Below are 60,641 nucleotides of genomic sequence, written 5' to 3'. Positions count from 1 at the left end.
AAATACTATCTTAAAGTATTTTGTATTCTTTTTTTGACATGGTGTAGGGAAATATATCCTGTTAAATGCATGATGCAACATAGCAACTCAATGACGTTGGATCCATTTTTTTGCATGCACTGAAAATGTAGTTGGTTCATAGATTCCATAGATTAGTCTGTGTTGCTGTGTTGTGGTGTTCACCGGGACACGCTGGGAGAGTACTGAGGGTCAGGGGTCGACGATCGCTCTTCCCCATCCCCCACCCCGGCTATAGTGTGAGTCTATAACGGCAGACCCATCTTCCCCTGGCTGGGAGCTGGGCTGGCCAGGACAGGAGCCAGGTGGTCTGGATCCCTCCTGTGAGTGGCTTGAGTGGCTGCCTTTCCAAGAGCCCCGGGAGCACAGCTGCTTGTCCTATTGCTCTTCACAAGAGCAGGGGATTAAATGGAGAAGAGAGAGAATGAGGGACCGAGAGAGAGAGAGAGTGTAAGAGGTAGAAATTGAAAAACTGGAAATCTAAGGGAGAGGGTAAATTGAGATCTGTCTAGCAAACATAGTAGGCCAATGCCACACAGACGTGCACCAGGTTTGTGAGAATGGATGGTTTCACCAAATAATAGCATTTCGAAATTTGAGATGAAATATGAACATAATATACATTTTCACCTCAGCTCAATTGTGGTATGAGCACCCTTTACCTAGTATAAAAGGTTGTCTTATAGTGAGGAAGTAACGGCAGAAAAACCTGGGCAAAATAGTACTAGTTTTCCTACAGCTTCACTGCTAGGAACTCTAATGATAATACGTAGGGAGTCACACAAGGGACAACACATTGAGGGAATGGCCCTGACAAAAAAAAAAAGGATCTTAGGATGCAATTAACCACATAGAGGTCAGAGTCTATTTGCCAAGGGTTCTATTGGGAGATCCTCCATATAACATAAGAACTAAAATCATTCCAGCCTATAGACATCAGGAGTGTTAATGATGTCTCTCACAGGAGGGATAAACTGTCGGGAACTGTTCTGCCAGGTGGGTGGAAATCCGCTTTAACTGTCTTTTCACACCATAATGACTGTGTCTCCTTAACACAAAAGAGAACACACAACGTGATTAGTCTCATAATATCAATGCCTCATTTCAAAATACTGCATTTTTCCTGATCCGCGGAGGGCAATCTTCTTCAGTTATCTGGGACAGGGATATGGGTGATTTAGATGAAAATGTAATCACTCTCCTGAGTGTTTATGTGGTTTGCTAAATGTAATTGTGACGTACACTTCTAAAGAATTGGCCAGAGAAAATCAATTTAATTGAGATACCAACACTGCAAAGTGCCACTTATCTTTATACTCGCTGTTGGACACTTTGTGACTGTGCTTTTTATTACAGTGTATTAGATCAAGCGGCAGAAAGTCGTACTACGCCTGAGTAACCTGATTGAAATAGTGATAATATCCATCATATTACATATTACATTATAATCATTACATTATATACATATTACATATTACATTATATACATATTACATTATATTCAACATGACAGAATTGTTATATCATCAAGCATATAAAGTTGTACTATGCTCATAAGGCATTTATGAGGTATATTCTTCAAGAGTCAATGGGTATGTCCTACACTGAACAAAAATATAAACACAACATGTAAAGTGTTGGTCCCATGTTTCATGAGCTGTAATAAAAAAATCCCAGAAATGTTCAATAAGCACAAAAAGCTTATTTCTCTCAAATTTTCTGCACAAATTTGTTTACATCGCTGTTAGTGAGCATTTCTCCTTTGGCAAGATAATCCATCCACCTGGCAGGTGTGGCATGTCAAGAAGCTGATTAAACAGCATTATCATTACACAGGTGCTGGGGACAATAAAAGGCCTCTAAAATGTGCAGTTTTGTCATACAACACAGATGTCTCAAGTTTTGAGGGAGGGTGCAATTGGCATGCTGACTGCAGGAATGTACACCAGAGCTGTTGCCAGAGAATTGAATGTTCATTTCTCTACCATAAGCTGCCCTCTAACGTCATTCTATGCCCTACAAGGCCCACCCATGCCTGCAACCCTGCCCAGTCATGTGAAATCCATAGATCAGGGCCTAATGAATTTATTTCAATTGACTGATTTATTTATATGAAACGAAACTCAGTCAAATCTTTGAAATTGTTGCATGTTTCTTTTATATATTTTTTCAGTATACATATTATTACCATAGAACAGAAGTAAATCTTACAGACTATTCTTATGCTCCTCACAGTATGCTATGCACTAGCGGTTCTGGGGGGGGGGGGGGGGAATAGTGCCCCTGTGACAACAATTTTGGTAACAAAATAACACATTTTTGCTATTGTTCTTTTTTACATCCGTTATTAGACAGTGGCAACGATGATGATTATGAACATGGTCTTTTGCCTGCTAATGCCTGCAATGCAGTGAAGAAAACGATATGACAATAGCGTCTACTGTAACTGGCCCCTCTAACAGTACAACGCCCCCCCCCCCCCCCCCCCCCAGTTGATATGGTCTAGAAACCGCCACTGATGCTATGGGCTATGGCTCAGCTGTGTGAGGCTGTAGTGTACAGCCATCATATTACACCCGGTATCTGCAAACTCTAAATTGGCCAGCATGATACAATGACTCACATCAAAGGCACAATCACAGTTCATTTGAAGTGCATGCACAATACACCAGGGCAAGGATCAGCCATGTCCAGCGAAGTGGTCTTCTTCCCAGAATACAAACATCTTCCTTGTTCTTGGTGGATGTCTTTGCATATTCATGTCTTTCCAAGTGGCCCTTTAATTATAGACAGCAGATTCATATTCATTGGATCTTTGTTTTTGTACAGATGTTTTCTAGCCACATGTGCAGGAATAAGAATGGATAAATATTTCACTACAGTAGCTCTCAATTTGTTTTGGCAATAGGGGAAAGAACCGCAATAGAACATGGTTATACAGTATACACACACATATACATTTACATTTTTTAAATAATATAAACCATTTACTGGCTTAACAAAGACATTGAAGAAGGTGGTATAGAATACATGAAATATCCACATTCCAAATCAAACCAGTATTGATGCTTTGCCTCAAGGTGTCAAAAACAAAAATAAAGACTAAACATAGATTATCAAAGAGCTGTTGTGCCTTTGTGCTGGGATGTCTGGTATCCAGCATCTGGGGAGAGATATATGGAGAAATACCCAGAACTGGAAATTGGTCTGTATTACCTCCTTTTGAAGTCACTATGGAAGCTTGCCAATAGAATGTCATCAAATTGATGTGTGTACCCTTTAGGTGATTGGAGCTGATATTGATTTGTGTGTGATAGAAACACCTGAGAAAGATGGCCTTGTGATAGGCGTATATAGGCTATAGGCCTATCGTCATCATTATCATCATTGGTATAACTAGTCCAACAGCTTACTAAGCTATTTAGTGATTGCTGGTGCAATTCAAATACAAAATCCGATAACATTCATTTTTCTTTTGAGATCACAGGTGGACCAGGTGGATGAAGTTTTTGATATGGATGAAGAACAAATGGGTCGTTCCACTATTCCTGTGCCTTTTGAGAAGTGTAACTTGGTAAAAAAAATATATATATCTGCAGTAAGTGCCTTATACGTGCCAAATAAAGTAACTAGGTTGACCATAAGAGTTAAGTTTAGGCATTAACTCTGAATGGTTAAGGTTAGGCATTAACTCTGAATGGTTAAGGTTAGGGATTAACTCTGAATGGTTAAGGTAAGGGTTAAGGTTTGGGATAAAACAAACATATATATTTTTTTAACTACTTTCTTTCGCTGGATTCCAACATGCAACCTTTGGAATCAGAGGATCCTTACTCCTGTCCGTCGTCCCCGTTCCGCAACGCCCTAGAAAAACCGAAACCTACTTGAAGGTAACAGTGCTCATTGTTGCCCCTAGTGGACGGTTCCCATGACATCTCCCGACGTCCTCAGACATGTATGGACGTCTAACACTGATTTGTTTCACGGGTGACCTGTCTGGCCATAAAATAGTAGAACTAGCTCACCGCTTTTACACTATGATTTCACTATTAGATGTGCAATGTTTCTCTTGAAAAAAAAAATGTTTCATTAGGCCTAGATTCAATCAGATCAAGCGTTAACCTGCGATAGCAGACACCCAGCATAGCGGATGTTTGGCGATGTCAGCGGTGGAACTGTGCTGGGGCCATCAAATCGGTGAGCAGCTGCTCTAGCGATCATTCTCGCTAAGCCACACCTGCCCCACTCCTGTTAGACGTTCAGAAAGAGAGTGTATGCTATAGAAAATTACGCTCAAATTGTAAAATCATTCAACAAAATTATGAGGATTTCTTTCATTCTAATCAAGGTGTAGATCACTTCTCACATTCCAGTGTTCAAACTTGGAAACAAGGCTGCATGAGATTTCTCTTAATGCGACTCAGTGCAGCCAATGGCAATCTCCGCTTGTGGGATTTGACAGCTCTAATGCAGTTCCAACTCCAACATCAGCTATGCGGATATCGGCTAAAGCGGATATTATTGAAAACTAGAGTTTAGTTCACGTTACAGGGTTGACCTTAAAATGCGGGACAGACTTCAACGAATCACTAATCATATGAAATAGCCCCAATAATAATCTTCAGAAATGACTTTGTCAAAGCAACAAAATTACTAGGGCTTTACAATGATGGAGAAACTTTACAATGTGGGGATTAAATGGGTTAAATTCTTCCTAGAAGTGACACGGGGTTGACGGAGGGCACTTTAGCAAGCCTTTGTTCATATAACAAATCTGATTAATTAAAATGCTCTGTGGTCTATATTAAAAGGGGACTTCAGTTAAGAAACAGGTTTCTAAAATAAAATATTGGTGCGTGGTTTCTACTTAAAATATCAAAAGGGACGTAAAAGGCACTCTTTTCGAGGAACAGACCCAAACAAATAAACGACTGAATAGACGAACGTGTCAGTCGCTTCCAAGATTTGTAATAACGACAATAAAACAAAGGACAAGATAAACTAAGGGGGGTTCAACCCGTTTACAAAACGATTATGGCATTTGACCAATTTCACTTCCAAAATATTGTTCTTTTTTACATTTAAAAAAAAAGAGTTCAAATGCACAAAGAACATTTGCTTAGAACCCTAAAGTTTCAGTTTTGTTAATTGATAAAGCACGACATTTCTTGGTGGAGGTGTATACGTAAATATTTATATTTATTCTGCTAGAATAAATACCTCCCAACTATCTAAAGTATTAGAGCCTATGGATGATAATTTATTTGATCACATCGGCTGCTGATATCATCAAATCGCACTATTAATAAATACACTTTAAATCCACGCTTGGTCCAATGCTAAAGCCCCGGTCGCCTTTAACATATAAGCATCATTTAATTTATAATATAAGAAACATGAATTAAAATACAAATAATACTGGAGTGGATGAAAGGGTCTTGACTGAGGAGGCTTGGCACACACATGTATCTCTGCTACTCATGAAAGAAGATTAAACAGTTTGGTGCAATAATCTGAAATTCACCTTGGCGAAATCTAAATACAATAAAGCAATCAATGAAAGCCGCCCATGGGCCGAAAGCAGCTTTTCTCAAGCTATCTACTTCTAATAATAAGTCTATAATATTATTATTTGCTACAGTAGGATAGTAGTAATTATGCTGTCAGTACTTTCTATAGTGAGTGTACAGCCTATACAATTTTCTGGAAAAGATGGCACACAGTAGGCATCAATGGTGTCTATAATACAACTTTTTCCTCGCAATGCTTAAAATTCTCTTTACAAGTTACCGAAGTGCTTCCATTACATCAATAAAAAATATTACTAAATGTTTGTGAGGTAATATATTAATATGTAATAAGCTAAAACAATTCTCTATTATCCATAATTCTTTGGTGACAGGCTAGCCTACATTTGATTGCAAAGCAACGACTAGGCCTGACGTTTCATCGTGCCATGACGTTTCATCTGAATGTCAACATTTTGATTAGTAGACTATACTTAATTCACCACTGTATCAAGTAAATTCATATTCCAGTTCTTGATTTATTCATTTAGGCTACCACTGCACTCTCCAGACCATCAACGCGATTTTTCTCGTGCATGCTCAAAAAGCTATTTTAATAGGGTTTTATAGGCTAGCCTACCTCCAAGCGATAGCAACCGTGCACCTGCCGTGGAACCTAAATGAATATGTACATTTGACTTATCTTTTGAAACGTATTGACATTATTTACAATATTGTCAGACAGTGTCATCGGCAAACATAGCCTAAGCCCTCCGTTGAGCAAATACCCACAGCTTTTGGTGGAATTGAAATGAACTAATCGTTCATAAGGCATTGCCCAAACAAAGAGAGCAGGCCAACAGGTTGATTGTGGTCATGGGGGCCTTTTCCATCGTCCGGTGCACGTGGAATGATGTTGCAACACGATTCGATGCCTTTGGTAGTTTGCAGCACTGGCGCGAAGCTTAATACAGCTGCCATTTGTCTTGCGAAGAGCTGGGATTCCACTTCTGTAAGTGTTTCGCCTGAGAAAGAAATATACCACAATTGTCCAACATTCGGAAACCGTCGAACAGTGTTTGCTACAAAAATACTCCGGTAAATAATTTCCATCCGTCTTGTTTCTTTCTTGTTGCCCTCACCGTGACATGAAAGTTGAGATCATAGCTTTTCATTTTGTTGAATTGGGTTAACAAGCACGGACTCCACACAAGCTCATTTGCTTCACTTACATCTCCGGTGCATTAGCAAGAACGGTTCAGGACCCGGGCCCTCACTCTAAGCGCAGAAACCCTTTACTGACCTCTCCAAATCTCTCTCATGTTATTGAGCCAGTGATGGCGGAATGTATCAAGTGCCCCATTGATAGCAAATATGCCATCCCTCTACTCCAAGACGTTCGGGATCTTTTCAAATATAACCTCAAAAGAGTTGCTTGCGTTTTTTTGTTTATTATCTCAAAATGTTTGATATGCAAGTAGGCTGTGCGTTTATGTGGGATAGAGAGGTGATGCAAAATTATAGAGCTAAATAGCACAACGTTAACACAATTCAAAGATCATTCAGAGATCACACTATAGTTAGTTACTGAAGGCTACTGTCACCTCAGGAGAATCGGTCATTGCTGGAAAGCAAAAAAATATGATTTTGACGTCCAAATATAGGCCTATATCATCGAGGGTCATTGTTCTGATTAGTGCTCGAGCGTCTCCTATGTTCTTTCCCAATCAAAATGTCTGTTTTGCTTTGTGCTATATTAGTTATGGTGCAAATGTTGATCTGATTACAAGTGATATTGAATTTACTAGCTAGTGAAAAACAGTATGTAGTCTAAATGGAACATTACTTGGGACTTGTTTAATAATATGAAACTTATTAAACGAAAGTTATTGGCCTATAGATAGCCTATGGGTTATATTTATGTAATGATGTAGCCTAATAATGTATAACACTAAAATAAATTCCTATAGGCTACGATTTTGACCTATTTTGAGTTGAAGTCTTATGCTTCCTAGGATATATATAATGTTGTAACGTGTCAAGACGCACCGTGATTATCCTACCGGGTTTCCATAGCTACACCAACGATTAGGTTATGGAACACCAATCTATCATAACAATTTGAGTCTAATTTTCCCGGTTGAATTAACATTGCTCAGGTATTCATTCAAAAGTTATAGACAAAAACAAGTTACCTGCAATAAGCTGGAATTCAACAGACCCGAGCTGGAAAGATTCCCTTTTCATGCTATATACCAGCACAAGCGATCGTGTACCAGTGGCGGTTCTAGACCATTTCAACTGGGGGGGCCAAGCTGGGGCCAGTTGTACTGTTAGAGGGGCCAGTTACATTAGACGTTATTGTTGTCATATCGTTTTCTTTACCGCATTGCAGGCATTAGCAGGCAAAAACCATGTTCATAATCATTCAACAATTGTTTTGCATTTTCTGTCTAATAACGGATGTAAAAAAAAGAACATAGCAAAAATGTGTTGTGTAAAATTTTTTCATACTCCACATTTAGGGGGGTCACAAAGGGGTCCAAAATTGTTGTCACAGGAGCACTGCCCCCCCCCCCCCCACAATTGTGCTAGGCTGAAAACTTTGATGTAGCCTAGGCCTAAAAATGGTCCCCAAATTAAATTGTTGATAAATGACATTAGGCTATAGCCAATCAGAATTTTAAAAAGAAAAATTGCCTAAACCTACATCTTGACTAAGCAAGATCGCCTATCAGACAGAATCAAGACCGAGACAAGGCCATTTATCAAGAAAATACGTTTAAAATAATTTATGATTACCATACTTGGACTAAAATCTGAAAAATTCACATTCACAAAACAATATATACATTCTAAAAAAATAAATGTTTCAATATACATCAGTGTGTGTGTGGGCTGCACAAATGTGACTGTGCTTCAGCACTTGTCATTCCCTGGCTTGCCATCTCTTTCTGCCACAGGGACTTTAGCATACAGACTACCGCTATCTGCACGGATAAGAAATTATCAAGCATAATTCATTTAAAACAGATTGACAAAAGATAATTTCACGGAAATCAATTCACCTGTTGTCAAGTTAATACCTCTCAAACATTCGAGGTAGCCTAAAATGATTTAGACAGTTTTATAGTAACATAAGTCGCGAAATCACCATAAGGCCTACATTTTACCTTTTTAAAATGTTCAGATTAGCCTGCATGCGGCATTGGATAAGCAGGTGAACTCATTTCTCACTGGGCACAGACGTCAGTTTAAAGACCGTTTTTGGTTGAGCTGTCAACTTATTTGAATTCAATGTGAAATCAACAAAATGTCACCATGTCATTGGATTTAGGTTAAAATGTTGGCTAAAAAAAAAAATCGCTTATGTTGACAACTTTTTAGAAATCCAATAACTTTTCTACCTTCATTCAACGTCACACACATTTTGTTGTTTAAATGACATGGAAGCAACGTTGATTCAACCTGCCTTTGTCCGGTGGTCTACCAGAGATAAATGAGCATTATAGATCAAAGTAAATGGAAACAATGAGTTCTTAACTCAATTAGCATGCTACTGGTGATCCATCTTTTTGATTTTAAAATAGATAAGGACTTAATACACATTTAATTGTCTTTGATGAATCTCGTTCACATCAAGGACTGAACTTTGATTTGAATCCATGCCATCGTTGCGGTCTAGGACATTGTGCCACAGGCTACTCTATCCGTTCCCATGTCCACAATTAAATAGGCCTAATTGGAAATTGGAAAGTACCAGGATGACTGGACAAGTAAGCACTCATTAAACGCGATGAATAACAGAGTTGGTTATTTTCACATCTAAATATGATTTGAATAAAGTATTATTTTAAAATACTAATCCATTGTATTGTGTATTGTCTGATTACATTTAGTAAAGAAGCAAAAAATATAATTTTTATGATCGTTATTGTATGGGGTAATGCAAGCCTACCAATTTGTCTATGGAAAATATACGGTCCCGTGTGGCTCAGTTGGTAGAGCATGGTGTTTGCAACGCCAGGGTTGTGGGTTCGATTCCCACGGGGTGCCAGTACAAAAAAACAAAAAAATGTATGCATTCACTACTGTAAGTCGCTCTGGATAAGAGCGTCTGCTAAATCACTAAAATGTAAATATAATCACACCCTTAAATGCAGAATGTGATAGGTCGGATGGTGCGTGATTCGGTCTCTCGTGTCTGTTCGAAGAGCTCTCGAGTTAAGAAAAAGGTTGCTATTTTATTTTTTGGCTGGAGCAACAGCGTTACGCGAATGCAGCAAAACTATAGCTCATTGTCTCACTTGAAATCCGACCAAAAAATATATACTTTTCGAATTAGTTCAATAATCACAGCTATTTATTAAGTTGACGTTTAAACCATCTAAATGGCATCTTGCTTATCTTAACTCAAAAGTAAAATGTTCCTAAATTACCCGGTTAAAATGTCAATGCCCATTGTTGGCTTGTTTGGCTCGTTGCTCCGCCCCTCGTGTTTGTCGTAAACCTGGCGCCTGGCTAGAGTCAAGACAAGATAAGAGCTCCCAAGGCTCCCCTCCTTCTCCAAGGCGATCCATTGGAAATCTCAGACGGACTCACAAGTACTCTTGTAGGTGTCCTGCAGCAGAGACACAACGGTCGGACTTGTTCCGCGTTCAGCCAAATTCACCTGCGGGCTAAACCATGTCCTTGAGCCCAAAGCACTCAACTCCTTTCTCAGTGACAGATATTTTAAGCCCGATCGAGGAGACCTACAGAAAGTTTGGAGGCATGGACAGTACAGGGAACCTCGCGTCTTCGCTGGGCGCATACCGACAAACTCAGGTGTCTCAACCGGGCATCCAGCAGCACTCCATGTGCCATAACACCGGGGTGGCGAGCACCTATCACATGCCACACAGCGTCTCCCAATTTTCCAGTGCCATAGGAGGCTACTGTAATGGGAGCATCGGGAATATGGGAGACCTCCCGTCTTACCAAGACACAATGAGGAACGGCGCAGCATCAACTGCATGGTATAGCGCAAACGCCGAAACCCGCTACCCAACAAGTAAGTTGAACACGTAGCCTATGATCTGACTTTTAAGAAATGCAATTCGTTTTGATTAACGTAAATGTAAACTACAACTTCAAAATGGTGGATAATTGCATTGCGCACCACGACTAAATTCAAATAATTAACTAAACCGGTGTCTAATATTCATTTATTTAACTCTGTGCCATTAAAGTTTCTAGATTCATGGGGGCTTCCACTGGGATGAACATGACCGGCATGGGGACGTTGGCAGGGATGGATGCCACCAAATCCATGGTCACCTTACACTCTGCGCCCAGGAGAAAACGACGGGTGCTGTTCTCTCAGGCCCAGGTGTACGAGCTGGAGAGGCGCTTTAAGCAGCAGAAATACCTGTCGGCACCCGAGAGAGAACACCTGGCGAGCATGATCCACCTGACGCCGACCCAGGTAAAAATTTGGTTTCAGAACCACAGGTACAAAATGAAACGCCAGGCAAAGGACAAAGCGAACCAGCAGATTCAACAGGAGAACGGCAGTGTGTGCCCACAGCAACAGTCACCGCGGCGGGTAGCGGTCCCGGTTCTCGTGAAGGATGGCAAACCCTGCCAGAACGGGTCAAGCATACCGACGTCTGGGCATCAGCAGGTGCAGCAGAACGTGTCCGGTGGTGCGATGGCGGCATCGGGCAGTGCGGTGGTCAATCACCACAATCAGCAGGTGAATAATCCGTTATCCGAAGAACTGGAGGAAATGTCCCCCAGTTCCCCTATTCTACACAGCCAGATAAACATGGCTCAGACTGACGCGGCTCTCATCGAATACACCAATAACATGGTCAGTTCAAACCTGCTTTATGGCAGAACTTGGTAAAAGGAAGAAACCTGCCATTTTATATTTTCATTCTGGAGAACACGTCAAGTGGATTTTAAGACGAACAAAAACATCGAGAAGGACAGTGGTCGTTGGTGACATGGACAACAGAAGCACCATACTTCCTTGACATTTGAGAGGTGCATAGAGCACCTATTTTTAAGAAACAGTCGACCGTGCGTGTTTCACTTTTGATGAAGAGTATTTGATATAAATTACACTCCAAGCACTCGGTGACGGTGTGAAGGGAGTGAAGTTTTATTTGTTGGAATTCAATTCTTTGAAGGACATAGAGGGTATCGGGCCAAAGTATTGTAATATTTCGATTAATGAACTGAACTGTATATATAGTTAACACATTTCATGTGACAGTGATTGTTTAAACGAAATATTTGTCCGATCATTTTTTGTAAATTACAAATGTGATTGATGCATAGCATACATATATTCAAATCACAATCCAGTTGAACTAACAATAAATCGCTTGACATGTAAGCATATCTGCTTATTCATGTGGCACATGCGGATGTAACGAAGTTTACCTGTAGGTTATAGTGAAATTTTGATTAATAAGTTGGCCTAATGCAATTACATTTGTCATTAGTTCTTATCACCCAATTAATTGAACGAAAAAGAGTAAAAAAAATATAAATTCCAATACTTCTTGCCGTTACAAGCAGGCCTGGTTAAGTAAACAAATATTTAAGCACGTAGTCTATAGCATGATAAAGTCCTAAAATGTAAGACTATTTGCAGGATATTTAAAATTGCACCGCGACTGGGCAAACAATGTAAGACAAAGATGAAAGGCGAGAATTTCCAAACTACTGTAACAACTGAGCTCATTTGTTGTTTCAAATTTTCAATAAATATAATTTGTTATTCGTGGGCTATTTGATTTAAACATTTGAAATAAGCACGCTAAAAATTAGTGATAAATTTGCCAACTTTATAATAATAGGGTCCGCATTAAATAAAGGGGCACTGAATGGAGAACTATTAAATATATTTAGAGGACCATAAAGTTACTTATGTACCTGTGAAAGTGGGAAAGAGTGATTTATTGAAACTGTAGGAAATGAAATATGGTTTCTGATTAAGCTATGTAATTATGTCTCAAACAAAGCCTCTATGCAACTGCTATGGAGTTCGTCAGTCCAAGGAATTTTGAATTGACAAAAACAAAAAAAAATCGAAAATAATTAAACCATTGTCTAAAGATTTGCCATGTTCATGATTTAGGAATATTCAGTTTAAATTTTTTCAATTAATGCTTCACATCAGAAAGCTTATGGCGATTGTGAGGATTGATAGAGGAATATGTAAGGTATATGTGATGCAAATAGCTGAATAGTTTAATTTGGCTATATTTATGAAAATTTGAAATAAAATATTAAGCTAATCTAAATTACAGGGGTCAATATCAACTTTACAAACAAACTGACAATGACACAATTGTCTTGACTCACTTGTATTTCACAAGTTGTACAGGCATTATTCTTAAAAATTCAGTACATAAGAACATTTCGGTATTATTAAAAGAAAACATCTTATAAGTAAAACAGCCTGAAAGACAAATACAGCGAGAAAAAAAAAAAATCATATTCGCCTTCTTCCCAAGTCTAAATTTAACTCCAATTGTATCTTCTTGCTGGGGGTGGCAAGGGGTAATTCCGTCCAGAGCTGTATCCCTGTAAAACACAGAACCAAACCGGTCAGAAGGGCTGCACAGTAAATAAAAGCATAAAGAGCAAAGACGGCAGACATTAGCGGAGTATTGTATGCATCAATTATCTGGAGGTCGAAGTCATGGAGTTACCGGTTGTCCTCCACGGTCATCTCTGCGGTCTCCTCTACGGTCATCCTGACCACGTTGCTGGTGGTAGCCACCCTGACCCTGCCCCCCTCCGTGGCCTCCTCTCTGCATGTTCTGCTGGTAGGCAGCTCCCTGGGACTGCATCGACCGGTCCCAGCCGTGCCCACCACCACTACTATACTGCTGCCTGTGGGGGCACAAACATTCAAATTAATTGTCATTTTGGATATAAAAATTGGACTGTATGCCTACATTGCAATTCGGTTCTTAACTGCCATGTTGTAGAAGATTACTAAAACTATCACTGCCAATTTGCCTTTGATTATAAAACGATGCAGATTAGTTAGACATGAAGTTAAAACATCTAGCTAATGATTAGGGCCGGAGAGATACCAGTATTGCAATATTTTTTCCATGGCAAAAATGAAAACACGAAGCAGACTAAAATCTTCGGTCTTTAAAAACCTGCTGTATGTAAAATATCGTGTTCCATAGTTTGGAAAATAAATACATGTGACTGGATGACAACATAACGTTTGTTTCCAACAAAAGTTCAATCCACTTCGTGTTTTTTCTTTGTCGCGATCCTGGTATCGTCCCGGCCCTACCCAAATAAACAAAATCAGATTTTGTATTGAATTCTAAAGAATGTTCAGTCAACCCTCCTAATTGACAGCAACAAAACACATTTGCCATGCTGGACAATTTGGGCTTTAGGCCCTCCCTGCATTTGTCCTACCCATTTACTCAGTCTAAATATGTCAGAGCACCTGATCAGGAGCAAAAAGAAAAATATATATGTTTCAAGTTCTATTGATGCAGCCTTCAAATTGACTGTGGTGACCTCCCTGCTAATTGGTATAGACCTGGAGATTGAATTCATAACATTTAAAAAAAAAAGGGCCAATATTTTCACATGATTGAGAGTATAAGAATATTACATTAATGCCAGAGTATGAAATAAACCATACATTTAAAATGGGGCTTGAATCATGAACTGCATTCATCCCTGAAATGAGGACACCGCATTTCCTGTGTGTGATGAGCACACAGTGGCTCTCCATGAATAACGCCTCAGCAATGTGTCCATCCATAAGCCAAGCCACCACATTAAGGGTCTCATCTTATTCACTACAATAGGCCAAGGGAAAAAAAGTAGGAACCGTCGTAGAGGGGCCCATCCCTCATTATTGAACCATGTCACATTCTTCCCCAATGCCAGACTTAACTGAGCACTGGAATCTGTAATCCCTCCTCAAAGTTCCTTATGAGTTGCATTTCGGTCCCGTTCGTATAAGTAGTTAAAAGAAACTGTTTTCAATTCGCTCACTAATAACTAGTGACCTAAGGTGACAGAGAGACACAATAGGCCTGGTAGGCCTGAAAAGTTGAACCAAAGAAGCTGATTAGTCTTTCAAGAGGTCTGGAGCCAGAAACAATGGCGGGTCTGTGCGGACACAGTGGCTGTGGTGCAGAAATGTTACCACTGGAGCAGTATTAGTGATGCCTCATTAAGTTGGCCAAACCTCAAGAGAAATTTGTTTAGCACTCCCAAATTCTTAATTCATCTCTAAGCTCCCCCATGGTGCAGCCCAGTGGGCACAACTAATATAGGAAGGCTTGTCATCTACCTGGACATTAAGTGTGACTCTGTAGTCACCACTAAACCACTGGAATATTTTCTACTAACCACATACAGAAACAGTCAAAAGTTTGGACACACCTACTCATGCAAAGGTTTTTCTTTATTCTTACCATTTTCTACAAAGTAAAATAATAGTGAATACATTAAAACTATGAAAGAACACACTTGGACTCATGTAGTAACCAAAAAAAGGAGTTAAAAAACCCCAAAATATTTTATATTCTTCAAAGTAGCCACCCTTTGCCTTGACAGCTTTGCACTCTTGGCATTCTCTCAACCAGCTTCACCTGGAATGCTTTTCCAACAATCTTGAAGGAGTTCCCACATATGCTGGCTGCTTTTCCTTCACTCTGCGGTCCAACTCATCCCAAACCATCTCAATTGGGATGAGGTCAGGTGATTGTGGAGGCCAGCTCATCTCATGCAGCACTCCATCACTCTCCTTCTTAGTCAAATAGCCTATACACAGCCTGGAGGTGTGTTGGGTCATTGTCCTGTTGAAAAATTAAATGACAGTCCCACTAAGCGCAAACCAGATGGGATGGCATATCACTGCAGAATGCTGTGGTAGCCATGCTGGTTAAGTGTGCCTTGATTTCTAAGTAAATCACTGAGTGTCACCAGCAAAGCACCTCCTCCTCCATGCGTCACAGTGTGAACCATACATGCGGAGATCATCCATTCACCCACTGCGTCAGAAAGCCACGGCAGTTGGAACCAAAAATCTCATTTGGACTCATCAGACCAAAGGACAGATGTCCACCGGTCTAATGTCCATTGCTCATGTTTCTTGGCCCAAGCAAGTCTTCTTATTGGTGTCCTTCAGTAGTAATTTCATTGCAGCAATTCGACCATGAAGGCCTGATTCAGTCTTATCTCAACATCGACTGTTTAGAGGTCTGTTACTTGAACTCTGAAGCATTTAATTTGGGCTGCAATTTCAGAGTCTGGTAACTAAAGAACTTATCTTCTGCAGCAGAGGTAACTCTGGGTCTTCCTTTCCTGTGGCGGTCCTCATGGGAGCCAGTTTCATCATTGCGCTTGATGGTTTTTGCGACTGCACTTGAAGAAACTTTCAAAGTTGACTGACCTTGAGGTCTTAAAGTAATGGACTGTCGTTTCTCTTTGCTTATTTGAGCTGTTCTTCCCATAATATGAACTTGGTCTTTTACCAAATAGGGCTCTCTTCTGTATACCCACCCCTACCTTGATTGGCTCAAAACGCATTGGGGAAAGAAATTCCACAAATGAACTTTCAACAAGGCACATCTGTTAATTGAAATGCATTCCAGGTGACTACCTCATGAAGCTGGTTTTGAGAATACCAAGTGCGCAAAGCTGTCATTAAGGCAAAGGGTGGCTACTTTGAAGAATCTCAAATATATTTTGATTTGTTTAACACTTTTTTGGTTACTACACGATTCCATGTGTGTTATTCCTACTTGACGTCTTTATTATTCTACAATGTAGAAAATAGTAAAAATAAAAACCCTTGACTGAGTAGGTGTCCAAACTTTTGACTGGTACTGTATATTACACTAAACCTCATATGTAATTAAGAAAAAAAAAAAAGTACTACCATGGTTAATTTCCTATGCTGCAGTGGGGGCTTTGGAGAAATACTACAACATCCGTTTCTAAAAGTGTATATATATATATGTAAATGCCACTGCATCAATCAATCAATAACTTAGCAGGCCCAGGATGAGAGGCCTTGTGAATACACGCCTATGTATTAAAAGCAGACGATGCCGTCGACTCACCTTGGATATTGCTGTACAGGGTTAGGGTTGAATGGGGGAGGTGCCCCTAGAAGACCCTGCTGCCTGGAATCTGGGACAAAAAGAGAGACATTCAGAAAGTGGTTCTGGGGAACCAACGTCCCTAACGCGCTACTAACCCACCGAGAGCAATACACCCTTTTTAAAAAACAGCAATACCTAAGAAATTGGTTCTGATGAGTTGCCATCATTGTCATTTTTTTTATACACCTCAGTACATATTGCATAGATGAAACCAGCTATGAGACTTCTGTTTGGTGAAAATGCTAGTTTGACACAAAGTGAGATTCCAAGGAATCCATTCCAAAGCAATCGCTTCGAGTGAAAGTTAAATCTGTTGCACGCAATGTTTAGCGAATCAAAACGGAAACTCAGGTTTAGCATACAACACAGACTATGTAAAAATGTATTAAAGTTAATTAACCCAGTTCACTTCAGCCTTAACCTCAATATGAAACCCATAGATTTCAATCTAAAAAGTGATCAAAAGAAAGTCACAATGATAAAATTAAGTCCATTCAAGCACTAAACCACAATAGGATTTGAGGTGGGGGGAAAAGAGAGGGGAAAAAAAATGCATTTGCATTTCTTGTCTACAGCAAAATGAAATAAGCATTCAGCGGGCAGCATTGTGGATGACTCAAGTACCCCTGGTTCCATCGCGGCGAGCCCCTTCACAAAGCCACACTTTTTAAAAAGTAGCGAGAGCAGCTTCTTCCAGATCCACTGTTGCCAAGGCAATGACCAGCTGCAAGCCCTGGACTTGTTTGTTTATAGGGGCAGGCCTGGTGAGTGGCTGAGACGGGAGGAGAGGGGGCGGGGTGAAATGAAAAGAACTTCAGCAAAGAAAAGCCAGTCATTTACAAACCTGGATTGGAGGTTGGTGTTAAAAATGTTTGTTAGGAGGGGATAGGATATCTGTGGAAATAAGCGCTTGGCCTGCTGGCACAACACAACGAAAGTTTCACTTTGAGGCCAATGCGCAATGTTATGAGAGAGAGTTTAATGTGGTCTGAGATGGCCAAGAGAATATGGACTGGTCAGTCTGACTTGCGGGGTGGACTAAAATTGACCACAAGAGATGTTTGTCAAGTGATTGAAAATTCGACAGATAAGAACAACGTACAATTGAAACATACTAACAACGCTGATTAGGTTGGATCTGTGGACTTGTAAATCTTGACAGTTAATAATCTTGTGGACCAACAACCTTATTGAGGACCACCCACTCTGGCCCCAATTATACTCCGGTAACATTGTCATCCGTCTTCTGTCCTGATGACCGGCAGTCAGTCAAAGGAGGAAATTACAATTGAGACACCTGTCCATCTCCTTAATTAACAAAGATCTAAAACTCTAGAGCTCCAAGCCATGTGACACAAAAGACAAACGATTACACCTAAAATCCCCCAGAACACTTCACATTCCCTGTATTAACCCAAGGAATAACAGCTAGCTCAAACCAACTTTTTCATTCCAACAGTTGGTAACGTTCTATGCATAGATTCTATTTTCGGGCCGAAAGGTCAACTGAATTCCATGAGAATGCCTTAAAAGTGCAACTTCTAATAATGCAGTGACAAAGTTGCTAGTCCAATGTGACTGGACGTTAGAAGACTAATGGCCACCGGCGGTGTCTCTCCGTTGGGTCATCACACAGCAGCTGTTTTTATTAGGCCCAACAAAACCCCGCAGCATGTTTCAGAAGCAGCCGGTTGACACATCACCGCAGGAGGTAGTGGCACGCTGAAAGGGGAAGTTAACTTTGGTTTCAACCCTCTCCAGTCTACCACACATCCAATCAAATGGGATCGTCCCAGAAGGCTTTTATCAGAGGGGCCAGTGTGTCCAGAAGCACTCGACAATCTCATTACCACCCGCAGTCTCCCAGTGCAGCCAGCACCACTAATCGACACAGGAGCCACCCCCAACCCAACACAAAAGGCCCCAACCTGACCAGGGTGATTACTGACAACCTAGTGGATCCTCCCTGAGAGAGACAGTTCACAGCAACAAAAGCCTTTGAGCGCTGAGCTCCCTACTGTCCCAGAGTTGTCACATTTGTAGTCTCGTCTCAATAACTTGTCTGGCTAATTGTGCTGTTGGGACCGATGTCGTCTCACACCATATATAGACTAGTTAATCTGTGCATCCTTTTATAAATTGGTTGACTAAAACTGCTAGATTCTCTTATGGATGGAATGGGAATATATACACACACACACACACACACACACACTTATTTGATGTAAATTGCTCTCTTATTGACTTAAAGCTGCAATGTCACTTTTTGGGGCAATCTGACCAAATTCCAATAGAAATGTGAGTTAAGGATTTAATTCTCATTGAATTAAAGTTATAGAGCTGTCACTGATTGAAAGAAGTCTAAAAAGAGGCAGATCTGTTCTACGTGCGCCATTTCTATGTTTCCCGTTCTTAAGTTCAATTTGAGTCTTACCCTTGTACACCAGCTTTAAACAGCAAAAAAATAAAAAATAAAAATAAAGTTATCGAAAATATATTTGTGCCGTTGGTTATTCAAGGCGAGTGTCAAAGGGACAGTATACTAAATTAAGCAGTTACATTTTATTATTCCTGCAGTTCTGGCGAATTTTATCGTCAGGACGAGAAGGCCATGAATTAAAAAATCCCACCGTTACATAAAGTGACAATTTGAAGAGAAACAGGCCCACAATCACAGATGGGCCAGCGTATTAACCCTGATTGCCTTAATCAAAATAACTAATATAGAAAGAAAGAGGATGAAGTCCGTCCTACGCTGCTAATTGGCAAGTTTACCATCAGGGATGAACAGCAGAGGCCAAGGGAGGCTGCCGCAATCCGAAGGAACCAAAAGCCTTATTTGCATCAAGTGCCACTGGAATAGCCTCTGCTCCCCCACAAGCTATCAGCAGCCAGATGAGATTATTCATCAACTTGCAAATGGGAACATCAAAGTCAAATTGGAGAACTGAGCCTGCGTCCCAAATGGCTCACTATTCCCTGTATAGTGTACTACTTTTGAGCAGAGCCCTGCTATCAGAGGAGCATGGGGCTGAGACCGGGGCCTGGGGACAACCAGGAGCCTCTGATTAGGGGCTAGGAGACCGAGAGAGAACGGCCCCCTCCAGATTACGCCATTCCAACTCCCCAGTGCTGAACAAAAGGGCCATTTAATTGTATAATATAGTTATTTTTATTCTTAGAAGAGGTACAATATGTCAGCCGAGGACAAAGGAAGTGAAATGTAGCAGCAAGTAAGAAAGGAGGCAACAAAACGGCTTTTCGGATCTGAGATTACTGTCCATCTTAGCTAGCTTTTCTACCATCTATTTCAGATCGTTACTACACGACACCTGCATTGAACACGTAGACTTTTAAATTGATTTATTTTTTTAAATGGGAGATGCAGCGATTGTGTTTGTCTAAGGCCTGACTGTGTGTGTGTGTAAGAGGACTTACGTGAGAAGTGACCACCACCACTGTGGGGGGGCCTGCTGTAGTTCCCCTGGTGGTAGTTGCCAGGGGGTGGAGCGTTGCTGTACTGCCCGCCTCCCTGCTGCTGTCGGTTAACGCTGTGACTGAAAACATGCAGCGTCAGTCACAGATATTAATCATCAGCTATAGGCTGTTCCATATACACCGGTCCATAAGCCCCAGCTGCCAGTCAAATAGCCGACTACAGACCCGAATGTGGCCGGCTACTTCACTGAGTAACGCGTCGGGTGCATCAGATGCCTACACATACATTTTTATATATTATAGCTGCTAATACGAACCATTTGCTGTCACATCAACACAAGCAAACCAAACTCTGGGGGGGGGGAAGAAAAAAACTAATTTATGCCAGGTTTTCCTAATTACCAGTCTCTGAACACCTGCCCATTTGGCCCCATCAAGGAAAATAACTGTTTAAATTACAGAATTAAGGATTTGGTGGACAAAAACATTTCTGAATACATCATGTTTCTTTGGCAGCATGCATAATTCATTCCTGAACATGCTACAGTCCAGAATCAGCCAGATGTTCAATTACCCAGGTTCCTTAAAGGGGCAATACGGGATTGGTACATCCATTTTTGGACTTTCCATGAGCTTGGTTCAACAGTATTTACTTTTGTAAACAACGTAACAGTAAACAAACAGCCTTCTGTGAATGTCTGGCTAAGTTAAAGAGCTTAGATATCATGCATCAAAGGGTGACCATTGAAGGGATATCATACAAGTTGGTCTGGCTGCAAGTCTTAAATGGTCAATGGTGTCTAGTCTGAAGAGATGTGCACGTACCCCAGGGCCCTGAAGGCTGACTGGTCCAGATGGACCTGCTGCCGGTTGGAGTTGAAGCCCAGTTGGGGCCTCCAGTTACCCCTACCACGGTTACCCCTCTCCCAGTCTCCAGGCTTCAGCACCTTGGCAGGAATCCTGAGAGACAAGGAGCCATTGTATTTTTCCCCACACAAAACAGTAACAAACAGAACAGGAAACACCACTGTCATAAAGAGCTCCATGATCCACCAAAAATGAAAAAACAATGAATACACTGACTTTGTCAAAGGGGACATGAGTGATGAATGACAAATATACTGGATGCCATTCTTTAAAATCACAGATGCGGTGTACAAATTCAATTGAGATCCATTTTAAGGTGTAGCAATAAATATTTTGATAACATTGAAGATAGTGTAAAATCTTTATTTAACATTGCCTAAAGAACAATGTATCTAAGCACATACAGAAGGTGTAAGATACACAGCTCTGACCCAATGGGAACATGCTAATTATAAAACAATGCATTGTAATAACTTACTTTGCTCCATGAAGAATGACAGCCTTGAACACAAAGGTCTCTCCAAACTGTGGGTCCTTATATTTCACTCTGCCAAGATAAAGGAATTTACAACTATTTATTTTATGAGTTTCTCTAAAAACATATATATTTTTTTAAACAGTACTTAAGCAGTATTAAGCCTTAGTGAAGACAGAACAAATAACATTTTACAATAACATCCTGGTTAATTCAGGTGGATTCCCTAAAACGTTTACATTTCGGTAAAACTCCAGGCAAAGCCGACTCCAAGCCTTGCATTGGCAATGAATTTAATAACCATCCTGTCTCAAGGAGAAATAGCGAGCCAAGGCATTTTAAAATCGGACACTCCAGTGTTGGTTGTAGAAAATGGCATCAATTCCGTTTTTTGACATCAGCCTTGCTCTACTTCCAGTGTGAATGAGGGAGGTCATGTCCCAAAAGGCACCCTAATCCCTATATCTGGTCTAAAGTGGTGGACTACATATGGAATAGGGTGCCATTTGGGACGCAAACCCACTGAGAATAAGGGAGTCTCAGCTCCTCTTAGAAGCTGACCCCCAGAGGGCCGAGCAGGTCGTTACATCCAAGGACTTTTTTTTTTTTTTTTTAATCGTGCGGCAAATGAGCATTTGAAGTCGACCACTGAAGGAAAACTTAATTTGTTTCACACAGAAGATGACCTTAAATTTGTCCTCCTGGTCGAGGTCAATCACGTAAAATAAAGCAGTAATGTGAACTCGCGACTATCGCTGAGGATTGTCAACTGGCCCTTCAGGTGAACATTTGTAGGAAATTCAGTCTTTGTACAAACGTGCACGTGCCTCAACTGGGAAGACCAACTGGTGTGACTAAGAAGGTAAAAGATAATCCTTACCCAATGGCACTGTTCTGTGCAATGTCCCGTAGCATGGGGATGGGAGACTCCACTGGTCTAAGAACAAAAGCGGTTTCACACATGGGTTAGCCATGATTCTCTCCAGAGAAGGATGAATAATGTATCAAAAAGAGTGATGAGAAAATAGATGTTCCTTACTTATCTGGTAGGATAGGGTCTCCGTCAAGATTTAATGTACCTTGAATTCCATGGCACAGTTCCGCCGGCATCTCGGTACCCTGAGGTAAACAGAAATAATATTGTTTTAAGTTCATTTTAATGTAATGTTGATGTATTTAGCCAGGATAGCCCAGTCAGTAATTGCCACTGTTTAAGGGAGTTCTTAATACTTCTACTACATAAATAAACTCAGCAAAAAATAAAAAATAAACGTCCTCACTGTCAACTGCATGTGTAAATATTTGTATGAACATAAGATTCAACAACTGAGACATAAACTGAACAAGTTCCACAGACATGTAGCGAACAGAAATGGAATTGAGTACTGCAGTGCATCTCCTCATGGACTGCACCAGATTTGCCAGTTCTTGCTGTGAGATGTTACCCCATTCTTCCACCAAGGCACCTGCAAGTTCCCGGACATTTCTGGGGGGGGGGGGGGGGGGGAAATGGCCCTCGCCCTCATCCTTTGATCCAACAGGTCCCAGACGTGCTCAATGGGATTGAGATCCGGGCTCTTCGCTGGCCATGGCAGAACACTGACATTCCTGTCTTGCAGGAAATGACGCACAGAACGAGCAGTACGGCTGGTGGCATTGTCATGCTGGAGGGTCACGTCAGGATGAGCCTGCAGGAAGGGTACCACATGAGGGAGGAGGATTTCCCTGTAATGCACAGCGTTGAGATTGCAGGCAATGACAAGCTCAGTCCAATGATGCTGTGACACACCGCCCCAGACCATGACGGACCCTCCACCTCCAAATCGATCCCGCTCCAGAATACAGGCCTCGGTGTAACGCTCATTCCTTCGACGATAAACGTGAATCCGGCCATCACCCCTGATGAGACAAAACCGCAACTCGCCAGCGAAGAGCACTTTTTGCCAGTCCTGTCTGGTCCAGCGACGGTGGGTTTGTGCCCATAGGCGACATTGTTGCCGGTGGTGTCTGGTGAGGACCTGCCTTACAACAGGCCAATAAGCCCTCAGTCCATCCTCTCTCAGCCTATTGTGGACAGTCTGAGCACTGATGGAGGGATTGTGCGTTCCTGGTGTAACTTGGGCAGTTGTTATTGCCATCCTGAACCTGTCCCGCAGGCGTGATGTTCGGATGTACCGATCCTGTGCAGGTGTTGTTACACGTGGTCTGCCACTGCGAGGACGATCAGCTGTCCGTCCTGTCTCCCTGTAGCGCTGTCTTAGGCATCTCACAGTACGGACATTGCAATTTATTGCCCTGGCCACATCTGCAGTCCTCATGCCGCCTTGCAGCATGCCTAAGGCACGTTCACGCAGATGAGTAGGGACCCTGGGCATCTTTCTTTTGGTGTTTTTCAGAGTCAGTAGAAATGGTTTAAGTTTTCATAACTGTGACCTTAATTGCTTACCATCTGTAAGCTGTTAGTGTCTTAACAACCGTTCCACAGGTGCATGTTCATTAATTGTTTATGGTTCATTGAAAATGCATGGGAAACACTATTTAAACCCTTTACAATGAAGATCTGTGAAGTTATTTGGATTTTTACAAATTATCTTTGAAAGACAGGGTCCTGAAAAAGGGACGTTTCTTTTTTTGCTGAGTTTATTAGGTGGGTTGATCAAATTGCAGGGATGCTGCATTCTTGCCATACCTCGTGAGATTCTCCACGGTACAGTTCCTGGATGAAGTCACAGATAGAATGGGACTTCCCCACAAACAGCATATCACTGCCAAGGCTGTTCCTCTTGTCTGAAACAAAGAGTGAACACATCAGCTGACTGACTCGGTCAATATTCAAAAGGATTCCTGTAAGGGAGTACTTTACATATTAAACGTATTGATCGCCACTGACAACTGTCACTCAAGAAGACATTGCTTCCTGTGTTCAATTGGTAAACCTCACACGTGGAATACTTCCGTAACAAAGTAGTGTTAGACATTCATCTTCAAGGAGTTGTTTTCACACTTCAAATATTTCATTAATAAAGTACTGTGACTACCACTTAAAAAACATTCATATTCTGAAGGAGTGGTTTACAATGGTGGCTTGAAGTTGAAGAAACCCATTACTCACTTTCCTCTGGAGAGAGGTTTGGGTAGACTTCAGCCAGGGCTGCCCTGAGCCGGCGCTCATCCACGAAGGGCAGCAATGCAACGCCTACACACAAAAGGTGAAAACGCATTCAATCGAATGCATCTCAAAAGTTATTTTTTACATTAGCGCTTTAGTGTTTAGCCATTCGAAACCCAGAAGAGCAAGCAAAGCACACTGACCTGCAGTGCCATGCCAAGGTGTTCAGGTCAATGGTCAATTAATCTTACCTTGCCAAGCATACTTCTTTCCATTCAAGTCAATGGCAAAGTCGTCAGGGTAGAAGTCAATGATTGAGGACTCCTGTTGGAGAACGAGTGTCAGGTTGGGAAATCAGTGACTAACAGAAGCAGCGAAGCAGTTAAGCAACTAATATGATCGCAACATTGGTCACACTTTATTATTTGGATCGTATCCCACACAGACAATATCATTTACAGTGAGCTACAAACATATTGGGACTGTACTTTTTTTTTTTTAACTGGGCAAGTCAGTTAAGAGACATATCTCCCACACTAAATTTAAACATCAGCTATCTGAGCAGCTAACCGATCGCTGCAGCTGTACATAGCCCATCTGTAAATAGCCCACCCAATCTACCTACTTCATCCCCATATTGTTTTTATTTACTTTTCTGCTCTTTTGCACACCAGTATCACTACTTACACACCATCATCTGCTCATCTATCACTCCAGTGTTAATCTGCTAAATTGTAATTACTTCGCTACTATGGCCTATTTATTGCCTTCCCTCCTCACGCCATTTGCACACACTGTATATAGACTTTTTTGCCTATTGTGTTAGTGTACGCTTGTTTATTCCATGTGTAACTCTGTCGCACTGCTTTGCTTTATCTTGGCCAGGTCGCAGTTGTAAAAGAGAACTTGTTCTCAACTAGCCTACCTGGTTAAATAAAAATGATATATATATATATATATATATATATTTTTTTTAAATAAATAAAATTCTTATTTCCAATGGACGGCCTACCCCAGCCAAACCCGGATGACGCTGGACCAATTGTGCACCGCCCTAAGGGACTCGGATGTGATACAGCCTGAACCATGAAACTCCAGCACTTTGGATATGAAATGAGGAAAAAGATTTCTAAACACTTCTATATTACCATAATTACAGATAGTCCTGAATAAATCATGAAAAATGATGATACCCAAGACATGCTAACCTCTTCCCATTACAATAGAGCTCCACAGTGGTGTCATAATACTCTCAGACAAGGTAACTTCGAACATTTTTTGAAGGGGGTATGATAAAAAAAAATAAAAAAAATACATAAAAGTATGTAGACACCGCTTCAAATGAGTGGATTCGACTATTTCAGCCACACCCGTTGCTGACAGGTGTATAAAAAATAAATAAAAAAATCAAGCACACAGCCAAGCAATCTCCAAAGACAAACATTGGCAGTAGAATGGCCTCACTAAAGAGCTCAGTGACTTTCAACGTGGCACCGACATAGGAAGTCACTTCGTCAAATTTCTGCCTTGCTAGAGCTGCCCCGGTCAAGTGTAAGTGCTGTTATTGTGAAGTTGAAATGTCTAGGAGCAACAACGGCTCAACTATCAGCTCATAGAACTGAACCGCCAAGGGCTGAAGAGTGTAAAAATAATGCTCGGTCGCAACCCTCACGAATGGAAACAACGTCAGCACAAGACCTGTTCGTCGGGAGCTTCATGAAATAGGTTTCCATGCTGAGCAGCCACACACAAGCCTAAGATCACCACGTGTAATGCCAAGCATCAGCTAGAGTGGTGTAAAGCTCACCGCCATTGGACTCCGGAGCAGTAGAAACGCATTCGATAATGACTGGTGTTCTTGCAAGCCAAAGAACACTAGCCCAACCGTGAAGCACAGGGGTGGCAGCATCATGTCGTGGGGGTGCTTTGCTGCAGGAGGGACTGGTGCACATCACAAAATAGATGGCATCATGAGGATGGGAAAATTATGTGGATATATTGAAGCAACATCTCAAGACATCAGTCAGGAAGTTAAAGCTTGGTCGCAAATGGGTCTACCAAATGGACAATGACCCCAAGAATACTTCCAAAGTTGTGGCAAAATGGCTTAAGGACAACAAAGTCAAGGTATTGGAGTGGTCATCACAAAGCCCTGACCTCAATCCTCTAGAAAATTTGTGGGCAGAACTGAAAAAGTGTGTGCGAGCAAGGAGGCCTACAAACCTGACTCAGTTACACCAGCTCTGTCAGGAGGAATGGGCCAAAATTCACCCAACTTATTGTGGGAAGCTTGTGGAAGGCTACCCGAAACGTTTGACCCAAAACTAAACAATTTAAAAGGCAATGCTACCAAATACCAATTGAGTGCATGTAAACTTCTGACCCACTGGGAATGTGATGAAAGAAATAAAAGCTGAAATAAATCACTATTATTCTGACATTTCCCATTCTTAAAATAAAGTGGTGATCCTAACTGACATAATATAGGGCATTTTTACTGGGATTAAATGTCAGGAATTGTGAAAAACTGTTTAAACGTATTTGGCTAAGGTGTATGTAAACTTCCGACTTCAACTGTACCATAAATTTGTATTGGGCCCAATATACTCTGAAATAACCAAAACAAACAGCATATGCATCTAACAAATGTGTCTAGTCACAAGCTTGATGTAGTCATCGCGTGCTAGAAATATGGGAGCAAATAAACTATTTTAATGTAAATGAATTTGTCCCAATACTTTGTCCCCTAAAATGGGGGGAGGGTGCAGACTATGTACAAAAAGTGTTATAATTAGTAAACTGTTCGCATGATATGGATGAAACTACTCTCAAATTAAAAGCTGACAGTCTGCAGTTCAGTGTATCATTACAAATCCAAAGCGTTGGAGCACAGAGCCAAAAACAACTAAATGTCTCACGGTTCCAATAGTTTGAGCTCACTGTATATTTATGACCTCCCTATATGTGATCTACAGATGCGTACACGATCAACGATAACATTTTATGCCGAAAATGTGCAATATCAAGTGAAACTTACTGGGTTGCTCATGAGTGAGCGCCACGTTTCGGGCAGGAAGTTTCCACTGGCGGCAGGGAAAACGCCCATCAGCTGCTCCAGGGGCTTGAACTGAAACGCACAGCGACAACAGACTAGTACACGCCACACAGAACGCTACAGGCTTAAACCAGGGGAAGACCGAAGTGGAATGACAGGGAGAAAAGCCTGCAGCCAGACCATTCTTACCGGCTTGGTCCCAAGCTCGAAGTCGGTGAACATGCCTTTGATGCCTTTGAAGTCTGAGGCGAACGGGGCGTAGTGGAACGGGAAGTACCACTTCCAGGACGCGCACCCCTATCAAAAGCAACAGAAACAGTTAATGAGACGGGCCGGACAAATAATCCTCCAATACCTCACCAACTCCACTGACAGTGGACTAATTAGATGACTGGCTAACTGGGGCCCAATCACTGCAGATTTTTACTTATCTTTTATTTATTTGTGTAAATATTCATTTGCAGAAATGGCAATTCAACAGTAAAATAGTAAATAGATATCCTACTAAAAAGGATGCCAAAGTGTGAATAAATTCCATTTAATTATATAGCCTACATGACACTAATCTAGGTGACATTTGCCAGTGTGTATGACTGACATTTAAATGTTATAAGATTGCATACTCAGGGAAAAGTGGAAAATGGAAGTAGTAGAGGTTGCTAAACCATGAAGTTTAATCAGTATAAGGAAGGAATGGTGGGAAGGGCTTGGCAATGAGACATCCGTGAACATGTCCCAAAAACACTTCCCAATACCAGCTAAGTACCTCTTCACTTACTAACAAAATGAACACTAAAATTCATGTCATCCAATATTTTATGTATTTTCATATATACACAGGCAGAGGTGGTAAAAAAATAATATTAACCCAAAGAATCCAACCCTGAAAAGCTTATCCTCGGGCTAGTGAATGACCATCGCCGGCTGGCTGGTTAGAATGCTCTTCTCGTAGAGAACGAGGTCCCCTAATCATTTCAACAGTCTTCACATCAGACTTGGCAAAACTAATTTAAAAACGGAGACAAGTCTATTATGAAAGATAACTCATTCAAATAACAAAAAGGTGGTGCACTTTGCCAACACAGGATAAGAATGCGTGAGTCAGACAAAAAAAAAAAGCAGCCAAATACCCATGTTTAAATATTTACATAGAACATATACATAATCAAATCCATCGGCACAAATCGGAGGTTTTTTAAACGAACAACGTGACAAATCAAGGTAACGCCATGTTACGCAGAGCGATCCTAATAATAAATATACATTTGGGTGTGAGCTTTAGCTTTGTGTTTTGGCTTCCGACTAACCCGTTCCGTTTTCCCACAGCGTTTGGCAACGTGTGTGCCCGCATCATAACTCCAGCGGCACAACCAACCCGGTGAATGTCTGGCGGAAACTAAGAGACACGTCTCCATCAATGGAGGGCCTGGGTAATGAATACATTCAGGCCGTCCCCCGGGACTGCTGTTGATTGCCGAGCATGTGGTGTCAACACAAGGGCCTCGCATGCACAGGGCTCACAACCATCTTGGACAAATCCCTAAACACCAGTCTTAAAATCAGACTAGGATCTTCTGGAGAGAACCGACACCTAATTATTACATTTTAAGTTAAAGATCAAGATCTGCATCTACAACTAACATTTAAAGCGATATTCAGCGACCGTTTTGTTTGGGGGAGGGGGTCGTTCGGTGACAAAGCAAACAGAGTAGCGAGGACAGCTTGAGCCATCAGATACTGAACAAACATCTCCAGAGAATACTCCGTAATTCCCTGAGACCTGAAATGATGGGAAGTGTACATTTTCAAAGAGACGGAAAAAATAAAAAGTCCAATTTCAATTTAATACTACTCAATAAACAGTAAAATAATTGACCATTGAAAGATGACCCATCCAATTTGACCAGGCCGTGGGGTTTTTAAAGCCCATTCTGAGAGGGCCGTTGTGTTAGTTCTCAGCTGTGCATGTTAGGCTTTTAAAGTAAGGCCTTGTGTATGTGACTCTGCATCCCGTGCATATGACAAATAAACGTTGATTTGAGTTAGTTGTACCTGGTAGTAGTATCTCAGGACCCAGCAGAGACCCTCCACGTAGGACATGACCACCTTTTTGCGAAAATCATCGTCAGTCGCGTCAACGTCAAACTTGGTCTTGTAGTATCGCTGCTTCCAGCCATCCTCCCACAACCTAACACAGGGACAGTCGTATTCATTCCCCCATTCATGCACATGGAGTGGTGTTCATGTTCTATTGCGGGGGGGTAGGCAACTAGATTCAGACACGGGACCATTTTTGGTCAGGGCGCCGGAACATAATTATAATCATTTTACGGCTGCGCCCCAAAAAAAACCACATCTTGGTCAACCGAGAGTCATCTGTTCTTTCGGCCAATCGATTCTTAAACATTGAGAGAGAGAGAGAGAGAGACATATACACACACACTATATTTGAATAAAATCCACTATATGTAGGCTGACCTTTTCTGCTTTGAGCAATGCGATTAAAAATGAAGATGCATTTCAAAAAATAGGAAGCAAGAGATCAATTTAGCCTAGCCTGAAAAAAAATGTATAACTTTTCCCGACCCCCCTCTCACTGACCTTTGCTGCCGTTACGCTCCTGACTTTGCCGGTAATAGGCTACACCAGCGATCAGCAACCTTTTCCATTTGGAGTGCCAAATTCATCTACAATTTCTACTGATCTGCATGCCAGTTATGATTTTCATATGCACATTTTTCATTTATAATAAAGTCTTTATATCTCAAAATAAAAAGGTAATGTGGTTAATCAAAATTCTAAATGAAAATTAAAACAAATCTAAAAAGTAACTATTGCCCATTTGTAAAAAGAACCTACATAAAGCCAACAAATCAAAAACATTGCAGCCTACAGGAAGAAAATATCCTGATGAATATGAATATCCTATAAATCAGATTGGCTACGCATGGCCTGTCTGCAAGGAACTGGAAACACTGCATTACCCATTGTATTAACTGGGTCCTGCCTGAAACTCCTGCTAGCAAATTTGCAACATTGTACAATACCCCATAATGACAAAGCGAAAACAAGTTTTGAATAAAAAAAAGAAAACTAACGGAAATACCTGTTGCAGCATTGAGGGTCCCCAAGAACAGTGGCCTTCATTATTAAATGAAACTGCCAAGACTCTTCCTAGAGCTGGCCACTCGGCCAAACTGAGCAATCCGGGGAGAAAGGCCTTGGTCAGGGAGGTGACCAAGAGCCTGATGGACAATCAGAGCTCTGGAGTTCCTCTGTGGAGAATCTTCCATAAGGACAACCATCTCCGCAGCACTCCACCAAACAGGCCTTTATGGTAGTGGCCAGACAGAAACCACTACTCAATTAAAGGCACATGGCAGCCCGCTTGGAGTTTGCCAAAAGGCACCTAAAGACTCTCAGATCATGAGAAACAAGATTCTCTGGTCTGATGAAATCAAGAATGAACTCTTCAGCCTGAATGCCAAGCGTCACGTCTGGAGGAAACCTGGCACCATCCCTACGGAGAAGCATGGTGGCAGCATCATGCTGTGGGATGTTTTTCAGCGGCAGGGACTGGGAGACTAGTCAGGATCGAGGCAAAGATGAACGGAGCAAAGTACAGCGAGATCCTTGATGAAAACCTGCTCCAGAGCGCTCAGAACCTCAGACTGGGGCAAAGGTTCACCTTCCAACAGGACAACGACCCTAAGCACACAGCCAAGACAACACAGGAGGGGCTTTGGAACAAGTCTGTCCTTGAGCGGCCAAGCCAGAGCCCGGACTTGAACCCGATCTAACATCTCTGGAGTGACCTGAAAATAGCTGTACAGCAACGCTCCCCATCCAACCTGACAGAGCTTGAGAGGATCTACAGAGAAGGGGAGAAACTCCCCAAATACAGGTGCCAAGCTTGTAGCATCATACCCAAGAAGAATCGTTGCTGTAATCGCTGGAAAAGGCGCTTCAAAGTAATGAGTAAAGGGTCTGAATACTTATGTAAATGTAATATTTAAAATATTTTTTTTTTTTTTAAAAAAACAGTTTTTGCTTTGTCACAATGGGGTAGTGTGTATATTGATTCAATAGTTTTCCCCCTCAATTTTAGAATAAGGCTGTAACATACCAAAATGTGGAAAAAGAAGGGTCTGAATACTTTCCGGAGGCACTGTATATAATTTTACTTAACTTTGGGGGGCCCGAAAAAAGTAATCACTCGCCACCCTGTTGCCGACTCCTATTGTATAGATGACAAAGCCATCTAACAAGCAAGGATGAAAGCCCAGGGCCTGCTCATCAATAAAACTGTTAGAAAACCACTCTCAGCCTTTGCATTGTTTGTCACTATGCCGAGTAACATAGAGCACCATTTCCTCATCTTACATACAGGATCTGGTAATTACCATAGTAGTCCATTTCTATGAAGACCTGGCAGAAAAACTAGTTTGCTTCTTTAGGAAGTAGTTTAATGGTTTCGACATACTAGTAGATTGGCGATGCAGTGCCATTCTGCACACATAATCAAGGATGAGCAGCATCTGTCTAGTCCATCCTCCACACTGGCCCACAAGGAGAGCAGCCTAGTAACAGGAAAGCCTCCATGAATACCAATTTAGCCCAATGGATTTAACAGCTTTGGCGAGCGCGTCAGGAATTTGAGAATATTCCTTCTTTCCATATTAATCACTTGCATGGACTAGGAGAGGGTGGTTGGAGGTGGTAGGAAACCACAGAGGGGCCCTGCAGTGGAGAGGCATAAATCACACCATCTCCCTAGCTGAGATGCCTGCCTGGCTGGTTGACAGAGTACCTGGTTGACTGACTGGCTGATTGACTGTAGCGTAGGCATTTACCTGACATTGTCTTCAGGATCTGGTTCGCTGTCGCTGTCCTCGGCTTTCCGCTTCACACCCCGGCCATCCTGCCCATCACTGGTCCCTGCCTGGACAAGATACAAGACGGAGAAGACAGTCAGGAGACAGCATACAAGGAAGACATATCCTTAGAAATAAATATCCCCAAACCATCTTTCAGTCTGACAAGAAGCAACCCGCTAAGCAACTTAAAAAATGAAAGCTTGTGGACAAGGTTTCCACCATCGCGGAGGACGCAAGAGCGGTTGGGACTGATATTCTCCTGTGTGTGAGAGCGCTCATACCTGATCCTATTGCAATAAAACCACCTCAAGTAGAGAGTGCAGACCTTCCCCTTTGCCACGCTTCTTTTGTGAACACCTTATTCATGTGCAAACTCGGGCTATTGTTCTCATGCATTTACGTAGCAAAGGCAGAGCGAATGGAGGCACTGTAACAGCTTCTTACAATGTACATTCATAAACTTTAATAAATTACTTGGAAAGACTGGCATTAATAGAAAACGGGTACCGCGCTCAGACTTAACATCAGGTACATACAGGGCTCTAAATTAAAATTCTTCATCGGTAGCAATGACCTACTGCTCCGATTTTTTCCGGAACACGACAAACGTAAGCCTATGTAACAATTAGGCCAGACAAACTTGATTTACATTTTAACAGATGCCCCTCTTGACCTTTTATTTTTGCCAATTGATGCACTGTCCGCTCGGGGATTTCCCAAGCTGATACCCAAGAGTAAAAAAACAAACAAAAACACTTCAGATCACATGCTTGTTAACATTCGGGGCCTCGGATTGGACAGTGACACCCGCTCGGAACCATACGTGCAGATATTTCATTTCTCTAGCATGCCAGCGTGGCTGAGGACGGTGGAAATTCCTCGTTATAAACAATGTCAACAAACCAAATGACTGGCCAGAGATCAGGGCATTCATTAGCAAAGCAGATAGTATTGGACAACCAGATTGAAATCAAAATGAGCGACGACATCGAAGTGTGTCGGCTGCATGGGGATTCGCGATTCATAAATGACATTTTACCGGTTCTGCCTGTAGCAGGTCGACAGACAACAAAAGACAACATTAAATTTGGACGTTTATCATGCGCTGCCGAACACAGCCCGCATATCCTGCAAAATGCATTGCCAGTGGCACGTGCCGATCAGGAGCTCCACAATGATGCGGTAACTGACTCCAAGGTGGGGGCTTTTCATGGCAGCCAGATGAGGCAATAGAAGGAGGAAGTGGTGAGTGATTGACTGTATAGGCCGACTGGGCTCAAATTTGCTTCAGTGGATTGACGCTTCTAATTGCACATGTTACATAAAAAAAAAAAATGTATTCTATGGCTGGATTTTAATGTACTTTTTCCAATGCTACATGACAGACCTTGAATGATTGTCTATCTACAAAGTAAAGGCCAAGTCTATGTAAGTCACTTAGGAAAAAAAATCTAATTTAGCAGATGCTTTTATTCTAATTCAAGAATACAATAACAAATATTTAAGTAATAAGGGACAAGAGGCAGTGCTGTATCCTGAATACAGTCACAGGTAAATGCCGTTCAGCACTACACGATAGCGGAGGGCTAGTCAACCCATTTATCTGGGCACAGTTCAGTCTAGGTACAACAGAGATGTTTCCGAGGTCGGACATGCAGACAGCGAGGCTTAGATTAACCACCGCCGTACCAAACTAAATGCCAGGGAGCAAGGGGAAATAATGTGCGAGTTTAGATAAATACAAAAAAATATATAAAAAAAATAAAAATCAGCTCACCTTTTCAGAAGAAATAAATTCTGTTTAAACAGTAAACCATCTTTGTCTGGCCTAACCAATTAAAACCAGTTCTGTATCAATGAGGTTTGTGCAGTAGGCTATAGGCCCAATACATAATCACTATGCTTGAATAGCCCTGTGTTGCCAATGTTGTTCTTCTCAGGCCATATTAAAAATAAACTTCTAAACTTAAGATTTATGATCACACTGGTAATAGATTAGTTGTATTACTTGTGAGGTACACCCAGGTGAGCATAAATTAAATCATTTACTGTATATTTTTACTGGACTGATTGCATCTGATGGTCACCACCCCTCTGCTCTCCCTCCTGCAGCAGAGACTGACCTTGACCAAAAAGAGGACAGTCTTCAAGCTGATGGTGGAACTCAAGTCGCACCGCATTATTTCTACCTCATGCACAAATTTACAAAAGTCGCTAATAAATACAGCAAAATATTTAGGAGCACATGAGACCAAAAATGGTCACACTTTAGAGCCCTGGATACATACAGAGAACTGTCAAAATAAATGAAACGCAACAAAGTGTCTTAATAGGGTGTTGGGCCACCAGAACAGATTCAATGCACCTTGGCATAGTTTCTACAAGTGTCTGGAAATCTATTGGAGGGATGCAAAGACATTCTTTCACGAGAAATTGCATAATTTGGTGTTTTGTTGATGGAAAAACACTGTCTCGGGCACTGCTCCAGAAGCGCCCATAAGTGTTCAATTAGTTTGAGATCTGGTGACCAAGGCGGCCATGGCATATGGTTTACAATGTTTTCAAGCTCGTCAAACCATTCAATGACCACTCATGCCATGTGGATGAGGGCATTGTCATCCTGGAGAAGGCCACTCCCATCAGGATAGAAATGCTTCACCGTGATCACTCAGAATGGCGGTGTATTTATTGCCGTTTAACATTGCACGCTAAGGGGTTGAGTGGACCTTAATCATGCCAGGAAAACGCACATCACACCATAACAGAGCCGCCAGAACCCTCATTTACTGTATATACACACACCACACACACACACACAATTTAACATGGACAAAATGTCTGCGCTGCATTTGATCAATACAAGCCATAAATTCTGGTAGTCTTCAAATCACTACAAACTGCAACTGTAAAGTTAATGTTGTGCAATTCCACACATTTTGCAATAGGGCAGAGAAATTAAGCCGTTTTAAAGCTAATTTCCTGCAATTCTACACATTTTGCCATGACTTACACCATGCTCATATGATATGAGTGAGAGTGACTAACAAAATCAAATTGGGGGGGGGGGGGGGGGGGGGCACCTGGAGGTCAGGTCTAGAAATGTCATTGATGTCAAGTGCCAAGCAGTGGTCTTGGTATGACTCGGTTGGGAATTGAACCCCCAATCTCAGAGCAGACACTAACCAGAGTTGTATGAACGTCCCATATCGCCTGCTGCACCCTAACATCTCATTAGTGGCTAGTAAATAATAGGAGTCTTCCTTCTGCACCAAGTTAACCAGAAGCAATATCCCCATGATCAGCCCTCATCATACCCTGTTGTGCTGGTCCCTGCCCTGCATCCTCATATCGAAGGCTTGGTGCCGGGCATTCTGAACCACCTCAGGTCTGCCTCTGCCGCCAAGGGCCTGGGGGGCAAACTGACCGCTGGTCAGGAAGGATGGGCCCTGCTGCTGAGCCTAGGGAACACAAATTCACACACACATACTTAGTCACAATTAACAATGTAAGTTTCCCCACTTGTTTCGTAGTTCCTCATTTCCAAATCTCGCAGACTTTTGGTTTCCCAGGTCTAAATTAGTCACTGTCCAAAGAAAGAAGAACTAGCACACAACGCAGCAGCCCTCAAGGCTGCCAGAGTTGTGCACCCCTGATTAAACACATCTAGTGAGGGAACATTTCAAAACAGTTCTCATCTTCAATACAGAGCTACAACAGACAGTTTTAGAATAAATGAAAAATACCGTGTGCGATTGCCCATTGAGGACTGCATTCAAAACATCATGTCAAGCAAATAGCTATAACATGGGTACATCTTCCCAATTACCTTCATCCGCTTCTTTTTCTCCTTATTCCTTCGCTTGAATCCCTCCTACAAAACAAACCCCATTAGTTACACAAACAGTGGAGCTGGAAAAGGACATGGCTTTCAGTTCACAATGGCTAATTCCCTGACTTTGGCATCTACATTATCTTAACTGATAGTGTCAAATACCTACCTGAAAGAGCCATTTTAAATCAAAATACCCATGCAGTGGTTAATGTAAATCATATGGAAAAATCTCCCAGCCCACTGTTTAGCCAGAGAAGAATATCTATTGAGCAGTAATTTCCCTGCTGAAAGCTACTGATCCTCAGTCTTACATCATCCTCTTTGCGCTTCTTGAAGATGTTGTCCTCAGCCACACCGATAGCCTGCATGATCAACTCAACACTCTCCAACTTGACAAAGCCATTCTCTGTGATGTAACCCTGTGAGGAAAGACAAAGACCAAGTTATGGCTATGAACAAATACCTGGTCAAGGAGGAAAGTCAGGACAGCTTTTAAGGGCATGTGTCCTAGACAACTTAAGCCTAGTCCTGGACCAAAAACCTTTTTCAATGGAGAATTCCAATTGAGCATGCTTTTTAGTCCAGAACTAAAAATCGGTGTTTGGGAAACTGAACCAAATACTTTTCTTGGAGGGGACATACCTAAGCCTACACTGACAACACTTACCCCAGTCTTGTGCACAACATCTTTGTAGATGCCCACCAGTCGATCTATCGCACCCTCTCTGAAAGACAAAGTATCATCAACAACTGAAATGTATGGAAAGAGCGAGAATTCATTGTTGTCAAGGTGTTTTCAAGACCGTAAGCATCATCTCAGTTCAGTCAGGCTTACCTAATCTCTAAGGACGGTAAGTGAGGCAGGAAATCATTGCCAACGAAGAAGCACATGAAGACCCAGTCGTCGACAGTCCTCTCAAAGTCAAAGGGAAAGGGCAGACTGGCCATTGTCAACTCTCGCTCCAGGTACTGTGGAAAAGGAAAAAGACCTTGATAAATAGATCTAAAACTGGAGAGACTCATGCCTCAACATCTGATCTGAAGTCAAGGACGTATTTCACACATACAACCAATAACACAACGGATCAGAGAATTACTAGCTACATGTCCAAAAACACAACTAGCAGTCTTTTTAGAAATTCAAGAAGACATCTGACAGAACGTACCTCACGCAAAACGCACAGCCTGATGAATATGAACTCCTGTTCAGAAGCCGGCATAGCGTCTGCAAACTCATCATGCTGCAACAAGAACACAACATTAGTCAATGCTGTTGATCAACGTAGAGCAAATGGAATGTTGACCTTTTTAGGGGAAGTTTATTAAAAGCATAGTGCTGGACTAAAAACCAAACTCAATGGAGAAGCTCCACTGATAATGATTTTTAGTCTTGGACTGGGCCTAATCTATGTCCGTGAAACTGGCCCTTGGAGACATAGCTATAATGTCAATGTACCTCTCCCTGTTTCTCCCTGGCCACTCCCTGGCAGTCCTTGAGCTCATGGCCTTTCTGTCCACACATAGCACAGGGCCTGGGCTGGTTGGGCTTGAACTCCTCTCGGATGATGGTGAAATTGGGCTCGTGAGTGGCAAGGCCCAGCATGATAAGGTCAGCTAGGGAAATCCCAAATAAAATATGCAAATAAAATATGCAAACAGAATTGAAGAGGACATTCAGCAACTTTTGGATAACAGTGGCAGTTGAAAGACCGTCTATTGTTAAATGTAAAAACCCACGTGTTTCGACCCTACAGTATTTTTGTGCAAACAGAAAATCTTGAATACATTGAAAGGCTGAAAATAGCTCTGAAGTACTGCATTTTATACCTGCTTTGTCATCTGGGACAATTAACTCAGGTTTCTACGGCATTATGTTAATTAAATGACCTAGTCTACATTATGAGCCATGCCTGCATTATCATCTACAAATGCTAATATAAACGTACAATACCATGATTTATCCATTTGGAAGGAGGGGGGAGAGCGCTGTGCCCAAAATGGCACCGTTTCCCTAGAAAGTGCACAACATTTGACCAGAGCCCCACAGACCCCGGTCAAAAGTAGTGCACTAACATAAGGCCTAGGATGCCATTTGTGGCACAGCCTGAATGTATCAAGCTCCTCTTCAAGCTAATTACATACAATAAAATCCCTCCTTTGCTCACCAAGTGCATCATGAACCACGGAATGCTGAAGCTTTTATCTATCATGTCCTGCGTAAGTGCACCCATTCAAAACTAACTGGCCATTAATATAGCAGAACAATAAGGCCTGCAGAAAACAGTGACGCTCTATCGTCTGACAATGTACAAGGTTGGAGAGTTACAATTAATGACGCTAACTGTTTTTAAGGACTGGAAACCAGGAACCTGTCTATATGCGTGGTATCACGAACTTCATTATTAGTCGTCTCAAACGTAGTCTTAGGAAAAACAAAGTATGTACACCGTCACCCACAGACCTTCAGCCCGTCAGGCTCAATAAGGTAACATTGTATTCCCTACAATTATTGACAACATCAACAAAATCGGAATATGGATCACTGTGCATCTACATACCTTCAAGTTGGTTTGACAAGAGTCTTAACAGTAATTGTGGGATCTAATTTGCTTGTCTTTACCCATCATGCTCTCTCATAATTATAAGTTGCAGGATATATAAAAATACAGCTTTGGGGAAAGCTCTTGCTATAGACGCGCAACACTCTCCCATTGTTGGTTACTCTTCAATACTTAAGAGACCCTTGTGGTGCAAAGCTTACCGTCCGCTCCACAAAGACAGTGGTGTGTGTTGGGGTCATGGTGAGGCTGAGCTGTGAGAAACAAAAAGATAAACGGATGGAGTATGAGTCATTACATATAGCTAGCATACATGTGATTGCAGAACTTGAAATAAAAGTTGCACTGAGACGGAAGGCCATTTGAGACTTTGTAATATGCCTAGCAAAAATCACAATGTCACTAATGACCTTTAAAAAAAAAGCGTCAATAACCACATATGGAAAATGACTCATACCTCTCTGTCGCCTGATATAGTCCATGATCTTATGCTCCCCCTCACCAGGGACACTGGCGTCAGACAATATGACCTAAAACGAATAAAGAATGTTTTCATATGAACAATGATAGCAATATTCAATGCATATGACCATGTCAGACTTGACCTTGGTTTAATTTCCAATAAGCACATCTTGAGAAATGTTCTAAAAGGCAGGGCTGCCCAACCCTCTTCCTGGAGCTCTACTGTCCTGTAGGATTTCAGTCCAACCCTAATTTAGCATATCTGATTCAGCTAGTTAAGGTCTTGTTCAGCAGCTAATTAGTAGAATCAGGTGTGTTAAATTAGGGTTGGACTGAAAACCCACAGGACTGTAGATCTCCAGGAAGAGGGTTGGGCAGCCCTGTTCTAAGGCCATAACAAGTCTGAGCAGAAGAACTGACCAACATAACACTTAAAAACGATTCAGCTCGAGGTCAAAACGTGTCAGCTTTTTAATAAATTAAAGACCACCAATGCATTAGAATTTGTTGTGCTCTTTTTCAGAGATGCCATCACCCTTTTGCAATAATACTTACTGTAATGTTACGCCATCCAGGGTCATTACTGAGTCTGTCTGCAATGTAGTAACGGAGACACTTTGCAAGGTTGTCCATGAACTCTGTGCCCTAGAGAATATTCAAATGAATAATAATGCATTTCCAGACAGTATTCACAATTTAGCAGTCTGACAAAAATGTGTCAAAAAGTAGCAGGGGCAAGTTCCTCCGCAATCAGAGATCTCAGCTTTAGCGCACCGTCATGAAGACACTGCAAAATATTGGCGACAGTAACACAGCCTTAGAAAATATTGTTATTCTACAAGAAAAGCCTCAAATACTTACTGGGGTGATACAGTTACTGTCAAATCTCTCCTTGATCTCATCAGGTGGAAGATACCCTCCTAAAACGTGAAGATGAAAAAATGTTGTTACATATATTTTGTATGTAATTCTGTTATGGCAAATATTTGTAATTAAATGTGCTTAACAGTCTAAATGCTATTGGAACGATAAAGTATAGACAGTTTTCTGAAAATATATGCACCTCTCCCGAGGATCTCCTCTCGGATGCGGGATTTCTCCTCAACCAGTTCCACACCTTCCTTGGAGGCGCGGAATCGCCTGGACCGCTGCTGGTTCATTTTGGCACGAGGGGCCTGTTCAGAGATAAACAGAATGTCACAACTGCTGCACAGGTCATTGGCCAACATATTGTTTGAACAAAACTGTAGGATATCTAAAAGGGATTAATAGAAAAATGTTTCTCTCTGATGAAAAGAAAGCAGCAGAACTTACCACTCCATCAATAGCCATGTAAAGAACCCTTCTGGGCCGCACAATGTTGAAGAGCCGATCCATGTATTCAAAGATGGCAACCATCATTTCATCTTCATTTTTGGGTGCAGCCCTGTGAAAGTGAAGTGGAGTTTTAGAGGGTTAATACTAGATTAACATCACAACTCAATGTAATACACAAGAGTACTACCATAGAGATTCATAGCTATTGACTGTATTCCAAATGGCACAGTATTCCCTATATACTGCACTACTTCTGACCAGCGCTCTATGGGACCTGGTCAAAGGTACACTATAAAGTGTATTATAAAGTTTCTGTACAGCACTTTGTGACATCAGCTGATTTGATTGATATAAAGGGAATATGGTGGCATTTGGGACAATGCTATGTTCTGTGAGGACGACTCACTTGTCTTCAGGATGTGTACAGGGGTGAATGATCCCATTCATGTCCAAGTACAAATTGTCAAACTCCACTTCATTTGGATTCGGTTTACTGGTATCAACAGGAATCCGTACACCGTTGCATTCCTTGGACTGTGAGTAAAGGGAAGATGAAACCAAAATTAATTAAACATTATTGGAATGACACAACTAATGATAACCTTATTTATGTAACATTACTTGGCTATGCCATGCATAAGACTCTGCCAAACGTTCTCTAGTCATAGCATTGACGGGCCGTCTAGCTTCCGTTTGTTTGCAAACCAATGGAAAGCCAACTCGACTCTTGCGCAACGACACACGCAGTAAAAGCTCTGCAAGCGAGTTTGTCACTCAAGTCGTTTCACATGAATTATTCTCAGCCCCAGACAATTAAACAACGATTTACGATGGAACTGAGTGGCGACTAGTTATTAATTAAGTTAATAAGAAAACGTATTTTAGTGGCCAAAGAATCACACGGCATTGTTCTGTGTAACGTTGTGTTATTTTTTTGGGTGCTGAAGTCAGTTTTCTGATAAACGTCCTTTAATGTTACGTCGGCGCTCCTGTCACCGATAAACTCCACAATTTACGATGGAGTTGGCCATTTTAGTCCAGGGCTAGACTGGCCCTGTGATAATGACGTGCATGTGTACCCATCTAAATTGCAAGTAGCATAGTTGGTGCGCTGTCTTGCTAACGTCAGTTGCGTGCATATCATACATTGTTCATTCAATCTAAAAATGCTATGTTAATGTTACACTACTCATATCGTTAAGATAAATAATAGGTAGTTAGGTAATTTTATATCTAAAGTGCAGTAACGTTCGTACCTGTGCTAACGAACACCTTACAGGAATAAATAGCATCATTATTACACGGCCTTTAAAATGCGCAACACTAGCTAGCGCTACCAATCAGCTAGCTGGCTACAAACAAAGACGTACCCTCTCCTCAGTACAATGGACAACAATCGTAGAATATTTCCGACTCAACCAACGAAAAAAGGCGGGGACTCCCATCTCCCGTAGTTTCACAATACGCTACACACAGCTATAAATTATGACATAAGTTTAAAACGACTTGGTTAAAACAACGGCTGGAGAAATAGCTAGCTGTTTTGCTAGCTAAGCGTTTCCAAATAAACTACTGATCACGGTTGATTTCCGGGTTATAGGGTTTATCTTCCGGGAGCCATTTTGCACAAGTGAGGAATCGAATAGCGCCGCCACCGCGAATTCAAAAATACCTCAGTGATTCAAACCATAAAGAGGAGAACGCTGAGATATTACATGTTGAAACATTGAAATGTTGCGTTCATAACCAAGTGGAAATGTTGTATTTACCACATACGATACGACTGAGAAAATCCACTTTAACGCCCCTCCAACGTTTAACTTTTATTAATATGGTTTTTGAACACTATAATTAGTTTACAAGCATGATAGCTGTACTTTTAGTTTTTAGTTTTACCAGCTTGTTGGCAATTAGCTAATCTGAGTTTCTCAATGAGTTCTACTAATGAAACGAACACCCTGTGTGTTGTTTGAACAGGTATAAAGCTAAGATTGGTGATTTACTGCCACCTGCAGTTCACAGAAAGCTCTGAGGGGAGGATGGCTCATAATAATGGCTGGAATGGAGTCAATGGAACAGTATCAAACACATGGAAACCATGTGTTTGGTGTGTTCGATACCATTCCATTGATTCCGTTCCAGCCATTACTTTGAGCCTGTCCTCCCCAAGGTACCACCGGCCTCCTGTGCTTCAGTTATGGGGCTCCCGAGTGGCGCAGCAGTCTAAGGCACTGCATATCAGTGCTTGAGGCGTCACTACAGACACCGTGGTTCAAATCCAGGCTGCATCACAACTGGCCGTGATTGGGAGTCCCATAGGGCGGCGCACAATTGGACTAGTGTCGTCCAGGTTTGGCTGGTGTAGGCCGTCATTGTAAATAAGACTTGCCTAGTTAAATAAATTAAATAGGAATGTTTGTTCATATGAATAGGTCTATAATGCATTGGTCCATCCCTCCTGATGACCTTGAAGGAATCATATAATCCTTCCTTAACCCATAGTAAGTCCCACCCTGTTGGCTACTTCAAAATTGTGAAAGTCCTCAATGGTGCTGCCCATGCTAAAACAGACTTTTGGGCACTAAAGTCTTCTATCTATCTCTATGGCTGTAACAGGGTAGAGGACGGATGACTCTGAATTATGATACACTCATGGAACGTTTCCATTGAGGATTTACCCCTGTGTTTTACCCAAAAGGATCAGACTTTTCTGTTTCCATCTACGTGGGCCGGCACACTTGTCTCACTGGGCCATGGCTCTGGCGGACCTGCTCTAACTTGGGTCCAAGGCAAGGCCCTGAGTACTTTTCAGCTTGCATTCACATAACAATGGCCAGGGTTGGGTAGGTTACTTTCTATATGTAATCAGTTACTAGTTACCTGTCAAAAATATTAATCAGTAGGCTAATTTAACTTTTGGATTACCCAAACTCAGTAACGTAATTGTATTACTTTCAGTTACTTTCCAGGTAATAGGAATTAGAAGAAGACAAAAAGGATCCATCAAACGTGTTTGGTGTGTCATCATAGTGGTCTCTGACTTGTGGTCAGACTCGCTCAGGTGGAACAAACTTATACTTGCGCCTTTTTTCAACGCTGAATTGAAGGTCCTTTCTAAATGTAAAAGTAATCCAAGAAGTAATCATCTAGTTTTTCAAAAGTATCTGTAATCTGATTACAATATTTAGCTGGTAATGGCGATGTCCTGGTTGTCTTGGGGGCTGCCATCATGGCCTCGAGACGGAAGCCTTCCATGATGGTGGCCTCGGGGGGTCCCATTCTGACCTTGCCACTCGGGTGAGGAAACCGTTGCATTGTTCAATGGTCCAGGGCTGGGAGGAGGAGTAACCAATGTCAGAAAATTGTTCCAGAACTGTGCATGGGCCTTCCCACTGGCTCATGAGTTTTGGGCTCTTTTGCTTGATCCCTGCTTCCAACAAGCGATGCTGTAAAGAGTGTCCAGACGCTGCTGAAGGTGGAGGAGGTACTCCAAGCCTGTGGCTCTTGGAATCTCGGGCTCCGGAGGTCTTCCAAAGGACAAGTCTGCCAGTGGACTCCTGCACTGTCTGATTAAACCGTTCACTTAATTCTGATTAAACCATTCAACGAGCCCATTGCTTTGGGGAGATGGGGGTGGTCCTTGTCTTGCGTACCCCCAACGTCTCACAGACTTTGTTGAACACCTTAGCTTCAACATTTCTCCCCTGATTGCTGTGGAGTTCTTCTGGTGCTTCAAATTGGCAGAACATATCCACCAGCTTGTTGGCAGTAGTTGTGGTGCCCTGGCCTGGGACCTCATAGGTCTCTGGCCGCTTGGTAAAGGAGTCCATGGCCACAAGTACATATTGGTTGCCCTCCACCATCAAGGGGAAAGGACCCAGGATGTCCACCCCAACCCGCTCCATGGGGGCCCCCACCTGGTATTGCTGCACCGGGGCATGGGAGCATCCAGTTGGTCCTTTGTGGGCAGTAAAGGTGTCGCAGGTCTACACATACTGTTCCGTGTCTTGACGACAGCCAGCCTAGTAGAGTTTCCCTCAGAGGCATTGGAGGGTATTTTGTGTACCCAAAGTAGACTTCCCAAACCGACCCATGGATAGCTCTGAGGGCATGGGCACACATGGAACGAGGCACGAGCCTCTGCCACACCACTGAGTTGCCTGCTAGTTTACTCCATATTCGAAACAGCACACCATTGTGAATGGCAAGGTCGTCCCACTGGGAGTAGTAGGCCTTGGCTTCGGGGCACAGGGGTGAGACACTGTTCCATGCAGGCCACTGGTCGGTCTCCAACCAGCCCTTCCCAGTTGTCAACACTGAGTCATCTTCCTGCTCCCACTTCAAGTCTTGGTCATTCCAGGTCTCTAAGGGTGCTGAGCTCCTGTCTGCCGCCTGAATTGCCGCCACTGTGGGCAGGAGACCCTCATTTTGTTCCAAGCGTGGGCAGTGCTTCCAGTCTTCCTCTTCACATGACTGACAATGCATCAGCGTTTGTGTGGAGATGACCAGCCCGGTGTTGCATCTGGCAGTCATACTCCTGTAGCTCTTCTATCCAGGGATCCACCTGGCACTGTGGTTCTTGGAAGTTGAGGAGCCAGGTGAGTGAGGCATGGTCTGTACGAAGGAGAAACTGGGTCCAGTAGAGCTCGGGTCGGAAATGATGGAGTGCATCGACCATAGCCAACAACTCTCGCCGGGTGACACAGTAGTTGCACTCAGCACGGTTGAGGCTCTGAGTTTAGAAGGCCACTACCCGTTCCTCATCCGGCCACTCCTGTGAAAGAACAGCCCCAATGCACACATTGCTGGCGTCTGTGTCCACGATGAATGGGTGCTGAGTGTTGAGATATTCCAGGACTGGAGCCTTGATAAGGGCATCCCACAGTTCAGAGAATGTGGCCGTGCAGTCCTCATCCCAGTTGAACTACTAGTCCTTGTTTGAAAGGTGGTGTAGAGGGATGGCTACTGTTGAAAAGTCCCTGATGAACCTCTGATAGTAATAATCTAGGCCAACAAAACTTCTCAACTTAAAGAGGTTCTTGGGGGTTGGCCAGTGCTGAACCTCCACCACCTTGCCTGGATCAGTTGCAAATCCTTCTTCCCCAACAAGATGGCCTACGAACTTGACCTCCTGCTGCAGTAGGTGACACTTCTTTGGTTGGAGCTTGAGTCCAGCCTGCTGGATGGCAAGTAGAACTTCCCACAGCTTTGGCAGAGATCCTTGGAAATCTGCTGCATGCACAAGGACATCCAGGGACTTTGTTGCCAGCACTAGCTCTATAAGACGCTCAAAGGTTGGCAGAGCGTTGCAGAGACAGAAGGGCATCACGGTGAACTGCCACAGTCCTTCTCCAATCGAGAAGATGGTTTTCGGCCTGGATTCAGGGGCAAGCTCCACTTGCCAATAACCGCTGCGGAGATCAAGGCAGTGGTGGGAAAAAGTACTCAATTCTCATACTTGAGTAAAAGTAAAGATACCTTAATAGTAAAAGTCACCCAGTAAAATACTACTTGAGTAAAAGTCAAAAAGTATTTGGTTTTATATATACATAAATACACTGCTCCAAAAAATAAAGGGAACACTAAAATAACACATCCTAGATCTGAATGAATGAAATAATCTTATTAAATACTTTTTTCTTTACATAGTTCAATGTTCTGACAACAAAATCACACAAAAATAATCAATGGAAATCCAATTTATCAACCCATGGAGGTCTGGATTTGGAGTCACACTCAAAATTAACGTAGATAACCACACTACAGGCTGATCCAACTTTGATGTAATGTCCTTAAAACAAGTCAAAATGAGGCTCAGTAGTGTGTGTGGCCTCCACGTGCCTGTATGACCTCCCTACAATGCCTGGGCATGCTCCTGATGAGGTGGCGGATGGTCTCCTGAGGGATCTCCTCCCAGACCTGGACTAAAGCATCCGCCAACTCCTGGACAGTCTGTGGTGCAACGTGGCGTTGGTGGATGGAGCGAGACATGATGTTCCAGATGTGCTCAATTGGATTCAGGTCTGGGGAACGGGCGGGCCAGTCCATAGCATCAATGCCTTCCTCTTGCAGGAACTGCTGACACACTCCAGCCACATGAGGTCTAGCATTGTCTTGCATTAGGAGGAACCCAGGGCCAACCGCACCAGCATATGGTCTCACAAGGGGTCTGAGGATCTCATCTCGGTACCTAATGGCAGTCAGGCTACCTCTGGCGAGCACATGGAGGGCTGGGCGGCCCCCCAAAGAAATGCCACCCCACACCATGACTGACCCACCGCCAAACCGGTCATGCTGGAGGATGTTGCAGGCAGCAGAACGTTCTCCACGGCATCTCCAGACTCTGTCACGTCTGTCACATGTGCTCAGTGTGAACCTGCTTTCATCTGTGAAGAGCACAGGGCGCCAGTGGCGAATTTACCAATCTTGGTGTTCTCTGGCAAATGCCAAACGTCCTGCACGGTGTTGGGCTGTAAGCTCAACCCCCACCTGTGGACGTCGGGCCCTCATACCACCCTCATGGAGTCTGTTTCTGACCGTTTGAGCAGACACATGCACATTTGTGGCCTGCTGGAGGTCATTTTGCAGGGCTCTGGCAGTGCTCCTCCTGCTCCTCCATGCACAAAGGCGGAGGCAGCGGTCCTGCTGCTGGGTTGTTGCCCTCCTACGGCCTCCTCCACGTCTCCTGATGTACTGGCCTGTCTCCTGGTAGCGCCTCCATGCTCTGGACACTACGCTGACACACACAGCAAACCTTCTTGCCACAGCTCGCATTGATGTGCCATCCTGGATGAGCTGCACTACCTGAGCCACTTGTGTGGGTTGTAGACTCCGTCTCATGCTACCACTAGAGTGAAAGCACCGCCAGCATTCAAAAGTGACCAAAACATCAGCCAGGAAGCATAGGAACTGAGAAGTGGTCTGTGGTCACCACCTGCAGAACCACTCCTTTATTGGGGGTGTCTTGCTAATTGCCTATAATTTCCACCTGTTGTCTATTCCATTTGCACAACAGCATGTGAAATGTATTGTCAATCAGTGTTGCTTCCAAAGTGGACAGTTTGATTTCACAGAAGTGTGATTGACTTGGAGTTACATTGAGTTGTTTAAGTGTTCCCTTTATTTTTTTTAGCAGTGTATTAAAAGTTAATGTAATTGCTAAAATATACTTATGTATCAAAAGTAAAAATACAATAGCCAGGGTCACACGCCAACACTCAGACATAATTTAAAAACAAAGCATTTGTGTTTAGTGAGTCTGCCAGATCAGCGGCAGTAGGGGTGACCAGGGATGTTCTCTTGATAAGTGTGCGAATTGGACCATTTTTTGTCCTGCTAAACATTCGAAATGTAGCAAGTACTTTTTGATGTCAGGGAAAATGTATGGAGTAAAAAGTACATCATTTTCTTTAGGAATGCAGTGAAGTAAAAGTAAAAGTTCTTAAAATATAAATAGTAAAGTACAGATACCCCAAAAAACGACTTATGTAGTACTTTAGAGTATTTTTACTTAAGTACTTTACACCACTGGATCAAGGGAACTGAACTACCATGACGCTGTGATGTAGTCCAGTGCATCATCTATGCACAGGAGGGGATAGAAATCCTTCTGGTCACATAGTTCAGCTGTCTGTAGTCTGCACAGAAGTGCCATGAGCCGTCCTTTTTCTTGACTATGGGGACCGCCCAAAGGCTGTTGAATGGTTTGATGAACCCTATCTGTGCCATCTCCCTGATCTTCTGTGCCAGTGGCAAGCGATGGGGCCGCAAACGAATAGGTGCTGTGTCGCCAGTATTGATAGAATGCTGTACCAGACTGGTTCTCCAGCAGTCTTCGTCTCGTGCTGCAAAGTCATCCACAAACTCTGCAAGCAGTGTTTCCAACTTATCCTGCTACCCAGGCTCCAGCCCTTCTGAACACCTCTGCTTTAGTTCCTGCACAGCTTGCCGGGTAGCTACCGAAGGTACGTCCACCGTGCCACTGGTCACCTGTTGGGGAAGGATCTTTGTGGGGCTGTCTGTCACCAATTCCTGCCGGGTCACCTGCGGCTGCCGTTGTCTTCTTCAATTGATCCAAAGTTCCATCCCGTCTTTCATCTGGAGTTTCGTGTTCCAACATCTAGGTATGCCCCTGCTTGATTGAGTAAATCAACCCTAGGATGCAGTCATCTTGGATATAGACCATCCAGGGCTCATGCTCCAATGAGACAAGGATAAGAAATGACCACTAAGGACCTCCGGCCATTCATGTCCACGAGCTCCCCTGCCACATTGCAAAGACATACCAAGATAGGGGTCCAACCCAGAGAGGAAGGTCCCACTGTGTCTGGAAGAACACCAGGCCCGAACAAGGGATATTGTGGAACCGGTGTCAATCAATGCCTGGCAGGCCTCACCGCTGATGCTGCATGGAAGGAAGAGGTCCTATGTCTGGCCCAAATGACCAACTCTGCAGATTCAACAAGGGGTCAGGGGACTGGGATGGTGTTCCCCTCACGTCATCACCCCCCTGGTGTTTCCCGTCGACTCAGGAGCTAAGGTGTGGCTTCACAGTGGCAAGCGATGTGGCCTTTCTGCCCACAGCGGAAACAGAACCTCAGGCTGGCGTTGACCTCTCAAAGTGGACCATCTTGGAGTCTGCTGCCGGTGTTACACCTTGTCTTGACAGACCACCTTATTGGAGTCACTGTTTGTCTCTACCTATGTTTCTACCTGCTGTGTCCTTGGGGTAACCCGACTCTCAGGGCCAAGACATTTTCTGCTCTTCCTGCATCTTCCGGGGCCTTTTTCCATGCAGCCAGACGCACATGCTGTTGGAGCCTCTCTGGAGTCAAGGCCCGGAGGAAGTCATGTAGGGCCAGTACATCTTGATCAGCCTGATAGCTTCTTCCGCATACTCTCGCTGGAATCTCCTCTAATGCCAAAACTCTGCCTCAAGGTGGTAGTTAGGGCAGTGGAATCCCTCTGCTGTTCAGAGCTGAGGTCTAGTAGGGCCTATAAGGCACGACAGGGCAAGCTGCACAGCCATTTCCTCTTCAGCCCATCCATTTTGCCATGAACGCCGCTGTGCAGGACATGGAGGCACTGCACCTTCCTCCAGGTGGCGCTGTGGGGCATGGTGAATCGGGAAACCTCCACTGGCTTGGAGTAGGCTGTCCTGGTATGAGCCCTCTGTTGTAGGATTCGTGGCCGAGTTGCCTGTTCCTCCCAGGCGCTACTCATCCTCCTTCACTCGCGTCCATTACTATTTTAACAATGGAACTCTAGAAGGCTCTTTGGTGTCACATGCACTTATGTCAGAGCAGAAACTATACCATGAGGTCCAAGAAACTGTCCGTAGATCTCTGAGATAGAATCGTGATGAGGCGTATATCTGGGGAAGGTTATAAAACAATTTCTAGAGTGTTGAAAGTTTCCAAAAGCACAGTGGTCTCCATCACTGGGAAATGAAATAAATATGGAACTACCCAGACTCTGCCTAGAGCTGGACCTCCAACCAAACTGAGCAACCAGGAACGAATGACCTTGGTCAGGGAGGTGACCAAGAACCCAATGACCACTCTGACAGGATTTCAGAGTTCCTTGGCTGAGATGGGAGAACCTGCCAGAAGGACAACAGTCTCTACAGCACTTCACAAAATGGGGCTTTATGGGTGTCACTCCTGAGAAAAAGGCACATGACAGCACACAAAAGATGTGAAAGACTGAGAACATAAGGCTAAAGATTCTGTGGTCTGATGAGACAAACTTTTTACTCTTTGGCCTGAATGCAAAGCACTATGTCTGGAGAAAACCAGTCACAGCTTCATCGCCGTGAGGCACAGTGGTGGCAGCATCATGCTATGTGGATGCTTTTCAGGGACTGGGAGACTGGTAACGATAAAGGGAGCAAAGAATGGAGCCAAATACAGGCACATCCTTAATGAAAACTGCTTCAGAGTACAAACAACCTTAGACAGGGGGCGATGATTAACGTTCCAACAGGACAATGACCCCAAGAATACAGCCAAAGCAAATCTGGAATGGCTTCAGTACAAGAATGTGACAGTCCTTGAGTGGCCCAGCCAAAGCCCAGACTTGAATCCCATTGAACATTTGTGGAAAGACTTGAAAATTGCGGTTCCCCGCCGCTCCCCATCTAGTTTAACAGGGCTTGAGAAAATCTGCAAGGAAGAATGGGAGAAAATCTCCAAGTCCAAATGTGTAAAGCTGATACAGACATACCCAATACAACTCAAAGCTGTAATCGCCGCTGAAGGTGCTTCTACAAAGTATTGACTCAGAGGTTTGAATACTTATGTAAATTCAATATATTTCTGTATTTAATTTTCAATACATTTGCTAACATTTCTAAAAATGTATTTTCACTTTGTTATTATGGGTTATTGTGTGTAGATGGTTGAGAAAAAAATCAATTTAATCCATTTTGAATTCAGGCTGTAATACAACAAAATGTGTAAAAAGTCAAGGGGTTTGAATACTTTCTGAAGGCACTGTATATATAACATGGTTATAATAGTGCTTATTTTTCTATGTATTATTCTGAATGCAATACAGCTGTTTTAAGAAACATCCTGCACTTTGCATCATGTAGTCAATTCGTAACATATACAAATCTAATTTGTCATTTGTCATGATTAAGGCATTTGAGACATGAGAAACAGACCAAAATGACAAACGAAAACAACCCAGACAAACATAATGGTTGTAAAATGATAATTCAAGATTTTGTGGTATAGCCTAGGTGAAATTGCAGCACACTGTTCCTCTGTACCTAGGGATAATTCCAAATTGATTATAACAATAACAATGTGTTGCACCAGGAGAATAGCTACAAAAGCATTTTAGATAGAAAATGGGAGCTTCTCTATTCTGCATGGTCCCCTTCAGGAGAAAAAGTCCATCAGCTGTTCCACTTCAGAAAGCAATGGACTGATTTCAAGACTATTGATGGAAAACACTATCCTACTCCAATTCTCAATTTCCATAAACATTTACGCTGTTTCATTTTGTGGGGAATTTGAGTAAGATTTAGCCAATGATCTGAGTGTCTGAGACGGACACACAGAGATGAATGTGGGAATATGCTGCAAAGTATTGCAGGCATTTCAGACTCAGTGTTCTCGAACATATCATTTATATTTCACTGGGCCAGGCTTGTTAGATGTTGAAACTAATATGGGTAACATAATCTGTTAGTGACCGATAGTATTAGGGGCCAGCAGAGGTTTTGCTACATATAGAAGTATTATGCTCCAAAACAAGAAATACTGTACGTGATAATGGTGACTATTACCCCACTGATATATTCATAGAATTCAGATTTTAATATAGAAATATATATTTTAAATTCAAATCTTAAAATATTCACTGGGCTTAAACAAGTTTAAAACAGGTTCCTGGAATTGGGTACCCAATGCAACCTATGGAAAATTATACTGGCGATGCATGTAATAAATTCTTGACTCATATTGTAAAGATACGTAAAGCCTTGTTTAACCTACACACTTTGAAAAGTGATCCATCTCAAAACCATATGTTATGTCAAAGTTTTCGGGCAGTTAAAGGCTTTTGTTGCAAAGGCAAGAAAAGAAAAACGTTGATGCTTTCAACAAAACACTTGATGACGCACTGATATTTGTATTTTACAGCCAGGTAGCTTAGCAGTTAAGAGTGTTGGGCCAGTAACCGAAAGGTCACTGGTTTGAATCCACGACCAGACATGGCCCAAATTTGAGGCCTCTACGCCAAATACAATGCATTTACAGTCCTTTGTGAGGGGCCGATTCATTAAGTCATTGGTTTCCAGTAGCAGTTCCGGTAGAAATGGTCACATTGGTACTACAATAGAACTTACATTATTTCAAGCAACTCTCAACATTACTTTTTATAATCCATTAACTTGTTGACATATTATACTGCAATAATATCACATGACACATACACACACTACACAGTACTTACTATTCAATACAGAATAAATGTGAACAAAGTGAATGCGTAATCAAAGTAACAATTCAGTGAGTCTTCCTATACTTTATACTGACTTTATTGTCGCCATGCGGAAATTTTGTTGCAGTGTCATGTACATGTTTAAAGTGGCGTTTAAATACAAAACAAAATTGACAATACAACTTTAAGACATAAATTCTATATTCTTTATTGTAAATGTGTTACATACAGTACAGTCTGTTTAGATATCAATTTTGTTGAGCACATGTTATTCAAAGCTGTTTTTTATCCAACTATTTATCTCTTCTTGCTTCTTTTGATTAGCAGATTTGTGAGCTGGGAAGCCTACACATGAAAAGCTCAGTGTGAATTCAGATAGTACAAAAAAATCTATTTATGTCTTCAAGGTTTCCGATGGGGCCCTGAGCTCCTTTGAGATGTCTACACATCCAAGCCTCTTTGAATCGGTTTCTGCTCATTGCTGGGCCAAGATAAAGAGAACCAGTGGCGATGTTCCATTACATGACACATACACAGTTATAGTCTACTTTGAACAACTACTAGAACAAAACATGTCTCTTTGAGTGTTTTCAGTTTCAAGGAACCGGAGAAAGAAAAAAAGTACGCCTTGATCATCCTCTGTACCTGTGCAGCCTTTATTTTACATCGCACTATACTTTTCATACAATTTCTTCTTGGTTATCATGTTTGAGGGATCATAAGAAGATCCATAAAAATAATGTAATTGTCTGCTAATACAGATCTTAATTTGATCACCCTGTTGAGAAGAACTTTCCTGCAAGGCAGAACATTTAAAACATGTAGTTGATTTTAGGTTTAAAAAAAGCTTTTAAAGTCTTGTTATGCATATAACCCACATAATAATTCAAATTTCCTGTTGCTGCAGGATAATTTTCAGGATTAGTTTCTGCGGGATTATTTTTCAAATTAAGATCCTACATCTGTAAAAGGAATTATACTATTTTCACAAATGACCCTTTTGTCACGTGTGCTGCCTCTCCGGCCTCTAGGTCACCAGGCTGCTCGTTAGGATGCACACCCGTCACCAGCGTTAGGCGCATAATGACACTCACCTGGACTCCATCACCTCCTTGATGTCACTCCCTTTGGTTTCTTCCCCAGTCGTCCTTGTTCCTGTTTCATGTCGGTGCGCTGTCCATGTTTTGTTCATTTATTTATTAAATGTTATCACTCTCTGAACTTGCTTCCTGACTTTCAGCGTGCATCGTTACACCTTTTTATCCACAGTTACCACCTGTACAATAGGTTGCAGCAGCAGAGGATGGTTTAGGTCTGTAGGAGGAAAGATTATTACATTTCCGATATGCAAGACCATCATTACAAAGATCTACTTGAACTACTGTACAATAAAACAGCCAGAGAGAGACTGTATCAAATCAGCCCCTTGGCCTCAATGTGTGGCAGTATTAAAAGTGTAGCCAGACTCTATATGGAAGAAAATGTGGCATACCAAACAAGCCAAAGCCAGCATGCCAGTGTAAAGTTTTAAGTTGATACAGTAAGTGGAAGGATGGCATTACAAGTTCATTGCAAATAGAGAAGAGTGGGAATTTCTGTTCATTTTCTCAATGAGTCAACCCTTAAATGTGTTGCAACACAAAGTGAATTTACCAGTATTTACATCAAAGCTAGCCTGGCACCCCTGTCTACTTTCACAAGTAGTTCCATTTTTTTTATCTCCAGCTTTTGAGTAGAGACGGCAGTTTGACGAACACAGGATTCAATCCACAGGGATATGTTGTTTTGATCATATAGACAGACAGTTGTCCCATGTGTATTTTGCATCCGAATCCTCTCAATGCTGTTCTCAAATGGCAGCTCTACCTACAAGTGTGACTATGACCAAGGTTAAAGAGTAGCAATCATGTGGATGGAATTTACATAAGATTTGTGATGGCTTTGCCATTCACCGCTGTCTCTTCAACAGGAAACACACCCAACGGGTTGCTGTTCACGAATCCTTGTTTGTCTTTCACCTACAGTATTTATTTTGAAGGTTGGTAAGATGTACCCAGGAATAGGACAAATATAAGCACCCACCAAATTATTTAAATTATACTATAACATGAATTCCATTTCTGGCAAAGCCCTGATGGAAATGAGTACATTTGAGCGGCTTCATGGGTTACCACAGCGCCGATGAACCAAACTGCTGCGGATTCCTCTCTTAGTAGCTGAATACAAAACCTATAATATCTCATTGCCTTTCAACTTAACATTCTTTTAATCCCTCCATTTATCCATCTTTGCGACAACAAAAGGAAGAGCAATTATCTGAATAAATGCTCTGCTTTCGATGCCGAGCAGTGCAGTTGTGAAAAGGCTCAAGGTTTCTTGTGTTGATACATTGATCGTGCTCTAAAACCTTGCTGGCTTTTTCCTGGTCAGGTAAAACGTATTAAATATCTGAAATGGTTTGTTGCATATCTTGATGATATTAGTGTGTAGTGATTTCTAGAATAATGGCACTTGCGCTGTATCTGGTCCTACTAATAGCAAAGCTTTTCCTGTGAGCCATACTCTGCATAACAGATCAACCTCTATCTATCATTGACACTCAGCAAATTTGAACAGTACTACCTGTTGTATTTTAGCATCCATCCAGCTCTGCTTGCTGGTCCTCTCTGGAGAACAGTTAGCAAAGACTAAAACTTATGTTGACCGAGCAACATCTGTCACAAACATATGACGCTTTCTTTGCAGAGGCATCAACAGCTTCTTGTACATAGCATCAGGGGGTTACATTCAGGAAAGACTAAATTACGGTTACATTCAACATGTAGTAAGACTATTGTAAATTAGGAGGCTAAGCGCTAATCCTGAAATAACGTTTTCATTGTTGTGCAGGATGAGATCCTTGAGCACATGCTAGCAAACAACATATTTCAATATATTCACAGCATAAATTTGTTAAAGCCGCAGCTATATGAATTCACAACATACTTATGATGGTTACCGACCAAGAGGCCCGTGATGTGACCCAAAGATGATAACATGTACTGATAACAAAATGTGAGTTAACAGTGACATCAAAGGGCACCCAGGACATCCATGGTATATATTCAGATATTCAGACATGAAACAAGGGGATCTGTCATGTATCTTTTCATGATGCTTAATTGAAAAGGGTGGTTTGTAATGCCGCTCTGAAACACTCTCGGTGGGACGTAAAGCAGTTTAATTGGGCTAAATTGATCTGAATTGAAAGCACTCTGTTAAAAGCAAGGGAAGCCACTGGCAGTGGGCCTAGTGTGCCCAGTAATATGAACGCGTGAGGGCCCTTACCTGGCCATTAGTATGGAAATGCAGAGGATGAGCTTTGAGTATAAAGCATTTTAATAACAAACATGTTTCCCCCAGTTAGCCTTTAACTGGAGTGTGATTCAATTATTTTCAAAGGAGGGTTTGGCATGCATTTGCAGTGCACATCGGGTCCCCAGCATATAACTCTGTTCTGATCCCATTCTCAATGTCTGCCCCCTAAATGACACCCTATACCCTATGTAGTGCATTACTTTTGACCACGGCCCATAGGGCTGTGTTCAAATGGGCCCTGGGCAAAGTAGTACACTATGAAGGGCAAAGGGTGCCATTTGGAACACTCACCCTCCGATAAGGTGATGTATGTGAAAAGGCAGACGGGACGGCTCGACCCTCCCTGATCCTGGTCCAAACAGCAATGTTTTATTGGTCAGTGCCCAGCACCTATGAGACAATAGGGCCTGTGTGACTGTCTGGAGGACTGTCTGGAGCACAGAGGATAGTGTCTCACTGTTTGTCCCACAGAAAGAGGAGACCTACTAGGTGCATCACAGCTGGATGTTCTCTTTCCTCAGTGCCCTGCTCTCTAGATGTATGCATTGATAGAGGATCTCATTTTCTCAATATTATCGTATAGCATTGAATTGAATACTAAACTTCCCCTTTCACCAAATGTGTACTGTAGTTTCAGTGAACTTTGCTATCCCTTAATGTTTACAGTAAAGTTAATTACTGAGCTTCAATAACTTTACAACGGGTGTAGAGCCTAACTGGCATACATATGCAGTGCGTGAGTTTCAAGTTTGGGGAAGATAATTTTCACCATAGAAATGCACCTTTATAATAATAGCATTACATGCATAATTGCATTTGTGGTCACTTTTGATAATGGTGTGTCCTGCTAATGGAACATTTGCGCTTATAGCCTTACTGCCATGTGCGCATTACTGTGCTTATAATGTGAAGAAATAGCCTAATAATTGATCAATATTTTCAGCTAAAATGTTCTAATCTGTTGCGTCAGCCTCATTAGCTAAAAGAGTTGTTTTGATGCTAGCGGTTGTCATTTTGGATCTATCACATCCCACAAAGCAGAGCTCATGCTTTTCATGCAACTTCTTCAAATCATAATTAGAGTCGCATCATGCAGCCTTACAATGTATTACACATCTAAACATATAACACAATGTTTGTTTCACAACTAAAGTTACATAAATAACTCTAAATTAAGCATTTAGGTGTACCTGTTTCTTTGTTAACCTATCAATACAGAATAGTCGCATGTGCACGCTAATCCAAATCGTTTGGAGAAATAATCCTTTATATTTTATTCAGCTATGTTCAATTGTATTCTTCATACTATACAATAATATAAAGCAAATCTTGTCTGATAAATGAACTAGTGTAGCCTACAGCCATATGTCATAGCCAGATCAGGGACTAACATCAAATCAAACTTTATATGTCACATTCACCGAATACAACAAGTGTAGACCTTACCGTGAAATGCTTACTTACAAGCCCTTAACATTATAGTTCAAGAAGAGTTAAGAAAATATTTCTCAAATAAACTAAAGTAAAAAAAATAATAATAATACAAATTAAAACACAACGAGGCTATATACAGGGGGTACCAGTACCGAGTCAGTGTGCGGGGGTACAGGTTAGTTGAGGTAATTTGTACATGTAGGTAGGGGTGAAGTGACTATGCAGTGTACAAAAAATGGGGGGGGTCAATGCAAATAGTCCATTTGATTAATTGCTCAGCAGTCTTATGGTTTGGGGGTAGAAGCTGTTAAGGAGCCTTTAGGTCCTAGACTTGGCGCTCTGGTACCGCTTGCCGTGCGGTTGCAGAGAAAACAGTCTATGACTTGGGTGACTGGAGTCTCTGACAATTTTTAGGGCTTTCCTCTGACACCGCCTATTATATAGGTCCTGGATGGCAGGAAGCTTGGCCCCAGTGATGTACTGGGCCGTACGCACTACTCTCTGTCGCGCCTTATGGTCAGATGCCGAGAAGTTGCCATACCAGGCGGTGATGCAACCAGTCAGGATGCTCTTGATGGTGCAGCTGTAGAACTTTTTGAGGGTCTGGGGATCCATGCCAAATCTTTTCAGTTTCCTGAGGGGGAAAAGATTTTGTTGTACCCTCTTCACGACTGTCTGGTGTGTTTGGACCATGATAGTTCGTTGGTGATGTGGACACCAAGGAACTTGAAACTCTCGACCCGCTCCACTACAGCCCTGTCGATGTTAATGGGGGCCTGTTCGGCCTGCCTTTTCCTGTAGTCCACAATCATCTCCTTTGTCTTGCTCACATTGAGGGAGAGGTTGTTGTGCTGGCACCACACTGCCAGTTCTCTGACCTCCTCCCAATAGGCTGTCTCATCGTTGTCGGTGATCAGGCACTGTTGTGTCGTCAGCAAACTTAATGATGGTGTTGGAGTTGTGTTTGGCCACGCAGTCGTGGGTGAACAGGGAGTACAGGAGGGGACTAAGTACACACCCCTGAGGGACCCCAGTGTTAAGGATCAGTGTGACAGACTTGTTGTTGCCTACCCTTACCACCTGGGGGCGGCCCGTCAGGAAGTCCAGGATCCAGTTGCAGAGGGAGGTGTTTAGTCCCAGGTTCCTTAGCTTAGTGATGTGCTTCGTCGGCACTATGGTGTTGAACGCTGAACTGTAGTCAATGAACAGCATTCTCACATAGGTGTTCCTTTTGTCCAGGTGGAAAAGGGCAGTGTGGAGTGCGATTGAGATTGAGTTATCCTTATGTTGTCCAGATGACTCAGAGTATGCTATTCTGTTCTTCTGAAACAGACTACATTTTCATGTTTCTTTAGACCCGTCTAAAATAAATAATGGATTTATTGTGGTAGTGTAGACTATCTTACATGGATTTATTAGGCTTTTTAAAATGTAGATGTTTCAAAATGCTATCTGGCCAAAAAAAGAGTACGACATGCCATAATCTCTTTGGCCAGAAAGCATCAGATACATGGTCTACATATAGTAAGACAGAGGGGCGCCGTTTTGCTCGCTCAGATGCTTTCTCCGTTGAGATAGTTTCAGCCACTTGCGAAATGAAGGAAAGTTTGTGGGTGCACAGTACACTGTTTGGATGTTGGAATTATGGGCTACACATACATGTCCTCAGCCTGGGGGGAGTAAGGTTATGCCCAGCTCATGATGCCCCTTGATGACGTGAGGCCCGAGGCAATTGCCACTTCTGCCTATTGGTAAGTCCGCTACAGACAACTACTGACCTAGAAAAAAAAGCATGGCTTACATTTTCCCATTGAGTCCGTTCAATACTGTGACCTTGGGGCTTGTGTAGCGGAGAGCAAATCCCTTTAATTTAGTTTCTATTTGGGCCTCTACAGTGCGAATTGAAACAAGGTTGAGTACCGACAATAATGAATAATGACAAGTCATTTAGAGAGGGTGGTGTTTGGGAACTACACGGCCACTGACAAGGTTGGGGTTTTCGGAAACAAAAGCAGTAGCTTTGCTGCTCACAACATTGTCTACTCTGGCCTTATATATATATATATATATATATATATCCCCGTACCTCTTTGATTCAGAGGGGTTGGGTTAAATGCGGAAGACACATTTCAGTTGAATGCATTCAGTTGTGCAACTGACTAGGTATCCCCCTCTCCTTATCCCTTATACCAGACTAGCCTACTGATATTGTCAATGCAGCCATATAGGCTAACCTTGGTCAAGACTGCCCCCACCTGGTAGAATGTTGAACCAGCAGAGGATTATCACTGATGCTCTCTCTCTGAGGATGGGCAGATTTTATTTGTCTAAGGTCATGGTGGGTATTGTGTTGATGACTTGTTAAAACAGTATCATAATGAATCAGTCAATATACGGCATAGAGTCAACAGATCCCGGGCTGCCCAGATGTCCGCTCTCAGCCCTCTCTGAGATGTGTTTGTGGAGGAGCTTAGGGCTCAGTCCAAACTGTGAAATCACATAGAAGTGGATTACAAGCAACAACCCCACTCGAGTGAGGCCACACACCTAAATGAATAGGGGTCGTCTTGGTCCTGCCTTAGGAATCTTGCTTTAGTTGGAATCCACATCGTAAAGGAAAAATGTGATGGATTCCCCATATAATATACCGTATTATATGAATGAAACAGAATAGGGACAGGAAGTAAAATAGAAAACAAGAAAAATAGTAAGCAGAAACTGATCACAAAACATGGGGAGAGTTCTTGTATATCTGCATGCGCATGCAAGTCCTACTTTCACATTGTATGTACCCATGAATATCTGTGTATGGTAGTGAGATCCACTTTATTAACTCTTGTGTGCATAGCTGCTTTTCTACAGCAGTCGATGGGATCCATTCAGGCCTCAGATAAGTTCGCTCTGTCTGTCTTTCAGCTGCCTATCCATCATAGCTGTAATGGGCCTTTTCTTCCCTGTCCGTGTGCCCTGCACATTCAGCTCCAGCTTCAGTCAGCTAGCCTTGGAGCATTAGGCCCAGTGGAGTCAGTGCATTATGTTCTATATTCAAGTATTCAATACTTTAAATGTCCTTTCTGCACACGTTTATCCCAGGTTTTCTACTATTTATATTTCGAAAGTCAACTAAGTATGGGCGCGAGGTCTAACATGGGTTAACACGGCTGTGTCGCTTCGGAGACAGGGTGTACAGGTTGCTCTTTGAACGTGGTTTTCTCCTATTCCCTTTT

The 60,641-nt window shown here is 42.4% G+C and overlaps 2 protein-coding genes across 2 annotated transcripts; one reads left to right on the top strand and one right to left on the bottom strand.

Moving 5' to 3' along the window:
- Positions 1 to 9,683: 9,683 nt before the first annotated feature.
- On the top strand, positions 9,684 to 11,972 carry LOC115194780 (homeobox protein Nkx-2.4-like). Its single transcript, XM_029754715.1, has 2 exons — positions 9,684 to 10,578; positions 10,757 to 11,972. Exons 1-2 carry the CDS (start codon positions 10,212 to 10,214, stop codon positions 11,413 to 11,415), a joined length of 1,026 nt encoding a protein of 341 aa, XP_029610575.1. The 5' UTR covers positions 9,684 to 10,211; the 3' UTR covers positions 11,416 to 11,972.
- An 898-nt stretch (positions 11,973 to 12,870) lies between these two features.
- On the bottom strand, positions 12,871 to 42,258 carry LOC115194772 (5'-3' exoribonuclease 2). The gene is made up of 30 exons (XM_029754703.1): positions 42,042 to 42,258; positions 41,078 to 41,205; positions 40,669 to 40,780; positions 40,418 to 40,529; positions 40,216 to 40,274; positions 39,910 to 39,999; positions 39,350 to 39,422; positions 39,096 to 39,146; positions 37,791 to 37,948; positions 37,501 to 37,575; positions 37,170 to 37,303; positions 37,002 to 37,059; positions 36,646 to 36,753; positions 36,329 to 36,373; positions 35,817 to 35,960; positions 32,479 to 32,567; positions 29,678 to 29,813; positions 27,815 to 27,922; positions 27,608 to 27,697; positions 24,822 to 24,894; positions 24,574 to 24,657; positions 24,151 to 24,248; positions 22,501 to 22,580; positions 22,342 to 22,398; positions 21,465 to 21,533; positions 20,945 to 21,079; positions 20,120 to 20,238; positions 16,640 to 16,709; positions 13,235 to 13,418; positions 12,871 to 13,106 (listed from the first exon to the last, which is right to left on the bottom strand). The coding sequence occupies exons 1-30, from the start codon at positions 42,114 to 42,116 to the stop codon at positions 13,044 to 13,046; spliced, it is 2,877 nt and encodes a 958-aa protein (XP_029610563.1). The 5' UTR covers positions 42,117 to 42,258; the 3' UTR covers positions 12,871 to 13,043.
- Between the last annotated feature and the right edge of the window lie 18,383 nt (positions 42,259 to 60,641).

Source organism: Salmo trutta, chromosome 1, assembly GCF_901001165.1.
Source record: "Salmo trutta chromosome 1, fSalTru1.1, whole genome shotgun sequence".
In the NCBI taxonomy this organism is placed as follows: Eukaryota; Metazoa; Chordata; class Actinopteri; order Salmoniformes; family Salmonidae; genus Salmo; species Salmo trutta.
This window is presented reverse-complemented; position numbering and strand designations above follow the sequence as displayed.

Coding starts and splice junctions, on each gene's coding strand:
- LOC115194780 (XM_029754715.1), top strand. CDS start 10,212: ATGTCCTTGAGCCCAAAGCACTCAACTCCTTTCTCAGTGACAGATATT. Junction 10,579..10,756: donor CGAAACCCGCTACCCAACAA/GTAAGTTGAACA, acceptor GTGCCATTAAAG/TTTCTAGATTCATGGGGGCT.
- LOC115194772 (XM_029754703.1), bottom strand. CDS start 42,116: ATGGGAGTCCCCGCCTTTTTTCGTTGGTTGAGTCGGAAATATTCTACG. Junction 35,961..36,328: donor AGAAAAAGAAGCGGATGAAG/GTAATTGGGAAG, acceptor TGTGTTCCCTAG/GCTCAGCAGCAGGGCCCATC. Junction 32,568..35,816: donor GCAGGGACCAGCACAACAGG/GTATGATGAGGG, acceptor TATCTTGTCCAG/GCAGGGACCAGTGATGGGCA.